The sequence below is a fragment of the Antechinus flavipes genome, chromosome X, assembly GCF_016432865.1.
Source record: "Antechinus flavipes isolate AdamAnt ecotype Samford, QLD, Australia chromosome X, AdamAnt_v2, whole genome shotgun sequence".
Lineage (NCBI taxonomy): Eukaryota > Metazoa > Chordata > Mammalia > Dasyuromorphia > Dasyuridae > Antechinus > Antechinus flavipes.
This window is the reverse complement of record NC_067404.1, coordinates 3,689,790-3,761,878: the sequence shown is the minus strand read 5'-3', so window position 1 is coordinate 3,761,878 and position 72,089 is coordinate 3,689,790. Positions and strand designations below refer to the sequence as shown.

Genomic DNA, 72,089 nt, shown 5'->3' with positions numbered 1-72,089 from the left:
TGGCCCTGACTGAAGAAAGAATCCCTGAGAGCTCTGACCACGACACTCAGATTCCCAGGACCTAAGCAGCCCTGTCAGTAGTTTCGGGGGAACACTACTTTGCAGCACTTTAAAGTATTTTTTCCTCAGCTGCAGAACAGAGCTTTAGGATTCTTGGTTCCTTAGACTTTAGCACTAAAGCATTGCAAGTGAAATGTTCTTTCATTATCCCTTCCATGAGACCGAGTTCTTCTACTGCTGCAGTGCATGGTTTTTCACACATTCTAACTTAATGTAGATCTAAGTGAAAGCTCCTGGGAGGTCTCTGGATTTCTCTTGCCTCCCAGTCACAGGCTCGAAATCCATGCTGAAAGATAATTTATATTTGAGACTCGTGGCCGGCCATCAGTCTCCCAGGTCTTATTCCAGGACACACTGCAGCCTGACGAGATCAGCCTCTCAGTACTGTTGCTGCTGCCGCCCGCCTTAGGTCCTGGGCATAGCACAGGTGTGCAGAGCTTGGGAAATAGCCCAAAGGACAGAAGAAAGCAGTAAGAGTTTTATCCAGCATCCCTGAAGTCTAATCCAGGAACTAGATGGGAGGGGAAAGAGAAGATTCTTCGGAAATATCCCCATTATCCCCAAATCAAATCAAAGCTCATTATCAGGAGTCCTTGTAGTTGTCATAATTTGAAAGCAGCCAGGATTGGTGCTGAGACCTTGGCACCTTTCTTATTAATGAGTTTTTTTTGGGTCTAAGGGTGAGGAACTGGTCCCCATAGCAACCAGGCCTAATCCTATTGAGAGAAGTGTTTTAAAGCACCTCAGAGGTTTCTGGAATTTGGTAAATTAAGAGTCTCTTTCCTAGGGGAAATGAAGTATGTGAGATAAAAAAAAGGCTATGTATGACCACATTTGGTACATCTGGGGCTTGAAAAACACTCACCCAAGTGAATGTATTCTTTCCCTAGTGTGAGATAATTGCTTTCCATTGACTTTACCCCACTTGTTAAGGTGAAAATAGAAGGGCAATTGAAACATTCAAAAATACAGAAAAGAAAAAAATGGAAGGATGTTCAGAGGGAAGCACAGACATGCAGGAAAGTTTTGAAAGGAATATGTAAAATTATATACTAAAAAACCCTCAAACCAAGTAGTATATAATGAAGAGTCATGGTTTTATACACAATCCCCATTTTGTGTGCTACTGTGTATTTAGAACTGTTCCCTTTGATGTTCAAGTTCAGAATAAAAAATGAACATACTGTTTTGGTTAATATATTTAAGTGAAGTTAGAATATAATGGCAAAATGCCATTTGGAGCAAACAAAAAAAAGAGTGCATGGGAAATCATTTTTAGCCAACTGCTTATAGAGAAGATTTTAATAGGTTAATATTTCCTCCATATTTTCAGGGTATTACTATAGTGCTACAATGACAAAGATGTTGATTAAACATACCAGCAGATTATTACATGCAGAAAATATAAAAAATGATAACCCTGAAATGCTGACTAATTAGCTTCTGGTGATACCAATAACTGAGTTAATCTACCAGTCAGTATGATGCAACTGCTTCAATAGGTCAAAGAAAGAGGACAGCTTGGGGTTTTCAGGAGGGACCTACTCAAAATAATTTTGATGATCAACTCCTTGTCATGGTACCTTTCTTAACATCACAAAAAGGCAAAATAAAGCAGAACAAGTCAGAAATTACAATAATCCACCACCAATAATTCATTGGTACTGATCACAAAGTTAACATAGCACAAGAAGACATGGAACAAATAGATACATGAAAGCTTTCATTAATCAATATGACATCAAATTGGGCTGATCTTACCAGCTTTAGGCAAAGGACTCTTACTTCTTTTTGTCATTAGTACCCTTAACAATGTGACATAGCAACAAATAGCTGACCAGCGCATGGAAATAGTAAGAAATGACTTCATCCCTGAGCCTAGATTAGATAAACTCAAGGATTTATTAAAACTGAAGAAGCTGAAGTATAGGAGTCACTGAAAAACCTTCATTAAACACATAATCCAGAAATTTTATCTAAATATGAAATGTGTGGTAGAAACAATCAATATTGGTATTTCAAGTGGTTTCGAAAGGAGATCAGATCATCAGAACATTGCGTTGGAGACCTTATAGGAGCATAAATTGAGAGCTAGAAGAGGACTTAGTCCAAACCCCTAATTTTATAGATGAGGAAACTGAGGTACAGAGAGGCAAGAAAAGAATAAAGTATTTGTTGGGCAAACAAGCTTGGCCATTTAGTAAAGTGCACCTCCTCTTTCAATGTTGACTTCAATTCCACAAATTCAGCAACCACATATTAAATACCTACTGCATGCAGAAGGAACTGTGCTAAAGAGTAAAATACAAAGTTTAGAAAATATGAGATCCCTTCCCTTATAGGCCTTAGTGAAGTTCAATTATAAGAAGTGTCATATATAAGGACAATACGCAATCACATCTAAGTACTATAAAGAAGCAAAACAAAGTAGTATTTGAAGTCTGGGGCAATGGGGGGGGAGGGAATGATAATCATTCACTGGGGTTGAGGGAAAGATCCTTAAAAGGCATATGAGTTGGGTAGGAATGCCACAATTCCTATGCAGAGGAAGACAGTTTGAAAAAAGCCATTGATCTGTGGGAACACTGGATATATTTAGGAAATGAATAAGTCTATTTTAGCTCTAGTGTAGAGGGAGCATGGTGAAGAATAGTATGAAATTGTGTTGGAAAGGTAGAGTGGAGGGCCTTGAATCCAGGCAAAAGACTTGGAAATGTCTTTGGTGGACAATAGGGATCCATGGAAGGTTTAGGGCAAAAGAATGTTAGAGCAAGAGTTGTCCAAAATGAAGCTTGCTTTAGCAGTAGTTTGAAGGCTGATTTGAAAGTGCAAGGACCTGAAAGTAGGACACTGCAGTAGCTCAGGGCAAAAGGTCTTCCTACACTTTGTGGATAAGGAAGAGAAGGGAAAAGGGGAGAGCTCCCCCAGGGGTGGCAACCATTATCCACAGGATTAACTGTATGATGTTTCTTGGAGAGTGAAGAAGTCTGAACCTCAGTAGGATCAACTGTTGGAGAGGAGAAGGTATTAAGATGAAACTGGGTCCCTAAAGCCCCTGGCCCAGGGCACTTAATTCCTGGGATGCCGCTGCCTCCTCCCCAGTCCTCTCAGTCCCAAGAGAACACTGTACATGACAACAACAAGATTATACAATGAAAAAAAAACAAAACAAAACAAAAGAGAAGACTATATACAGTGGTGAATTCCGATGGAAATGGCTTTTTTCAGCAATGAGATGATTGAGGCCAGTTCCAGTGGACCTGTGATGGAGAGAGACAACTGCACCCAGAGAGAGGACTGTGGGGACTGAATGTGGATCATACATAGTGTTTTCATTATTTTTGTTGTTGTTAGCTTGCATTTTGTTTGCTTTCAGATTTTTTTTTTACTTTTTCCCTCTGATTTCTCTTGTTCAGCATAACTGTGGAAATATGTATAGAGGAAATGCACATGTTTAACCTATATTGTATTACTGGTCATCTAGGGGAGGGGGAGCAAGGGAGGGAGAAAAAATTTGGAACATAAGGTTTAGTAAGAGTGAATGCTGAAAACTCTGCATGTATTTGAAAAATAAAAGGCTGTTTTAAAAAAAAGAAAAAAATACTTTCTATAATTTTTGGACCAATGTATAATTCTACCAGCCTCAATGATTCAGCAGCATGCCTACTTTCCCTCAGTCCCAGCAATACTCAATTTTTCCATTTTCCCCATTTGATGGGGTGGAAGGAAGATGTGAGATGGTATCTTAGCACTGTTAGTTTACATCAAGTTGCTTTCAATTTGAATATATAACTTAGTGCTGGAGGAAAGTATAGTCAGGACTTTGCAGCTATTTTATTTTCAGAATCAGGATTCTCAACACTGAGTTGGGAGGTCCTTGGTACTTGTAAACTTAAGAAAACTGAATGACCCCTTTCCCCTCCTTTTCCAGTTTTAAGAAAAATAACCAAGTATCATCTAAGTAGCCCTGTAGTGGATAGAGTACCAGCCCTAGAGTCAGGAGTATCTGAGTTCAAACCTGGCCTCAGAACTTGACTCCTGCTAGATGTGACCCAGGACAAGTCACCTACCTTGATTGTTTTGCTTCCCCTCCCCCCAAAAAAGAAGGAAAAAAAAGTAAGCAACTTAAGGATATATATGCAGAGAAGTAGGAAAAAGTTAAAAACTAAACTAAAGCCGCCAGTAATGCATATTCCAGCTGTTCTACAACTGAATGGAATATATAATACATGAATATGGAATGGAAAGTTGAAGTACAAGATTATTTATTGTTACTTGGCTAGCAGTTTCTTTGGGGGAAGGTGTAAGAGTTTGGTAGCATAGCTTTGTATAGATTTTAGCTGAAAATGTGGAAAACTCACAATGAAGCTGTGTGAGGGTCTATGATCTCAAATAAGAGAACTCTGGAAGAGGTTCTAAATACTCATGGAGCACAGACATAGCCCTGGCTCTGTTCAGGACTGGGTCAGAGGCCAAGATGAGAAAGGCAGTAAGCAAACCTAATGGGAGGAGGGGGGAGTTGACATCCTTTAAAAAGGGATATGCTGAGAGTTAGGATTGATTTCTAGCTGGAATGTCAGGGCACAAAAGAAAGGACTGGTGAGCTGCCTTTTTAAGAAACGGTGGTGGTTTCAGTGTGTGTGCACACAAGAGCCATAGGTTTTCAGACTCATATCTCACATTTATGTTTCATAGAAGAGGAATATATTTCCATGGCTGCTTGGTTTGAATTGCACTCAAAAATATAAAAACTCAAGTACTGTGACAATTACTATAAAGACATTTATAATTCCTTAATACCATTTGCAAGGATTAGGGAACCTCCTTTATTCCTTCCCTAATGGAAGCCATCACCATTGATTCCATTGAATGCCAGTCTGACCTTTTGTTCTAATCCTCATCCCTGTTCACTGCTGTTATTACTGCCCCATATTAGATGAATCATTAGATGAATTAGGGAGCTCTGGCATGTGCCAATTACTCCCTGTGCCCCTATATTTAAGGAAGTAGAAGATGCTTTCTGAGGATGGCCTGTTAGCAAAGGATTTGTCTCTCTGCTCTCAACTGAGGTTTCAAGTACATTGCTAGATGCCAGGGGATAGCTTGGCAGTCACTGGAGATGAGAGGGATCCCATTGTTCTCCAGATTAAGAACTTTCTGTGTTCTCCCTTTTGCAGCTACGATAAGAAATGAGTCATTGGTTGGAGGAGCTAAATGTTCAAAACATTAAGTGGTTGAATTACTCTGGATGAAACTAGTTGCATACTGGAAAATGCTTCTATAGTTAGAAGCAGAGCTAAGCCTTTGCACCCTGCTTTGATGGTTGGTATGGGGCATATAATTTTGTAGATAAGCTTGAGAAACTTGAGTGCTCACTATTTTACAAGGCAGACCTCCCCTCATAAAAGGAGTGTGGGGAGGTGTCAAGAATGTTTTAATAATAAGCGTTTTTTGAGTCAACTAGATGGTACTGTAGAGATAGAGTCAGGAGGAGCTGAGTTCCTCTCTAGGTTCAGATACTAGCTATGTGACCTTGGGCAAATCACAACCCACAATGCCTCCAAAAATTCAAATCAATCAAAAGTAATTTTTATTGATATATTTTTTAATGTAAACTTCCTTTGTCAGAGAGCCATCCCACATAAAAATAGTATATTAAAGGATTTCAAGAATATTAAATCTTTTTTTTCCTTATTGAATAGTATTTTACCTTTTTTTGATTACAATGTAAAGATACTTTTCAACATTCATTTTTGTAAGATTTTCAATTTCAATTTTTTCCCTCCCTTCCTTGTTTTTACCCTCCCCAATGCATCAAATAATTTGATATAGGCTATACATGTACAATCATGTTAAGCATATTTCTGAATTAATCATGTTCTGAATAAGAATGGGAATAAAAGCAAAAAAACACAAAAAAAGAAAAAAAGTGAAAATTGTATTCTTCAATCTGCATTCAGAGTTCATACTTCGAATTCTTGTTATGGACAACATTTTCTATCATGAGTCTTAATGAATTATTTTGGAACATTTTTGTTTTGCTAAGAAGTGCTAAATATATCATATTTGATCATTGCACAATGTTGTTGTTACTGTGTACAATGTTACTCTGGTTTTGCTAACTTCTCAGCATCATTTCATAATCTTTTCCAGGCTTTTCTGAAAACAGCCTATTCATTATTTTTAGCACAACTGTATTCCATTACATTCATATACCACAACCTCCAATTGAAGGGAATCCTCTAAATTTCCAATTCTTTCCCACCACAAAAAGAGCTGCTATAAAAAAATTTGTATGGTTGGGTCCATTCCCTTTTTTATGATCTTTTTGAGATCTGTTTTGAGATACAGAACTAGAAATGGTATGGCTGGATCAAAGGGTATACACAGTAGCTCTTTGGCCATAATTCCAAGTTGCTCTCTAGAATGAGTGGATCTGTTCCCAGCTTTACCAACAATGTCTTACTGTCCCAGTTTTCCCATTTCCCTTCCAACATTTATCATCTTCCTTTTCTGTCATTTTAGTCAATCTGATAGGTGTAAGGTGGTACTTTAGATTCTTTTATTCTGGATTTCTCTAATCAATATTTGTAGCATTTCTTCTTATGACTATATCTAGCTTTAATTTTTTCATCTAAAAGTTGTCAGTTCATATCCTTTAACCATTTATCTGTTTGGGAATGACCTGTATTCTTATAAATTTGATTCACTTATTTATATATTATAGAAAGGAGGCCTTTATGAGAGAGTAAAAATTATTTCCCATAATTCTGCTTCCATTTGAATGTTGGTTGCTTTTGTTTAGTTTCTGCAAAAAAAAATTTTAATGTAATCAAAATTATATATTTTGTATTTCACAATGTTCTCTTTCTTCATTGCCATAAATTCCTCCCTTCTCTAAAGATCTGACAGTTAATTATTTCCCTTCTAAATTACTTATATTATCACCCCTTATGACTAAATCATGAACCTGCTTTGACCTTACCTTGGTAAAGGGGGTGAGATGTGAGTCTATGCTTAATTTCTGCCATGAGAGTTTCCAGTTTTACCAATAATTTTTGTCAGATAGTGAGTTTTTATTCCAAGAACTGTATTCTTTGGGGTTTTCAAACAGTAGGTTACTATAGTCATTGACTATTGTGTCTTTTCCCACTGCTACACCACTCTTTCTTAGCAAATGAGAGATGGTTTTGATGACTGCCCCTTTATAATACAGTTTTAGGTCTTATGAAAACTTCCTTTGTATTTTTTCCATTAATTTTTGGCAGTTTGATTGGTATGGCACTGAAAAATAAATAGATTAATTAATAATAAATAGATTAATTTATGTAGAATTGTCATTTTTATTATTTTAGCTTAACATACCATAAACAATTGTTATTTTTCAAATTGTTTAGATCTGATTTTATTTGTGTTAAAATTGTTTTATAATTGTGTTCATATAGTTCCTAGATTAGTTTTGGCAGGTATTTTATAATCTTTATAACTATAGACTTTAGAAATAATGGAATTTATTTTTTATCTCTTATTGCTGGGTTTTGTTGGTGATAGATAGAGCTGCTGCTGATTTATTTGCATTTAATTTATATGATATAACTTTACTCAAATTGTTAGTTATTTCAATTAGTATTTCAACTAGTTAGTATTCAACTAGTATTGATTCCCTAGGATTTTCTAAGGATACCATCATATCATCTTCAAAGAGCAATAATTTTGTTTCCCCAATGTTTACTCTAATCCCTTCAATTTCTTTGTTTTTTTTTAATAAAATTATTACAGTACAATATTGAATAATAGTGATGATAATGGGGATTTTATTTCACCCCTGAACTTATCAGGAATGCTTTTAACTTATTTGCATTACATATAATGCTTCCTAAAGGTTTTAGGTAGATACTACTTATCATGTTAAGGAAACATTCATTTATCCCTATGCTCTCTAGTGTTTTTTTAAATAGGAATGGGTTCTGTGTTTTTTCAAAACCTTTTACTGCTTTTATTAAGAAAATCATATGATTTCTGTTATTTTTGTTATTTATATGGACAATTTATGCCGATAGTTTTTTTTAACAGTGAACCAGCCTTGCATTCCTGGTACAAATCCTACTTGGTCATAGTGTACTATCTTGATTATAAATTGCTGTAATCTCTTTGCTAATATTTTATTTATAATTTTTGTGTCAGTATTCATTAGGGAAATTGGTTTATAATTTTTTCTCCCTTTTGGCACTTCCTGGTTTAGGTATCAACATTATGTTTGTCTCATAAAAGGAATTTGGCAGGACTCCTTCTTTACCCAGTTTTCCAAATGATTTACATAAAAATTAATCATTCTTTTAATGTTTGGTAGAATTCACTTGTGAAACCATTTGATCCTGGAGATTTGTTTTTTTTTGGAGAGTTCAGTGATGACATGTTTAATTTCTTTTTTTTCTTTTCTTTTTTTCAAATATTTTATTTTGTCTCATTACACATATAAACAATTTTGAACATTAATTTAAAAAAAATAGTTTAAACTCTCTCTTTTCCTCCTTCTCTCTTCTTCCCCTTCAATGAATAAGCAAGCAATTTTATATAGGTTATTTTTATGTGCAGCCAAGCAAAACACATGTCCATCTTAATCATGTTCTGAAAGAAACATAGAGCAGAAAATAAACACAAACAAACAAGAAAAATAAAGAAAAATTTTAAATGTATGTTTCAGTATGCATTCAGACCCCATCAATTTTTCTCTGGAGATGGATAGCACTTTCATTTTTATTAAATTACATTGTAGAATTTTCAATCAGTTTTTATTCTATCTTTTCATGACCATATTGCATTTAGTTTTATCACATCCTGATCTAAAAGAGATGCATTTATTATTTCTGCCTTTTTGGATTTTTGTGAAGTTTTTATGTCCTAATATATTGTCAATCTTTGTCATGTCCCTCTGAGAAAAAGGTATATTCTTTCCAACCCCATTCATATTTTGCAAGAGGTCTATTTTAGATAACTTTTCTAAAATTCTATTTACCTTCTTAACATAATTCTTATTTATTTTGTGATTATATTTATTTAGTTCTCAGAGAGGAAGGTTGAGGTCCCCCAGCAGTATAGTTTTTCTATTTCTTTTTTTTAAATTTTTAATAACTTTTTATTTACAAGTTATATGCATGGGTAATTTTACAGCATTGACAATTGCCAGACCTTTTGTTCCAATTTTTCCCCTCCTTCCCCACCACCCCCTCCCCTAGATGGCAGGACATCTGTAACATGTAACAATACATGTTAAATATATTAAAGTATAAATTAAATACAAAATAAGTATACATGTCCAAACCGTTATTTTGCTGTACAAAAAGTATCGGACTCTGAAATACTGTACAATTAGCCTGTGAATGAAATCAAAAATGCAAGCGGGCAAAAATATAGAGAATGGGAATTCAATGTAATGGTTCATACTCATTTCCCAGAGTTCTTTCTCTGGGTGCAGCTGGTTCAATTCGTTACTGCTCTATTGGAACTGATTTGGTTCATCTCATTGTTGAAGATGGCCAGGTCCATCAGAATTGATCATCATACAGTATTGTTGTAGAAGTATATAATGATCTCCTGGCCCTGCTCATTTCACTTAGCATCAGTTCATGTCTCTCCAAGCCTTTCTGAAATCATCCTGCTGGTCATTTCTTACAGAACAATAATATTCCATAACATTCATATACACAATTTATTCAGCCATTCTCCAATTAAGGGACATCCCCCCACTTTCCAGTTTCTGGGGACTACAAAGAGGGCTGCCCCAAACATTCGTGCACATATAGGTCCCTTTCCCTTCTTTAGTATCTCTTTGGGATATAAACCCAGTAGTAACACTGCTGGATCAAAGGGTATGCACAGTTTGATAATTTTTTGAGCATAGTTCCAAATTGCTCTCCAGAATGGCTGGATGTATTCACAATTCCACCAACAATGTATCAGTGTCCCTGTTTTCCCACATCTCCTCCAACATTCTGCATTATCTTTCCCTGTCATTCTAGCCAGTCTGACAGGTGTGTAGTGGTATCTCAGAGTTGTCTTAATTTGCATTTATGTGATTAATAATAACTTGGAGCATATTTTCATATGGCTAAAAATAGTTTCAATTTCTTCATCTGAGAATTGTCTGTTCATATCCTTTGACCATTTATCAATTGAAGAATGGCTTGATTTCTTATAAATTAGAGTCAGTTCTCTATATATTTTGGAAATGAGGTCTTTATCAGAACCTTTGACTGTAAAAATGTTTTCCCAGTTTATTTCTTCCCTTCTAATCTTGTCTGCATTAGTTTTGTTTGTACAAAAACTTATCAATTTGATATAATCAAAATTTTCTATTTTGTGATCAGTAATTGTGGTGTTCTTTTCTCTTTACAATAATATAAAAATGGTTCTTCTCTGGGAGAAAGGGCAGATTTCTCGGGGAGGTTTTCTTGTAGGCAGCCTTACTTGCGGTTGAAAGTAATAATCACCTCAAAACGCAGCCAGGTGATAAAAGTTCAGATCTTTTATTGTCTCTAATATAGCCTGGTTAGCTTACAGGTCTATTTCTCTGCTTGGTTTCAAGAGCTCCCTCCGAATGTCTCCAAATCCAAAGGTTTTGTCCTTTAGCCTCTGCCTCTGCTTTCTTCAGCCTCCAGCCAGCACAAAGATGGAATGAATCTCTTGCCTCCTTCACTTGAGGCTCAGCTAGCTTTCTGGTGAGTCTTTCAGACCATCTTGGTCTCAGTCGAGGAAGTGCAGGAGCCCAGCCACCACAGTGGTGTGAGATGAAGATGAATGTGGTTGCGCCTCCAAGAAAGTGCTTCTCCTCAACTGAACTGATGCTCCCTTCTCAATCTTCCGCTTAACTCTGTCTGAGAGCCTCTATCTGTTTTCTTATATATGAGAGAAAGGAATTGTGGGATACAAGAGAGAGGGATTATGGGTTTTCTCCCATAGTGCTCTCTGGCCCTAAGAGCTTCAAGGGAGGTGTGAATTCAGATATCTTATACTAAACCCTGAAATCTCCCAAACATGTGAACTCCATTGTGTAAAGGTGTGAACACAAGCATTGTATCAATTAGTTCTACTTAGTACCTTGTTTCAGGTTCTGGCCCAAAACACCAACTCTAATGAGTTAGCAGTTTGTAAAGATTCCAAGAAGTAATGATCTCTACTTCTTCTTTGGTCATAAATTACTTCCTCTTCCACAGGTCTGAGAGGTAAACTATCCTGTGTTCCTCTAATTTATTTATAATCTCATTCTTTATGCCTAGATCATGAACCCATTTTGACCTTATCTTGGTGTATGGTGTTAAGTGTGGGTCAATGCCTAGTTTCTGCCACACTAGTTTCCAATTTTCCCAGCAATTTTTGTCAAACAGTGAGTTCTTATCCCAAAAGCTGGGGTCTTTGGGTTTGTCAAACACTAGAGTATTAAGGTTATTGACTGTTTTGTCCTTTGAACCTACCCTATTCCACTGATGAACTAATCTATTTCTTAGCCAATACCAAATGGTTTTGGTAACTGCTGTTTTATAATATAATTTTAGATCAGGTACAGCTAGGCCACCTTCATTTGATTTTTTTTTCAATAATTCCCTTGAAATTCTTGACCTTTTGTTTTTCCACATGAACATTGTTGTTATTTTTTCTAGATCATTAAAATAGCTTTTTGGGAGTCTGATTGGTATGGCATTAAACAAATAGCTTAGTTTAGGTAGTATTGTCATCTCTATGATATTTGCTTGCCCAATCCAAGAGCATTTAATATTTTTCCAATTGGTTAGATCAGACTTAATTTGTGTGGAAAGTGTCTTGTAGTTTTGTTCATAAAGTTTCTGATTTTCCCTTGGCAGATAGATTCCTAAGTATTTTGTACTACCAGTAGTTACTTTAAATGGAATTTCTGTTTGTAACTCTGACTGTTGGATTTTGTTAGTGATATTCTGTCTATTTCTTGTAACACATCCTTTTTTGGGAATTTAGATGCTATACTACTTGGATCATATATGTTTAATATTGACATTATTTCATTGTCTGTGGTACCATTTAGCAAGATGTAGTTTCCTTCCTTATCTATTTTTATTTTATTTGTTTTTGCTTTTGCTTTGAGATCAGAATTTGCTACTTTTGCTTTTTGTTTAACTTCAGCTGAAGCACATTATATTCTGCTCTGGACTTTCTTATTCTGTATATATCTCTTTGCTTCAAATGTGTTCTTGTAACAATATATTGTAGAATTTTAGCTTTTAATCTACTCTGTCTACTTCTGTTTTATAAAAGAATTCATCACAGTAATATTTACAATTATGATTATTAACTGTATTTCCCTCCATTCTCTTTTCCTTTGTTTATACTTTTCTCTCTCCTTTCTCTGTTTCCCTCCTTTCCAATGTTTTGATTCTGATTTTCATTTCCCTCAATTTATCCTTCCTTCTATTAGACACTCTTTTCCCCCTTTCCCCTCTTACTTATCTATACAATAAGATAAATTTCTATACCCAACTGAGCACATCATTCTTTGAGCCAAATCTGATGAGTAATATTTAAACAATTATTTCTCCCTCCCTTCCATTACTCAACTATAATAGGTCTTTTCTTCTACTTCATGTGATGTAATATACTCTATTCTAGCTCTTCCTTTCCTCTTCATCCATTATAATCTTTTGGGGGGGTACATATATGTTGTATTTGTTATATTCCTTAGTTTTGGAGGGCACATATGTTATATCTCTTAATTTTTAATGTTATCATATCAAAATCAATTTACATCTATATCTTTTTTCTATGTGTATTCCTCCTAACTGCCCTAATAGAGATAAAATTGTCCAGAGTTTTTTTTCCCCCATAATACAGTTCTGCCCCCCCCCAAAGAGCTTTTGCCAACCAAACCACAGTTTCTCCAAATGACATCAGAATTTGGTTTTAAATTCCCTGCAAAGAAAAGGTAAAGAACTTGCAATCAGACTATTAACATAACAAATTTTTAAAAAGCTTTACTTTTACCTGGTGAATAATGCAAAGTACAAAAAAATTGTACTTGATTTTGACATATACATAGAAGGTACTTAATAAATGCTTTTATTTGTGAAGCTCTTAGCTTCCCAGAGGGGTAGGTTCAGATTGTGTTGTCTTATCTATTTAAGTCATGATTTTATTAATTTCCTTTGGAATTTTGGGAATATTGGCTTGCACACAACGTACTTATGCAGGTTACAGAGACATAGAAATAATAAAAAATACAGAAAAAGAATTTAAACATTCCTGTAAGTTCTTCACCATTCCACACAGGATGAAATTTCAATGAAGTGGACTTTTGAATCATTGCTGATGAAAAGATCACAACTACACAGAAAATTTAGTCTTCAGATACAAGACTTAAGAGAAGTATAAAAAGGTAAATGGAAAAGAAAGACAAAATATTTTAAAGGTTATAAGTGTTTATATCCCTACATGGGAAGGTGATACTTGTAACTCTTGAGAAGTGTATCTTTTATTATGGCAGTTAGAAGGGATATACATAGATTGAGGGTGTGGGTATAAGATGACTTTGATGTGATGATACTTAAAAAAGACATTAAGGAAAGGAAAAAAGATTGTATTGGGAGAAGAGGAAAGGGGAGAGAAAAGGGGTAAATTAAATCACAAAGAGTCACAAAAGACATATTTCAGTAGAGGGAAAGAAGGGATGGGGATGAGCACTGTCTGAAGCTTAATCTCATCCGATTTGACTCAAAGAGGGAATAATACAGGCAATCAATTGGATATATATATTTATCTTACCCTATAGGATAGAAGGAGAAGGGGGAAAGAAAAAGGATGGGCTTGATAGGAGGACAAAAGAAGTAGGTGAAAAGGTAAAGAAAAGGAAGAAGTGATAGAAGAGAAGACAGATTGAGGGAGGGATGATCAGAAACAAAATCTTGGCAAGGAGAGACAGGGTGGAAAGTGTAAAAAGTATAAACGGGGAGAAAATAGGATGGAGGTAACTACGCAGCTGGTAATCATAACTTTGAATGTGAATGGAATGAACTCTTCCATAAAGGAAAGAGTTGTAAATAATTGTTATTTACACACACACAAAAAAAAAATCTAAAACAGAGAGATACACAGAAAGTAAAGGTAAAAGGCTGGAGGGGTATATGTTACACTTCAGCTAAAGGGAAAAAATCAGGGGTAGCAATTCTGATCTCAGACAAAGCAAAAGCAAAAATAGATCTAATTAAAGAGACAAAGAAGGAAAATATTTTTCTAATGGATACCATAGATAATGAATATGAAATATATATGCACCAAGTGGTATAGCATCCAAATTCTTAGAGGAGAAGCTTAGTCAGTTATAGGAAGACAGCAAACATCCTCCTCTTAAAGTTAGACAAATCTAATCACAAAATAAACAGTAAAGAAGTTAAGGAGATGAATAGAATTTTATAAAACTTAGATATGATAGATCTCCATAGAAGATCTATCTTCTCTTCAGTGGTACATTTCACCTATGAAAAAATTGTTCATGTATTAGGACATAAAAGTCTCAAAAGCAAATTCAGAAAAGCAGATTATGATGCAATCAAAATTATATGTAACAAAAGACCATGAAAAGATAGACAAAAAATTAATTGGAAACTGAATAATCTAAAGGTAAATAAAGAGTGCAACAAGCAACAGATTATAGAAACAACAAATAATTTAATCTATAAGACTAAGAATATTGAGACAACATACCAAAACTTATAGGAGGAAGCCAAAGCAATTTTTAGGGGAAATTTTATATCTCTAAATGCATACATAAATAAAGAAAGAGGAAAATAAAATTGTTAGTCTCAAAATTGAAAAGGGAGAACTTTCCACCAATGAAGAGGAAATTAGAGCAAAAATTAGGAATTATTTTGCCCATCTTTATGCCAATCAATTTGATAACCTAAGTGAAATGGAGGAATATCTATAAAAATATAGATTGCCCAGATTAACAGAAGAGGAAATAAATTACTTAAATAGGCCCATTTTAGAAAAAGAAATAGAACAAGCTATTGATCAACTCCCTAAGAAAAAATCTCCAGGGCCACATAGATTTGTCTGAATTCTACTAAACATTTAAAGAACAATTAATTCTAATACTATATAAACTAATTGAAAAAATAGGGAATTAAATACTACCAAATTCATTTTATAACACAGATGTGGTATTGATACCTAAACCAGGTAGGATGAAAACAGAGAAAGAAAATTATAGACCAATCTCCCTAATGAATATTAATGCAAAAATTTTAAATAAAATATTAGCAAAAAGATTACAGAAAATCATCTTCAGGATAATACACCATGACCAAGTAGAATTTATACCAGGAATGCAGGACTGATTCAATATTAGGAATACTATTAGCATAATCGACTATATCAATAACCAAACTAACAGAAAATATATGATTATCTCAATAGATACACAAATGCATTTCATAAAATCCACCATTAATTCCTATTAAAAACACTAGAGAGTATAGGAATAAATGGACTTTTTCTTAAAATAGTAGAATCTATTTAAAACCATCAGCAAGCATCATATGTAATGAGGACAAACTAGAACCATTCCCAATAAAATCAGGAGTGCAACAAGGTTGCCCACTATCACCATTACTATTCAATATTGTATTAGAAATGCTAGCTATGGCAATAAGAGAAGGAAAAAAGATTAAAGGAATTAGAGTAGGTAATGAGGAAACTAAATTATCACTCTTTGCAGATGATATGATGGTATATCAGATTCTACTAAAAATCTATTATAAATAATCCACAACTTTAGCAAAGTTGCAGGTTACAAAATAAATCCACATAAATCATCAACATTTTTATACATCACTAAAAAAAATCCAAAAGCAAGAGATACAAAGAGAAATTTAAATTTAACTGTTGATAGTATAAAATATTTGGGAATCTATCTGCCAAGGGAAAGTCAGAAAGTATATTAGCAAAACTACAGAACACTTGTCACACAAGTAAAATCAGATCTAACACTTAAGAAAATATCAAGTTATCTTGGATAGGTCAAGCAAATATAATAAAGATGACAATACTACCTAAATTTATTTATTTAGTGCTATGCCAATCAAACTCCCAAGAAACTATTTTACTGACCTGGAAAAAATAACAACATAATTAATCTGGAAGAACAAAAGGTTAAGAATTTCAAGGGAATTAATGAAAAATGCAAATGAAGGTGGCCTAGCTAAACCAGGATTTAAAATTATAGTATAAAGCAGTGGTCATCAAAACCATTTTGCACTGGCTAAGAAATAGACTAATTGATCAGTGAAACAGATTAGTTCACAGGATAAAATAATCAATGATTATAATAATCAAGTGTTTGACAAATCCAAAGACCCCAGCTTTTGGGACAAAAATTCACTATTTGTAAAAACTGTGGGGAAAATTGAAAATTAGTAAGGCAGAAACTAGGCATTGATCCATATCTAACACAGTATACCAAAATAAGGTCAAAATGTGTCCAGGATTTAGACATAAAGAATGATGTTATAAACAATTTAGAAGATCGTAGGATAGTTCACCTCTCAGATCTCTGGAGGATGAAGGAATTTGTGTAGTGGCAAAGAAGAACTGGAGGTCCTTATTGATAACAAAATAGATAGTTCTGATTATATTAAGTTTAAAAATTTTTGTACAAACAAAACTAATGTAGACAAGATTAGAAGGGAAGCAATAAACTGGGAAAGCATTTTTACATTCAAAGATTCTGATAAAGACCTCATTTCTAAAATATAGACATTTGGCTCAAATTTATAATAATTCAAGCCATTTTTCCATTGATAAATGGTCAAAGGATACAAACAGACAGTTTTCAGATTAAAAAAAAATGAAGCTATTTCTAGTCATATGAAAAGGTGCTCTAAATCACTATTGATTAGAGAAATGCAATTTAAAACAACTCTGAGGTAGCACTATACACCTCTCAGATTGGCTAAGATGACAGGAAAGGATAATGACGAATCTTGGAGGGGATGTGGGAAGGCTGGGACACTAATACATTGTTGGTGGAGTTGTGAATGAATTCAATCATTCTGGAGAACAATTTGGAACTATACCCAAAGGGGTATCAAACTGTGCATATTCTTTAATCCAGCAGTCTTTCTACTGAGTTTATCTCCAAAAGAAATCTTAAAAAAGGGAAAAGGACCCACGTGTACAAAAATGTTTATGGTAGCCCTTTTTGTAGTGGTTAGAAATTGGAAATTGAATGGATGCCCATCAATTGGAGAATGGCTGAATAAAATATGGTATATGAATGTTATGGAATATTATTGTTCTTTAAGAAATGACCAACAGGATGGTTTCAAAGAGCCTTGGAGAGACTTACATGAATTTATAAGTGAAATAAGCAGAACCAAGAGATCACATTATACAAGGCAACAACAAGATTATACGATGATCAACTCTGATGGATGTTGCTCTCTTCAACAATGAGATGATTCAAACCAGTTCCAGTAGTAATAAAGAGAATCAGCTATACCCAGAGAAAGAACTGTGGGAAATGAGTGTGTACCACAGGATAGCATTTCCACTCTTTGTTATTGTGTGCTTGCATTTTTGTTTTCCTTCTTAGTTTTTTTCCTTCCTTTCCAAAATTGATTTTTCTTGTGTAGCAAGCTAACTGCATAAATATGTATACATATATTGGATTTAACATATATTTTAACATATTTAACACATATTGGACCACCTATCATCTAGGGGAGGGGGTGGGGGGAAGGAGGGGAAAAATTGGGACAGGAGATTTTGCAAGGATCAATGTTGAAAAATTACCCATGCATATGTTTTGTAAATAAAAAGTTATAATAAAAAAAGTTATCAAGTTGTGCACATACCCTTTGATCCAGCAGTGTTTGTACTCGGCTTATATCACAAAGAGATCTTTAAGTTGTTGGTCTCTACCTCGTTTCTGCCATATTGTTTGTTGTCCATTTTCCCCAAAAAGCAGGACCTTCATATTTATGAAACACTATCAAACATTAGACTATTATAGTAATTTTCTACTGTGTCTTACATACCCAATCTATTTCGGTGATACACCACTCTATTTTTTAGCCAATATCATATAATTCTGACGATTTCATTTTTTAATACAGTCTGAAATCTGGTACAGTTAATCCATCTTCACAATAATTTTCATTAATTCCCTTGATCTTCTTGATCTTTTGTTCTTTCATATGATTTTTGTTATTTTTTCTAGTTCTATAAAAAAAGTTTTAATAGTTTGGTGTGGCATTGAATATGTAAATTAATTTAAGTGGAACTGTCATCTTCATTACAGTGGCTCAGCCTGCATTCATGAAGGAGAGGTCAACAACTTAAATTGCATTCCCAAGGTGCTCTGTCCACAGGAAGATACATTTTTTCATCCCATAAGCTTTACAACATATCTTGAAGTTTGGGGACTAGAATTTTTTATTCTCTTCCTTACTTGTTTATTCTATCATTTCAGGGGGAAAAAAACTGGATCAATTAACTCCTCTCCAGTATAGCTTCACTTATCATATCCTGAAATAGTGCTCTAGAAAACCAGTCTCTGATAAAGCTCAGTGGGATTCAAATGGAGCTACTTGACTATTCCTTGAATCTGAATCATTCTGGCCCCCACTGACTGATCTAAGTTTTGGCTCACTTGGTAATTGCTTGAGTTTTGATGGCTCAAAGTAAATGTAAATGGCAACCATTTCTATTCTGGACAGAAACCCCTGTGGGTCTTGCCATCCAAGACTGATTTTTTTTGAGTACGCAAAGTACTTTTTTTTTTTTTGCCTGATTTCTAACCTAGTGTTGCCTCAGGCAAACTGAGACCTTGGAAAAAACTTAGCATACAAACATGATGGACCGCAAGGTGTTTGGGATCATGTTCAACCATCATGTCATATGTCTTGCTACTGGACTTAATTGATTCTGAAGGAGACAATGAAGCTAATGATTTCACAATCCTGACTCACATCAATTGTCTTGCAAGTCAAGACATCACCCTTTTGATGACATTGGTCATGTTCTAGAACGAAGGAGGAAGAACACGACACAAACAAGGTAAGATCAAAATGCACAGATAATTTAAAAATATAGGGTAATACCTTAAGCAAATTAGGAGAGCAAGAAATAGTTTTTACTTGTTGGGTGCATGAAGAAGGAAAGATTTTATGACCAGAAATAGAGACCATTACAAGATGTAAAATGGACAGTTTTAATTGTATTAAATTTAAAAGGTTTTACACAAACAAAACCAATGCAACAAAGAGTAGAAAGCATAAAGCTAGAAATGATTTTTACAACTGTCTTGATAAAGGATCCATTTTTCATATATAAATATCAATGTCAAATGTTTACCTAATTCATTATCCAAACATACCAAATCATTACCCAATTGATCAAATGATATGAACAGACAGTTTAGAGATGGAGAAATTAAAGCTATTTATAGACAGAGGAAAAATATTTTAAATCACAATTCATTAGAGAAATATAGATTAAGACAATTCTGAGGTGCCACTTAACACTTAGAAGATTGGTTAATATGACAGAAAAGGAAAATCATAAATTTTGGATTGCAAAAATTGGAACACTAATGCATTAGTGATGTTGTGAACTAACCCAAATGTTCTATACAGCAATTTGCAACTATCTTTAAAGGGCTATCAAAATGCATGGCCACCAAGCAATACCATTCCTAAATCTATATCACAAAGAGGTCAAAAAAGGGGGAAAGGATCTATATGTACAAAAATTAATCTGCAACAATTCTTTTTATGATGGCAAAGAATGAAAACTGAGGAAATGCCCATCAATTGAGGAATAGCTGAACTAGTTGTTGTATATGATTGTATGAACAATCAAACAAGGATGAACATTCACTTTTAAGAAAAACCTCAAAAACCATATATGAACTGATGCAAAATGAAGTGAGCAGAGCCTGAAAAACATATATATATGTGCGTGTGTGTGTGTGTGTACAATGACTAACTCTAAATGACTTAACTCTTCTCCTCAATACAATGATCTAAGACAATTCCAAATTGTCTAAGGATGAAAAATATCCCCTTCCAGATAAATAAGTGATAAAGTCCTTAATGCAGATCAAAGCATACTATTTTTTGCTTCCCCTATTTTTTATGTTTTTTCCTCTTTGGATCTATGTATTCTTTTATAATATTACTATGTCATAAAAGTAACATATAATATATAATATATAAAGTAATATAAAGAGTAATATGATTGGCATGGTTTAACATGTATAACCCATACCAAATTGTTTACTATTTCAGGAAGTGGGAGATGAAGGAAGGAGGGGTAAAGAAAAATTAGAACTCATTTTTTCAAAGAAATGTTTAAAAATATGTTTGTCAATAGCAGGATGATTTCAGAAAGGCCTGAAGAGACTTACATGAACTTATGTTAAGTGAAGTGAGTAGAACCCGCAGAACATTGTAAACAACAACAGGATTATGCATAGATCAATTCTGATGAACATGGCTCCTTTCAGCAATGAGGTGATTCAGGCCAATTCCAATAGACTTGTGATGGTAAGAGCCATCTGAATCCAGAGAGAGAAATTTGGGGACTGAATGTGAATCACAATATAGCATTTTCACCTTTTTGTTGTTATTTGCTTGATTTTTGTTTTCTTTGTCATTTTTTTCCCTTTTGGATCTGATTTTTCTTGCGTGGCATGATAACTTTGGAAATATGTAAAGAAGAATTGCATGTTTAACATATATTGGATTACTTGCTGTTTAGGCAAAAGAGTAGGGGGAAGGGAGGGAGAAAATTTTGGAGCACAAGATTTTGCAAGGGTGAATGTTGAAAAATATCTTTGCATATATTTTGAAAATAAAAAGATATTTAAAAATATGTTTACATGTAACTGTGATAGAGTAAAATAATATTGAAAAATCTGTACGTTGTCCTCAGATTTCCCTGTCACTTAGGTTTCACATAATTTGTATAAAACTTGAGAGCTAGGAGAGAACATAGCAATCATCCATTATCTATGTAACAGACTTTTGATTTTTGAGACTCAATGTCCCAGGTTTGTCTGAAACTCTTCATGCTTAGAGTGTGATACTATTCCATTATATTGTTTGTTTAGGGATTCTGCCAGTTGAAGAGCACACCATTAATCTCCACTTTATGACTACTATAAAAAAGGTGTGATAAATATTTTTGCACACACAGTTCTTTCCCATCTTTCCTTGATCTCTCTTAGGGTGTAGTCCTAGTAGTGTTATAGCTGGATCAAATAAAATTGGTCCTCTATCTTCAATATCAGAAAAACTTGATGCAAGATATTGTTCCCAATTGCCTTCTTTTCTAATTTTAGCCCCATTGATTTTTTCACAAAACATTTGAATTTGATATAACTAAACCAATTTTTACCTCCTGCAATCTCCTCTATCTCTACTTTGTTCCTGAATATTTCTTGTCTGATTTATGTATTCATTTGAAACTTCCCTTTGCTTATGTTGCAAAATGTTGATCCGTCCTTAATTTCTGCCATCCTGCTTTTCAGGGTTATCAAAAGCTTCTGTCAAAAAGCAAGTCCTTACTTCAATATTTATGGTCTTTGGATTTATGGAAAATTACACTACTTGGTTCATTTTCTTCTCAGATTGTACCCAGATTACCTTTCAATTATCACAGACTCTAAAACTGAGTGATCATTTTCTCCCAGCATTTTCATTCCATAGCCATGTTCTCCTCATTAGTGAGAATAGTACCGGATGCAGGACTAGAAGCTATTTGGCAACTCCATGACTTATACAGACTTCTGGAGGACCACTTTAGGGCGAGAAAGAGTAGGGACCTTGAGAAACAGTATCATTTTGTGTCACAAGGTTATTATGGACCCTGAGTATCTGTAATGATTGCAGTCTCAAGAGATCAGGGGTTTTTCCTCTTCCTCTTCCTCAGTAATAACCACAGCACAGACAAGGAGGGAAGTAATTACACCTTTCTCCAGATTACATTGCCTAACCTTCACTGAAAACTTTCAAACCCCCAGAATCAGATCTGAAAATAGTAGCATGAAAAAGGCTAAAGCTTCAGACATTGCATTTTCCCACAGTTTTCACTTTGGAAACAGACCAACTTTAATATAAATTTAAAATCAAGCAATAGACTGGGAAAATGAGCACACACATACACACACTCACTCGTGTACCTCCCCCCAACACACATTCACAACCCAGACCATACAAAGGTACAATGAAGACAAGGAAGATCAAGACACAAACAAGAGTAGCAATCACCATCTCAGAGAAAGCAAAAGTAAAACAGACACCATTCAAAGACATAAGCAAGGAAAAATCATCTTGCTAAAAAGTAACATAATAAAATAATGCAATATAAATACTAAACAAATATGAGTCAAGTGGCAGAACAGCAAACTTCTTAAAGGAAAAAATTAGATAAATTGGAGAAGGAAATAAACTATATATACCTCAACTTTTCCTTCTCTAAGTAAGTCTATGTATAAAATAAATAAGAAATAAGTTGAGAAGATGGAAAGAATTTTAGAAAAGTTAGATATGATAGACTTCTGGGGAAAACTAAATGGAAACAGAGAAATATAACTTTTTCTTAGCTGTACATGGGACTTTCGCAAAAACTTACCTTGAATTAGGACATAAAAACTTTATAACAAATGGAAAATGCACCCTTATAAACATTTCTATGAATCATGTTGGGAGAGAGAAATCAGAACACAAGTTTCAGGACACAAAGTAAACCCACATAAGTCATCAGCATTTCTCTATACCACCAAAAAACCCAGCAGAAAGAGACAGAAAAAGAAATTCTATTAAAACAACTGCAAACAGCATAAAATACTAAGGACTAAGGAGTCTCTCTGCCAAGACCAATCCATGGACTACATGAAAACAAGGAGATAACAATCTTCACACAAATAAAGATGTGGCAATAAGAGAAATGTGAATTGCTCATCAGTAGGCTGAGCTATTAAAAAAAATACAATTCTACCTAAAGTTAATTTACTTATTCAGTGTCACAACAATTAAACTACCAAAGAATTATTGAAGAAGAAAAAATAATAATCAAATTCATTTGAGAAGAATATAAGGTAAAGAATTTAAAGGGAATGAGTGGAAAAAAGTGAAAGAATGCAGTGAAGCAATACTAAATTTCAAAGTATACTACAAAGCACCAATTATGAAAACAATCTAGTCCTGGCTAAGATATAGAGAAGCTTATCAGTGGAATACATTAAGCATGGATCACCCCACTTAATAAAGTACTCTATCTTCTAGTAGTAGTACTCAGTAAAGCCCTAAAATATCCTCAAAAGGTCATAGACTTAGAATTGCAAAGGACTTAGTTCAAGGAACAAATGAAAAACCTCTATTTGTCATTCAAATCCCTGGCTCCAGCTTAATGTTCTAGGCTTATTATATTGACTTCATATAGTCTATAATCTAGCTAAGATTACTCTCTTTTTTCTTTTTTCCATTTTGTTTTTCCAATTACAAATAAAGATCAAATTCAGCAATCATTTTTGTAAAATTTTAAGTTCCAAATATTTTCTACCTTTCCTCCCTTATCTCCCTCAAGCAATCTAACATAGGTTACATAGGTGCAGTCATTTAAAAAATATTTCCATATTAGACATCTTTGGAAATAAAAATCAGAACAAAAGGAGAAAAACATAGGAAAGGGGACAAAACAAAACAAGACAAAAAATGAGCATAGGATGCTTTCATCTACATTCAGTCTCAATAGTTCTTTGTCTGGACACAGTTGACATTTTCCTGCCAAGTCCATGGAATTGTTTTAGATCAGTGTATTATTGAGAAGAGCCACATCTATCAAAATTGATCATTACACCGTCTTGCTGTTACTGTGTACAATGATTTCCTGGTTCTACTCACTTCACTTAGCATCAGCTTATGTAAATCTCTTCAGGCCTCTCTAAAATCATCCTGCTGATTATTTCTTACAGAACAATAATACTCCATATATGAATGTACCATATCTTATTCAGCCATTCTCCAACTGATGGGCATCCACTCAGTTTCCAGTTTCTTGCCACTACAAAAAGGGCTGCCACAAACATTTTTGCACATATGGGTCCCTTTCCCTCTTTTAAGATCTCTTTAGTATATAGGCCCAATAGAGACACTGCTGGATCAAATTTTTGATAGCCCTTTGGGCACAGTCACAAATTGCTTTCCAGAATGATTGGATCAATTCACAACTAAACTGGCTTCCTTAATGTTTCATCTCCTATCTCCAACTTGGTTATCTATGCTTGACTGTTACCCATGCTTGATATTTCTCCTCACTGCTGCCTTTTAGAATTCCTTGTTTCTTTAGCTCAGTTCAAGAGCTCTCTCTCACTGAGCCTTTCCAGATCTTCCCAATTGCTAAAGCCTTCCCTTTCCCCCTATTAAAATATATTCCTTTTGCATATATAATGTATATACTTTGGTCACCAATCCATCCATAAGTATTTATTAGTAACTTGCTCTGTGTCAGTAACAATATTCATGTGATACTTATAGATGTAGTTATTATACTTTTGAACATCTTGAATAGAATAAGGTCTTTGATACCAGAGACTATTTCATTTTTGTTGTTAAATCCTAAGTACCTAGTATAAAGTCTGACATATTCTAAGTGCTTAATAGCTCAAAATAATTGTTAACATCCATAAGGTTTGCAAAACACAGTATACGTGTTCATTCATTTAATCCTTAAGACAGCTCTGGTGAAGCAGGTGCTGTTAATGTTATTTTAAAAATGAGACAGCCTGAAGTGGTATAGCTCCTGGGCCCCACAGATAGTACCTGAGGCTGGATTTGAACTCGGGTCTTTCTGATTCCAGGTCTAACACTACATCTTCTGTACCACCTAGCAGACTGATTGATGGTCCAAGGTCCCACAGAAAGCAAAAACAGTCTTCTTACTTAGAATTCAACACTCTTAAATTTCTGCCTTCCATTGAAAGAACTGGACAGATATAGTGTGGTCTATCTGTGCTGAATTATTCATAGAGGCTAAAGAGCATCTGGGATGCTTTATGAAGCCATCCATTTGCCTTTCACACTTAGCCTAGAAACATCCCAGACCAGAAGGACTCCCTGCCCCCATTTCTTGGAACATGAAGCTTTATATTTTCTCCCATTTCCAGCCTCTAATTGTAACTACTAATCAAGCCAAGTGTGTCCCATTTCATAAATCTTCAATTAAATATTAAGATTTGAAAAATAAAATTTGGCCTTACTTAATTGAATTGTGGAATTACCAAGCACTAAATGTGGCCTGAGTGAAATGAGATCTTCATGAGCACACACATTCTTAAAGTATGTGTGCTCTGGTTTCTGAATGTTTTCATGAAGCAATCATGGCCGTTCTCACAGTTTATGATAGAAGTGTTCTTTTCTAGTTTTTTCTTTTTCTCTTTCTCTAATCATAGGTTTTGCTAGAGAAAATTACCCTCAATCACTGGAAAGAAAGAGATAGATTTCTGAGGTCAGACTTAGTCCCTAAGCATCTTCTTCATGTTTTCCTCAATCTTAGGATCCCAGCTTTAGATCTAGAAAAAGACCTCACAGTCCATTTAGTCCTGTCCCCTTCATTTTTAAGAAGAGGAAACTGAGGGCCCAAGTACCTAAGGTAAAACACAAGACCATTGACTTCAGATACATATATATATATATATGTATGTATGTATATGTATATATGTATATATATACTGCAAAAAATTATATACATATATATGTATATACATGTATGTATGTATATATATATATATGTATGTATATAATTTTTTGCAGTACCATGGCCTGTTCCTGTAGGAGACAGGTTTCTTTCTGGACTAAGTAAAAGAGGAGATTCATTGTCTCAATTGCTACCCAGCCTTAATCACTGAATAGGTGCAGCCTCAATCAAAGTGAAACCTGTTGAAAATCTTACCTTAGACAGGCCAAGGTCCCCCTTTGGATCTAGGGCCATCTCCAGTTGCCTTGATGTCTCTCTGCTTAATGGACCCAGATGGCTCTGAAGGGGAAAGTGAGACAGGTGAACTTTCAAGGTTCTCCCTCACTTCAATCGAGCTCATTTTCATGTCAGGGCATCACCTCCTGATGTCAAGGTTCTTTCTGTTAACAGAGGAAAAACAACAACAAGATTAGGTACATAATACATAGTAGTAAATAATCAAAGTAACAAAGTGTTTGATAAAAAGAAAAGTTCAAGTTTTGGTAGAACGAACTCATTGTGTGACAAAAATTGATGGGAAAACTGGAAAGCAGTTTTGCATAACTAAACATAGATCAATATGCCACTTCAAATACCAAGATAAGGTCAAAATGGGTACTTGATTTTGATAGAAATAGTAATATCATTAGTAAATTAGAGGGAAAAAATGTACCTGTCAAATTTATGATAAGGGAAGACTTTATGACCAGACAAGTGATAAAGATCATTAGAAAGGAAATGGATAATTTTAATTACATGAAATTAAAAACAATTTTGGTTTTGTTTTGTTTTGTACAAAACAATTGTAGAGCCAAATTTAGAAGAAAAATGAGTAAATGGGGAAAATTTGATACCACGTCTCTCAAAAATATAAGAAACAGAGATAACGTTATAAGAAATGAGTTATTTTCCAATTAACAAATGATCAAAAATATGAACAAGAAGTTTTCAGAGGAGAAATCAAAGAGATCAATAATCACAATGAAAAATGCTCTAAATTGCTAGTAATTAGAAAAATTTAATGGAACTAAGACTGAGATTCAGTTATCAGTTAGGTAATATGACAAAAAAGAAAAATGAAAAATGTCGGAGGGCATGTAAAATAATGAGAAACTAATGCACACCTGGTAGAGTTGTGAACTAGACTAGCCATTATGTAGAACAAATTGGAACTATATTCAAAGGACTATAAAACCATGTATACCCTTTGACCCACCAATACAACTATTAGGTTTGTTTTCCAAAGTGATCAGGGAAGAAAGAACTTTTATGTTCTAAAATAATTATAACTGTTCTATTTGTTGTAGCAAAAAACAAACAAACAACAAACTGGAAAGTGAGTGGTTGCTCATCAATTGGAGAATGACTAAATAAGATTTTGTATATGGTTGTGATGGAATACTACTTTTCTGTAAGAAATAATGAGATCCATGATCTTAGAAACACATGATTTGTCAAACAATAGATTATTATGGTTATTGACTATTATATCTTGTGTACCTAGCCTATTACACAGCTCCACCACTGTATTTCTCAGCCAGTACCAAGTGGTTTTGATAACCACTGCTTTATAATTGGGTAGGCCACTATCCTGTGCAATTGTTTTTCATTAATTCCCCTGAAATATTTGACTTTTTCTTTTTCATTTGAATTTTTAAATTATTTTTTCTAGCTCTATAAAATATTTTTCCCAGTTTGATTGTTATGGGAATAAATAGACTAATTTCGATAGAATTGTCATTTTTATTACATTAGTTCAACCTACCAGTGAGCAACTGGTATTTTACCAGTTGTTTGGATCTGACTTGATTTGTACGAAAAGCATTGTATAATTATGTTCATATTGTTTCTCAGTTCATTTGGCAAGTAACCTTCCTAATATTTTACATTGTCTACAGATATTTTAAACAGAATTTCTCTATCACTTCCTGCTAGGCTTTGCTGGTAACAGAGAGAATTGCTGATCATTTGTGTGGGTTTATTTTATATTCTACAACTTGATTAAATTGTTTCAAGTAGTTTTCTATTCAAGTCTCTAGGATTCTCCAAAGGTTGCATCATATCATCTGTGAAGAGTGATAGTTTTGTTTGCTCATTACCTATTCTAATTCTTTCAATTTAGTTTCCTTCCCTTATTGATAAAAGTAACTGGTACAATTTCTGGTACAATATTGAATAATAGTGCTGATAATGGCTGTCTTTGTTTCATCCTTGATCTTATTGGGAATGGTTCTAGCATATCCCCATTACATGTAATATTTGATAAAGGTATTAGATAAATACTGCTTATAATTTAATGGGAAATTTTTTTTTTCAACATAGTGTTTTATCACAGTAATGGGCATTGTATTTTATCAAAAGCTTTTTCTGAATCTATTGAGATAATCATGATTTCTGTTACTTTCGTTATTGATATGTCAATTACACCAATAGATTTCCTGATACTGAACCAACCAGGCATTCCTTGTATTGCCCACTGGGTAATAATGAATAAACCTGGTGATGGATTGCTGTAATCTCTTTACTGATATTTTATTTATTTATTTTTTGTATTAATATTCTTATTTATTTATTTTTATTTAAAAAACATATGCATGGGTAATTTTTCAACACTGACTCTTGCAAAACCTTCTGTTCCAACTTTTCCCCTTCTTCACCCCACCCCATCCCATAGATAACAGGTAGTCCAATACATGTTAAATATGTTAAACTATATGTTAAACGCAACATATGTATACATATTTATGCAATTACTTTGCTGCCCAAGAAATATTAGATCAAGAAAGAAAAAAACAAAGAAACAAGAAACCCGAGAAGGAAAACAAAAATGCAAGCTAACAATAACAGAAAGAGTGGAAATGCTATGTTGTGGTCCACACTCATTTCCCATAGTTCTCTTTCTGGGTGTAGCTAATTCTCTTCATTTCTGAACAATTGGAACTAGTTTGAACCATCTCAGAGTTGATTATCATATAATTTTGTTGTTGGCATGTATAATGATCTACTGGTTCTGCTCATTTCACTTAGCATCAATTCATGTAAGTTTCTCCAAGCCTCTCTGAAATCATCTTGCTGATCATTTCTTACAGAACAATAATATTACATCACATTCATATACCAGAAGTTATTCAGCCATTCTCCAACTGATGGGTATCCATTCAATTTTCAGTTTCTAGCCACTACCAACAGGGCTGCCACAAACATTTTTGCACATGTGGGTCCCTTTGCCTTCTTTAAGATTTCTTTGGGATATAATCCTAGTAGTAGCACTGCTGGATCACAGGGTATGCACTGTTTGATACCTTTTTGAGCATAGCTCTAAATTGCTCTCCAGAATGGTTGGATTCATTCACAATTCCACCAAAAATTGTATCAGTGCCCCAGTTTTCCAATATCCCCTCCAATATTCATCATTATCTTTTCCTGTCATCTTAGCCAATCTGAAAGGTGTGTAGTGGTATCACAGAGTTGTCTTAGTTTGTAATTAATGATTTGGAACACCTTTTCAGATGACTAGAAATAGTTTCAATTTCTTCATTTGAAAATTGTCTTTTCATATCCTTTGACCATTTATCAACTGGAGAATGGCTTGATTTCTTATAAATTTGGGTCAATTCTCTATAAATTTTGGAAATGGGTCCTTTGTCAGAACCTTTGAATATAAATATGTTTTCCCAGTTTATTGCTTGCCTCCTAATCTTGTCTGCATTAGTTTTGTTTGTACAATCATTTTAACTTAATATAATAAAAAAATTTCTATTTTGTGATCAATAATGATCTCTAGTTCTTCTTTGGTCACAAATTCCTTCCTCCTCCACAGGTCTGAAAGGTAAAACTATGCTATGTTCTTTTAATTTATTTATACTCTCATTCTTATTGTTTAAGTCACGAAGCCTTTTCAACCTTATCTTGGTATATGGTGTTAGTTGTGGGTCAATGCCTAGTTTCTGCCATACTAGTTTCCAGTTTTCCCAGAAGTTTTTTTGTCAAATAGCGAATTCTTAACCCAAATGTTGGGGACTTTGAGTTTGTTAAACACTCGATTACTATAGTTATTGACTATTTTGACCTGTTAACCTAACCTATTCCACTGATCAACTAGTCTATTTCTTAGCCAGTACCAAATAGTTTTGGTGACTGCTGCTTTATAATTTAGTTTTAGATCTGGTACAGCTAAGCCACCTTCATTTGATTTTTTTATTCATTAGTTCCCGTGAAATTCTTGATCTTTTGTTTTTTCAGATGAATTTTGTTGTTATTTTTTTCTAGGTCAGTAAAATAGTTTCTTGGGAGTTTGTTTGGTATATCATTAAATAAATAAGTTAGTGTAAGTAGTATTGTCATCTTTATTATATTTGCTCAACCTATCCAAGAGCACTTGATATTTTTCCAATTGTTTAGATTTCACTTTATTTGTGTGGAACATGTTTTGTAGTTTTGCTCATACAGTTCCTGACTTTCCCTTGGCAGGTAGATTCCCAAATATTTTATACTATCAACAGTTATTCTAAATGGAATTTCTCTTTGTATGTCTTGCTGTTGAAATTTGTTTAGTGATGTATAAAAATGCTAATGTTTCATGTGGATTTATTTTGTATCCTGCAACTTTTCTAGTGTTATGGATTATTTCTAATAGTTTTTTCTTGATTCTCTAGGGTTCTCTAAGTATACCATCATTTTATCTGCAAAGAGTGATAATTTGTTTTCCTCATTACCTACTCTAATTTCTTTAATCTCTTTTTCTTCTCTTATTGCCAAAACTAACATTTATTCCTATACTCTCTAATGTTTTTAATAGGACTAGATTTTGGATTTTGTCAAGTTCTTTTTCTGCATCTATTGAGATAATCATATATTTTTTTTATTTTGTTATTGCTACAGTCAATTATGGTAATAGTTTTACTAATATTGAATCAGCCCTGCATTCCTGGTATAAATCATGGTGTATTATCCTGGGGATGCTTTTTTGTAAGCTCTTTAGCATCCAGATTCTTAAAGAACTGTGCTACAAGAAATAGAAAAAAATATATACTGTTGGGGGGCCTCCAGCTCTCTCTCTAAGAATTAAATAAATAAAACCACAAATAAAGAAAAAAAATGTTAAGGAAGTAAATAGAATTTTAGAAAAGTTACCTATGATTGACCTTTGGAGAAAATTTAATGGGGATTTAAAAGAATATACCTTTTTTCAGAGGGACATGAAATCTTCACAGAGATTGACCATATATTAGGGCATTAAAAACTTCACAAACAAATACAGAAAGGTAGTAATAATAAATTAATCTTTTTTTAGATCATGATGTAAAAAAATTACTTGCCATAATGGCCATGGAAAGACTAAAAACTGATCGAAAATTCAACAATCTAATAAAAAAAAAAAAGAAAAAAGAAAACACTATCCATCTCCAGGGAAAGAATTGATGGAGTCTGAATGCATAGTGAAGCATACTTTTTAAATTTTTCTTTATTTTCCTTGTTTGGGTTTATTTTTTCTTCTGTGTTTCTTTTACAACACAATTAATGTGGACATACATTTTGCTTGGCTGTAGATAAAAATAACCTATATGAAATTGTCTGACTTCTCATTGAAAGGGAAGAAGAGGGAAGGAAGAAAAGAGAAAATTTGGAACTCAAAATTTTTAAATTAATGTTAAAAATTGTTATTGTATGTGATGAGGAAAAATACAGTATTTGAAAAGAAAAAGTAGAGAGAAAAATAAATTAAACACACCATCAAAGATCTCTGTGAGAAAAAAAGAAATCTCAAAAATCAGATGGCTTTGCTAGTAAATTCTATAAAAGATTAAAAGAACAGATCATTTTTATACTCTGTAAATTATTTGGAAAAATAGGTAAGGAAGGAGTGCTGCCAAATCCTTTTATGACAGGAAGATAGTGTTGATGACTAAACCAAGAAGTGCCAAAACAGAGAAAAAATTTTAAACCAATTTTCCTATTGAATATTAACACAAAAATTATAAATAAAATATTAGCAAAAAGATCACAGCAATTTATAATCAAGATAATACACTATGACCAAGCAGTATTTGTACCAGGAATACAAGGCTGCTTCAGTGTTAGAAAAACTATTAGCATAATTATCCCTGTCAATAACAAAAATAACAGAAATCATATGATTATCTCAGTAGAAGCAGAAAAAACCTTTTGAGAAAACACAGCACCCATTCCTTTTTTTTTTAATAACTTTTTATTGATAGAACTCATGCCAGGGTAATTTTTTACAGCATTATCCCTTGCACTCGTTTCTGTTCCGATTTTTCCCCTCCCTCCCTCCACCCCCTTCCCCAGATGGCAAGCAGTCCTATATATGTTGAATAGGTTACAATATGTCCTGGATACAATATATGTGTCCAGAACCGAACAGTTCTCTTGTTGCACAAGGAGAATTGAATTCAGAAGGTATAAATAACCCGGGAAGAAAAACAAAAATGCAAGCAGTTTATATTCATCTCCCAGTGTTCTTTCTTTGGGTGTAGCTGCTTCTGCCCATCTTTGATCAATTGAAACTGAATTAGCTCTCTTGATCGAAGAGATCCACTTCCATCAGAATACATCCTCAAATAGTATCATTGTTGAGGTATATAATGATCTCCTGGTTCTGCTCATTTCACTTAGCATCAGTTCATGTAAGTCTTGCCAGTCCTCTCTGTATTCATCCCGCTGGTCATTCCTTACAGAACAATAATATTCCATAACGTTCATATACCACAATTTACTCAACCATTCTCCAATGGATGGGCATCCATTCATTTTCCAGTTTCTAGCCACTACAAACAGGGCTGCCACAAACATTTTGGCACATACAGGTCCCTTTCCCTTCTTTAGTATCTCTTTGGGGTATAAGCCCAGTAGAGACACTCACAGCACCCATTCCTATTTAAGAAAACAAAACAACAACAACAACAAAAAACAAAACAAAACAAAACAAAACACTTGAGACCAAAGGAATAAAGGAAGGTTTCCTTAACATGATAAGCAGTATTGACCTAAAACCTTTAGGAAACATTTTACATAATGAGGCTAAGCTAAAAGCATTCTAATAAGATCAAAGGTGAAAAAAGATCCCCATGATTAAAACCATTATTCAATACTATACTAGAATAATTTTATCAATAAAAAAGAAAAAATGAAGGGATTAAACAATGAGGAAACAAAATTATTCCTCTTTGAAGATGATATGATGATATCCTTAGAAAATTCTAGAGAAATAACTAAAATCTAGTTGAAACAATTAACAATTTGAGCAAAGTTGTATCACATAAATTGAACTCACATAAGTCAGCAGCAGCTCTATATATTACCAACAATGATGTGCAGTAATAAATAAAAAAAGAAATTCCATTTAATTGTAAAGTCTATTTTTTAAAATAACTTTTTATTGACAGAATCCATGCCAGGGTAATTTTTTACAGCATTATCCCTTGTACAAACTTCTGTTCTGATTTTCCCCCTCCCTCCCTCCACCCTCTCCCCCAGATGGCAAGCAGTCCTTTACATGTTGAATAGGTTACAGTATATCCTAGATACAATATATGTGTTTAGAACCGAACAGTTCTCTTGTTGCACAGGGAGAAGTGGATTCAGAAGGTAGAAATAACCGGGAAGAAAAACAAAAATGCAAGCAGTTTATATTCATTTCCCAGTGTTCTTTCTTTGGGTGTAGCTGCTTCTGTCCATCCTTGATCAATTGAAACTGAATTAGCTCTCTTTATCAAAGAGATCCACTTTCATCAGAATACATCTTTAAACAATATCATTGTTGAGGTATATAATGATCTCCTGGTTCTGCCCATTTCACTCAGCATCAGTTCATGTAAGTCTCTCCAGTCCTCTCTGTATTCATCCTGCTGGTCATTCCTCACAGAACAATAATATTCCATGATGTTCATATACCACAATTTACTCAACCATTCTCCAATTGATGGGCATCCATTCATTTTCCAGCTTCTAGCCACTACAAACAAGGCTGCAACAAACATTTTGGCACATACAGGTCTCTTTCCCTTCTTTAGTTTCTCTTTGGGGTATAAGCCCAGTAATAGCACTGCTGGATCAAAGGGTATGCACAGTTTGATAACTTTTTGAGCACATTTCCAAATTGCTCTGCAGAATGGCTGGATGTGTTTACAATTCCACCAACAATGTATCAGTGTCCCTGTTTTCCCACATCCCCTCCAACATTCCACATTATCTTTCCCTGTCACGCTAGCCAATCTGACAGGTGTGTAGTGGTATCTCAGAGTTGTCTTAATTTGCATTTCTCTGATTAATAATGATTTGGAGCATATTTTCAGATGTCTATAAATAGTTTCAATTTCTTCGTCTGAGAATTGTCTGTTCATATCCTTTGACCATTTATCAATTGGAGAATGGCTTGATTTCTTATAAATTAGAGTCAATTCTCTCTATATTTTGGAAATGAGGCCTTTATCAGAACCTTTGACTGTAAAAATGTTTTCCCAGTTTATTGTTTCCCTTCTAATCTTGTCTGCATTTGTTTTGTTTGTACAAAAACTTTTCAATTTGATATAATCAAAATTTTCAATTTTGTGGTCAATAGTGATCTCTAGTTCTTCTTTGGTCATAAAATCCTCCCTCTTCCACAAGTCTGAGAGGTAAACTATCCTATGCTCTTCCAATTTATTTATAATCTCATTCTTTATGCCTAGGTCATGAACCCATTTTGACCTTATCTTGGTGTACGGTGTTAAGTGTGGGTCAATGCCTAGTTTCTGCCATACTAATTTCCAATTTTCCCAGCAATTTTTGTCAAATAATGCATTTTTATCCCCAAAACTGGGGGTTTTGGGTTTGTCAAACACTAGACTATTAAAGTTATTGGCTGTTTTGTCCTTTGAACCTAACCTATTCCATTGATCAACTAGTCTATTTCGTAGCCAGTACCAGATGGTTTTAGTAACTGCTGCTTTATAATATAATTTTAGATCTGGTACAGCTAGGCCACCTTCATTTGATTTTTTTTTCATCAATTCCCTTGAAATTCTTGACCTTTTGTTTTTCCATATGAACTTTGTTATTTTTTCTAGGTCATCAAAGTAGTTTTTTGGGAGTCTGATTGGTATAGCGCTAAATAAATAGATTAGTTTAGGTAGTATTGTCATCTTTATTATATTTGCTCGCCCAATCCAAGAGCATTTAATATTTTTCCAGTTGGTTAGATCGAACTTAATTTGTGTGGAAAGTGTTTTGTAGCTCTGCTCATAAAGTTTCTGATTTTCCCTTGGCAGATAGATTCCTAAATATTTTATACAATCAGTAGTTACTTTAAATGGAATTTCTTTTTGTAACTCTAACTGTTGGGTTTTGTTAGTGATATATAAGAATGCTGATGACTTATGTGGGTTTATTTTGTATCCTGCAACTTTTCTGAAGGTGTGGATTGTTTCTAATAACTTTTGAGTAGAGTCTCTGGGGTTCTCTAAGTATACCATCATATCATCAGCAAAGAGTGATTGTTATTCCTTTAATCTCTTTCTCATCTCCTATTGCCAAAGCTAGCATTTCTAATACAATATTAAATAGTAACAGTGATAGTGGGCAACCTTGTTTCACTCCTTATCTTATTGGGAATGGTTGCAGTTTGTCCCCGTTACATATGATGCTTACTGCTTGTTTTAAATAGATACTCCTGATTATTTTAAGGAAAAGTCCATTTATTCCTATACTCTCAAGAGTTTTTAATAGGAATGGATGTTGGATTTTATCAAATGCTTTTTCTGCATCTATTGAGATGATCATATGGTTTTTGTTAATTTGATTTTTAATAAAGTCTATTTCTATAGAAAATATAAAAAGTATGACAAAACAAACCTAGGAACAACATGAACACAATTACAAAACATTTTCAACACAAATAAAATCAGATCTAATCAATTGAAAGAATATCAAGGGCGCATGGGTAGAGCAAGCCAATATAATACTACTTAAATTAATCTACTTATTCAGTGCCATACCAATCAAACTCCCAAGAAATTATTTTACAGAGCTAGAAAAAATAATAACAAAGTTCATCTGGAGGAATTAAAGGTCAATAATTTCAAGAAAATTAATGAAAAATGCAAATGAAGATGATCTAGCTGTACCAGACCTAAAACTATATTATAAAGCAGCAGTCATAAAAACCATTTGGTACTGGCTAAGAAAAAGAGTAGTCAATCAGTGGACTAGGTTAGGATCACAGGACAAAATAGTCCATTGACTATGGTAATCAAGTGTTTAACAAACCCAAAGACCCCAGCTTTTGGGATAGAAACTCACTATTTGACAAAAACTGCTTGGAAAATAGGAAACTAGTATAGCAGAAACTAGGCACTGAACCACACCTAACAACCTAAACCAAAATAAAGTTGAAATGGGTTCATGATTTAAACATAATGAATGATATTGTAAGCAAATCAAAAGAACACAGGATAATTTATCTCTCAGAGCTGTGATGAAGTAAGGAATTTGTGGCCAAAGAAGAACTGGAGTATATTGTTGAATTTAAAAAAATGGATAAGTTTGATTACAGTAAGTTAAAATAGTTTTTGTACAAACAATACCAATGCAGACAAGATTAGAAGGGAAGCAATAAAGTAAGGAAAAAAAAATGTTACATCCAAGGGTTGTGAAAAAGTCTTATTTCTAAAATATATAGAGAATTGATTCAGCTTTATGAGAATAAAAGTCATTCTCCAATTGGTAAATGGTCAATGGATATGAGCAGACAATTTTCAGATAAAGAAATTGAAACTATTTCTAATCCTATGAAAAGGTGCTCTAAATCACTATTGATCAGAGAAATGCAGATTAAGACAACTCTGAGACACCACTACACACCTGACTAAGATGACAGGATACCATTCATCATAATGAATGCTGGAGGGGATGTGAGAAAACTGGGACACTAATACATTATTGGTGGAGTTGTGAATGATCCAGTCATTCTGGAGAGCCATTTGGAACAATGCCCAAAGGGCTATCAAACTGTGCATACCTTTTGATCCAGCAGTGTTTCTACTGAGTTTATATCCCAAAGAGATCTCAAAGTAGGGAAAGGGACCCACATGTGCAAAAATGTTTGTAGCACCCCTTTTTGTAGTGGCAAGAAACTGTAAACTGAATGGATGCCCATCAGTTGAATAAATTATGGTATATTAATGTTATGGAATATTATTGTTCTGTAAGAAACATCCAACAGGATGATTTCAGAGAGGCCTGGAGGGAGTGACATGAACTGATGCTAAGTGAAATGAGCAGAACCAGGAGATCATTAAACACTTCAACAACAATATTGTGTGATGATCAATTCTGATGTGCATGGTTCTTTTCAACAATGAGATGATTCAAGCTACTTCCAATGATCTTGTGATGAAGATAGCCATCTACACCCAGAGAAGAGACTATGGGAACTGAGTGTGGATCACAATATAGCATTTTCATTCATTTTGTTGTTTTCTTGCATTTTGTTTTTTCTCATTTTTTCTTTTTTTTTTGAGCTGATTTTCTTTGTGAAGCATAATAATTGAGAAAAAATGTATAGAAGAATTACACATGTTTAACATCTTGGATTACTTGCAATCTAGAGGATAAGGTGGGAAGAGAGGAGGAACACACAGTTTTTCAAGGGTGAATGCTGAAAATTATCTGTGCATATTTTCTGAAAACAAAAAGCTTTAATAAATACAAAAAAAACTTAAAAATAAGAAGAAATAAGAAACAAACTTAGAAGATAAATGGGGAAAGGAAACAAGAATTTGACAGGAGAGTCTGAAAAAAGAAACACAGAAATTATCTGAAGAAAACTATATAAAAAGTAGATTTAGAGAAATGGAAAAAGCATCTAACTCCTTACAAAATGGGTTTGATGAAATGGAAAAAGAAAGCAACTCATTAAAAAACAGAATTTGTGAAATGGAAAAAAATAATGAACAAAACAACTCATTTAAAACTTCAACTAGCCAAATGCAAAATCAGATTTAAAAAAACTAACTGAAGAAAATAATTGATTAAACAATAGAATTGAACAAATGGAATCGATTGACTCAATTAGACATGAAAAATCAGTCAAACAAAACCAAAAGAATTAAAAATTGAAAGAAAATATAAAATATCTCATTGGCCAAAACAAAAAACAAAAACCAAAAACTGACCTGGAAACTAGATCCAGGAGAGACAATCTAAGAGTTATTGGACTACATGAAAACCATGATGGAAAAAGAGTCTAGACAATATCTTTCATGAAATCATTGAAGAAAATTGCCCTGATGTGCCGGTACCATAACATAAAATAGACATTGAAAGAATTCCCTGATTATCTCCTATAAGAGACCCTAAAATAATAACTTCAAGGAATATCAGAGTTAAATTTCAGAATTATCACATCAAGGAGAAAATATTTAGCCTGCCAGTCAATGGTATACACCCACCTCTTGGTGGATCTCCTTTCTCCTGGTTAATTGTGAATTCCACTAGAAAACTTATCTTTTCCATTGTTAATTGTTAAAACCCCTTTCCTTGATGGTATTTCATATTTACCACTCCTTGTGTCTGTTGTAACTTAATTTTGTTAGTAACCTCTTCTCTTAAATAAACCTATCTTTTGCGAAGGAAATGACCATTGTAAATTCTTCACATGACCCAACATTTGCTGCCTATATCAATGTCAACATTGGTGCTGAACCCTAAACACATCATTTGCACAAAATTGCTCCCCTAACTCAAATCAAATACTTGTCCAGGATCACACATTCAGTATGTTGTCACGATGCCAGACATAAACTCAGGACTTTTTGGTTCTGAGTCCAGTTCAATATCTCCTTTGCCAAACAAACCTAGTGTTCATTCACTCACACACTCATTCAGTAAACAGTTTCTAAGTTGTTCATAACATCATGCAAAGTTCTACAATAGGCACAAAGTTGGGATAAAACCCAGCCTCTGCCTTCATTGAGTTTCCAGCTTAAGTCCGTCAATAAGCATCAATTAAGCATTTACTATGTGCAGAGGAGGAGAAGGGATACAACTAGAGGTAATTATAATAGAGAATATGATAAAAGTACAGCAGATGGAGATGAAAAAAACTCTAAATGAAACTTAAGGGGACAAGTCTACATAATAGGAGGGCAATCACTGAATGTTTACTGGAAGAGATGACTTTGGGATGGATTCTAAAGGAGAGATAGTGAGAGAAATGATTATTTCTCTTCTGTATTGAATAGCTAATTATCACATTAAGGGCAAGGTCATTTCCCCCTTTCTACTTTCTGATCCAGAAATCAACCAGTGTGAGAAACCTTTTGCAAAGACTTACCCTAAAGATCTAATCAAAGACAGCAAAGGAAATTTTGAGTTAAAATTATGGGTAGATTCCTGTTCATTGTGTTTACTCAGACAGGTCTGGGGAAATGTGGATTCTCCCTTTTGTCAGATGGGTGATATGGAAATAGAAAAGTTGCTTTCACCGAGATTTGGGACCTCATTGTCACATACCTGAAGACCTTCATTGCAATATAGCCCACCTCTCTTTGTAATATTCATTTTCTCATTAATTGTCAACTCATCAGAATTGATTGCCACCCATAAAGAATACTCATTCTTCCAAGGATATGCAATTTGTGAACCCAACTTCATGAGGTGCTTGGCATTCGAGAGTGCCACTGACCTGTTTTATTAATAGCATTTTGATAATAAAATGATTGACTCAGAAACTATGATCCTCTAAGTTTTTTCAATGTGACTTTAGAAATTAATAAGAAAACAATGGAGAGCTATTTCAAATAAAGGGAAGGGAAGGAGGTGGAAAGGAGCAGGGTGTGTTGGTGCCCCACAAGGCTGGGGAGGATAGGATTCAAGATGTCCTTTGGCCTCCCACTGCAGATATGACCCAGATTAGTGCTGCCCCTAGCCAGGGACTGTGGGAACATTAAGGGATGCCCAATCAGACTTTTCAGGGAGGTTGGTGTAGGCGGGGTTCTGACGTACTGACACAGCCCACGGATAGTTAGGTTTGGATAAATCGCCTGGAGACTGGCTGGTGAGTCAGATCCCAGGGTAGTCCAGATTGAGAAGTCAAGAAGGCAGGCAGCAAAGTGGGAGAAGCTGTGAGAGAGAAGAGCCTTGTCTTCTGCCACCCCAACTGCACCATGGGCTTTCGAGGCTGCATCTTAATGCTGCTGCTGCTAATGATCACAAGTCATGACTACAATGCATCGATGGCTTTCTACATGTCTAAATCCAGCTGTAGGTGATGGGGTAAATGATGGAGGAGCTTAACCCCTTCCTTAAGGAGACTCCTAGATCTGGGATGGGGGCCAGTGGAAGCCTGGGAAGGAACAAATCTGGATGAGAAGGAAGATACTCTCCCACTCCATTGAAACTCAGAAAATTTCCCCAAAGTTTCCTTCAGATTCAAGCATAGAATAAGGGAGGGAAGGGGGATGTTGGGAAGGAAAAGGGGAGAGGGTGATTAAAAAATGATTCTCACCATGCTCTGCCCTAGGGTCATGCCCCAGAATTAAAGTGAAGTGCAATTCCAAAGAGCCCAGCACTTGCTCCAGGAACCGGGATTGCAGAAGCCCAGAGAAATGTTGCCTATTAAACTGTGGAAAGCACTGCCTAAGCCCCAGTGATGGTAAGTAATTTCCTTCCTTTTTTTTCCAGCTAGTCAGCTCTCAAGCATTTCTTAAGCCCTTAGAAGACCCAGAGAGCTGGGATGAGCATAGGAATGATAGGAAGTTTAGATAAGTGCCTGTCTTCATGGAGATTTCTGCAGTCTACTGGGTAAAACAGAAGCACAGATCCAGAATAAACATCACTGTGAATTTGGGAAATGCCCAATGCAATCTAAGAACCAAGAGCGAAGATGGCTCCAGAACCAGAGAAGACTTCATAGAAGAGATGGCATGTGAGTTGGGCTTGCAAAGACAGGTAGGAATTTAAAAGGAGAAGGAAACAGAGTCTATTTTAGGCAGGGCCCCCTGCTCTCACTCATGCAGCACGATGCCTACTTCTGCTAATGGGCCCAGGTGATGGACCCAATCCTCATTGCTCCCATCTCCCACATTCAAGACCACTGGGCTCATGATATAGTGCAGGACTCTTGGACCCTGTGCTGCAAGCTGAGAAAACAGATATGATGAAAAGGAGCTTGGTTAAGGAGGGGAATACTTGCATCCTGCCTCTAGCTCTTTCACTGTTTGTTTCTGGGCCACAAGCTAGCAACAGAACTTTAAAATCACAAATGTTAACCCCCAAGGGCACCCAGCTGGACCTGGGATCAAGTGGGTCTCTACATTCACAGGAAAAGGATTCCGATAAAATAGTCAGCACTGATAATGTATGGGAATGGGAAGAGGGAGGCTGATGTTAATCCTCAAACTCTTTTCCTTTTTCCCCCAACTCTCAAATCTCTTTTCAGACCCATGTGCTGAGAGTCTCAAAACTAAGCCTTGCTCCAGCCCTCTGAACCGATGGTACTTCAGCATTACGAAAAATAGGTGTGTCCCTCTCAACAATGGCATCTGTCCTGAAGGCAGAAACAACTTCCAGGCTTTCGATATTTGCAAGAAGACCTGTTTGGCATTTGGTAAGGCGGTAAAAGGCATTTGTAAAGCACTTGGGAGGCAGTAGTGTGGTTTAAGGGAAAGAGCCCCAGACTTTGAGCAAGAAACTCGGGGTCCAATTACGCTCAGATCCTGATTAGTTCCTGGCCACTGGGTGGACAGTTGTCATTGGGTCCTTTGGGAAGCAAAGAGGGGCCCCCATTCTCTACTCCTGTTAGAGACAATGCACAAACCTATCCACTCATGCTCCTTCCCTGAAGATGTTCATAGATACACAGCCATAGGAACATAGCTGTTTCTTAGACCAGTGGATTCTGACTCAAGGCCAGAACTGACTCTCAGCTTGGGCTGCTGCCAGGCTTAGTTTTGCTAAGGCCTCCAGGAACGGGGCTAATTCTCAGAGAAGCCAATAGTGTTGTCTCTTCTGAGCCCACCTGTGTATTTCTGAAGGGGATTGTTTGGTGTAAACATCTTGTTTACACAGCAACATTTCACTATTTCTGACAATATGCACTTTGGGGAACTCAAAGCTTCCCACTGAGCAATATGGTCCTTTGCAAAAAACATGTTAACTAGAATAAGATGGAGGCTCTAGATGCAAACAAAGCAAGGGTAGTGAGATATCTCCCCAAAGCAGGAGCTCACCTCCTTCTGTGGAATACATACATGGGAAATGCTATCTTTTTTTAGAGCAGGTGACACTTTGACTCTTGGAGAAGCAGGAGGATGTCAGCGGTCAGACATAAGAGAGTGGCAGGAAGCCTTAAGAGTCCATTCTAGAAATTAGGAACAGTACCAATGACTCCATAAACATTTATACCATGACTACTACATTCCAGGACATCTGCTAAGTGCTTAGAAGGTCAAAAAGCTAGAAGGCAAGCTCTTGCCTAGCATTCCCAAATCTCTTAGTCTAATGGGGGAAATGCCATATCCACAACTCCAGTGAAACATGCTACATACAGGAGAAATTAGAAAGTCCACAGAGGGAAGTGATAGGATTAAGGGGATGGAAAAAGACCATCTGCCAAAAGTGGGATTGATCTGGGATTTGAAGGATACCAGGGAGCCCAGGAGGGACAAGGGAGGTGGGAGTGCATCCTGGGTATGGAGGGACAGCCAGGAAAGTTGTCCAGAGTGGGGAGATGAATGGCCTTGTGTGAGGAACAGCCAAGAGACCAATAGCACTGGAACAAAGAGTCCATGGGGGCATGTCATATAAAGAAGATTGAAAAGGTGAGGGAAAGGGATAAGTTCTAAAAAGCTTTGAATGGACCAAAGGGAATTGATATTGGTTCCTGGAGTGACAAGGAGCTACAGGAGTTTACAGAGTCCAGAGGTGGGAAGGATGGGGGATGACATGATCTTCAAAATGTGAGCAATGTCACAAGGATGAGGAATCAGAATGGATCGATGGCATGTAAATATGTCCATGTGGCCTGAGTCATTCAATCCATGATCCAGGGGAGGTTGAGATAAAGCTAGACATCTTCCCTGTAGAGGGGCTGAAAGGAGGGGGTCTGGGGCCTTGAGGACAGAGCTCTTGGAGATGAGGAGTCTATACTTCTTTCTAGGACATGAATTGCCAGTAAATTTCCTTGAACTGAATCCTTCTTTTTTCTTCTAGGACATGGAGAGCCAGTAAAGCAATATAAGTTGGGAAGCAAACCATTTACTGTGATGGCTTAGGCAAATGTGCCTCTCTGAAATACTTCAGCAATCTTCCAGCTTCACAGAATAGAGCATCTCAGAGCTACCGGGCACACTGGGCATCATCTTGTCTCCTGCCCACTTCTCCAGAATCTATTCTCCTACATCCCATTGCAAGCAGGTCTCCAGCCTCTGCTTGAAGGACTCCAGAGATGGGGAACTCACTCCCTTTTAAGGCTACCCATTCCATTCTTGTATATCAGGAAGTTTGATCATATACACAAAGTTCCCCAGAAAGTCAGCCCCAAACCACGGATTAGATTCCCTCATATCCTGACACTTCTTAAGTGTGAGCCTTGGCCAGGCATTTCCCCTTTACTAGTCTTACTTTTCTCATCTATTGTGTGAGGGGTAGAGTTGGGGGCCTCTGAGCAAGGTGGATCTCACATTGTGAGCAGATAGGGTGAAATGACTTGTTAGGGTCACACAGCTAAGAAGTGAGGGCGAAATGATTCCTGTACTGCTCGGTACCCAGATAATGCTCTTTCCTCTATACTATGTTACCTTTCTTGAGTCCTTTAAGAATTATGTTTTTCCTAGGTTGAAGTACTCTTTTTTTTTTCCTGTGAATAAAGCATTTTAAAATGAAGCCTTGAATCTTGATTCTTTGTTGTCATGTAAAGAAAAAAGAGAATGGGCACTACTGCAAGATACCCAAGATGGGTGAGGAAAATGACACAGGGGAAGGGAGAACAAAAGCCATTTCCCTACTATTAGTACAGAAAATGACCTGATGTCCAATAGGCTCAAGTACTTTTTGCATCCTAGTCTAGGGACTTCCCTCATGTAATCCTGTTGTGACTTTACTCCTCCAGTTTCAGGATTCTCTTGCTCATTCCCTTCTCTTTTAAGTAGCATTCTGGGATCTTTTCCCTTTAGCTGGCTTGATTTGAACCTGAAAGTCAGCAGTCTTGAACCAAGAGAAAACCACCAAGTTTGGAAACTTTCATTCTTCAGGCTAGCCCATGATTGGTTTGTGAGTATCCTGATGGATGAAGATGTCCTAACAATGATTGGGGGTCCCCAGGCCAGTGTCTCAGATTTTGTGAAAGAATTCACAGTCCCAGTCTGCAAGCAAGGTTTTTGGCAAAATGATTTATTTCATTGAGAAACTCTTTCTCTCAGGGGAGCTCTTCCTGATTAGGAAGATAGCAAAAGTTGGGATACAAAGTCTTAATTATATTTAGGTTTCTATGGTTTGGTTGGGGTTAGGGAGCCATCTCCAGATGAATTGAGGAACTAATTTCCAGGTCAATAATGGGTGGTAATTATGCCTCAGGCCAATATCTTCAAATGAATTGTAGGTGGGGATTATTGTGGGAATTTCCCCTGGGAATCAATTAGGAGGGTGGGGATGTTCCCAGAGGTTGGGAGGGGTTGAGATTTAGGATTTTTCCAACTCAGGTCCACCCACCCTCCCAAAGATCAGGGGTACACAATTCTTATTACATCAGGTAGAAAGGTAAGACAAAGCAGTTGTGAACTCTTGGGCGAGCTCTAAAGCTTCCCACTGCCATTTGTCTGTACTATAAATTCCCATTACTTCTAGAATTCTTAGATGTTTTAGAATTCCTTTTAAAATACTTTCCCTAGAAGTGTAAAAAAGAGAAGGCTGTAACAAGGAAAGGAGTCCAGAAGGAAGGTCGTCCTTATAGCCCCTTTAATGATGGTAACCCTACAAGAACTGAGTTGAATCTAACATTCCTTCTGATCTAGCCTATTCCTTCTGATATCCATGGGCCATTAGCGTGGGGAGCCTTCTGGGTGGAGAAGAGAAATGTAGTGAGCTCCCTGGGTGAAAGAAAAAAGATAAGCATGTAGCAAATTTTATCTCCTTCAAGGTTTTTCTGGACTAGTTACAGATCTCCCCCACAAAAGAGGATGATTGCTACCTTCTGACTCTGTAAATGAAAAAGCAAGTTTTTCTGGTGTGGGGAGCCTCGTGGGTGGAGGAGGGAAATGTAGTGAACTCCATGTGTGAAAGAAAAAGGACAAGGATGTAGCAAACTTTATCTCATTCAAGGTCTTTCTGAGACTATTTAAAGATACTCCCCACCCTCCCACCCCCAAGAGGCTGACTGTTGCCCCTGACTCTGTAACTGAGAAAGTCAGTATTTTCTAGCATTCAGGATCCCTCTTGCATTTTGTTCAAACAAAATCAGTTCAGCCATCTTATTGGCATGTAATTGATTTATTGTTAGAGTCAAGAACAATTTTACATGTTAGAAATCACAAAATCATACATTCTGCTCTCTGGGAGTAAGAACCATGTGTGGACTCCATGGAGTCTGTAGCACAAGAACGAGTGCCCATGATTGAGTAATATCCCTCTTTTCTCAGCTGAGACACTGAGCAGGGGTAGTTCAAGTGAAAAATCAGAAGTCTGGAGAAAATCCATGCCCAAAATATTCAGTATCATGGGGTCACCCAATTCTACCCTCTTCTTGCTTGATCTGAGTTTGGACCTTATGTGCTGCTACTTCAAGGAATTAAAGTCAGGATTACAGAAGACCTAGCAACTACAGAAAGAGACAGAGACAGAGAAACAGAGGAGAGAGACAGACAGGCAAAGAAAGAGAGACAGAGACAGAGACAGAAACAGAGACAGAGAGACACAGAGAAAGACAATGATAGGGAGAGATAGAAAAAGAAAAGGCTCGAATAACAGACAGAGAAAGAGAGAGTTTGTAATACAAAACATGACAAAAAGATATAGACTTATTGCTACAAATTATTTACTGTATAATTAGTTATAAAGCTAAGTATAATTCTATAAGGGGAAAATGGATCATTATTGGAATAGAGGATACATTGATGTAATTTTTAAAAAATCAGAGCTGACTAGGAACTTTTGAACCCAAACTGACCATCAAGAAAAACCTAGAAACGTAAATGTATTTGAGTTATTGAAAAGGTCTTTATTATATGATAATGTGTAATATTCTTCTCTAAAATATAATATTTTCTGGGAGTTTCTGGGAGCAGCCTTCATTTCAGTTCAATGTAATCACCCCAAATGCAGCCAGGAGTTAAAGTCCAAATCCTTGATTGTCTCCTTTTAAGTCTTGTCTCTTTCCCTGGGGCCCAATTAGCTTTCTTAGAGGCCTTCTGTAGTCTTAGTTCTGAGAACTTGAGCTCTGACTTCTGAATCTCCCAGATTCCAAAGGTTTCTGCTTCAGTCTCCAGCCAGCACAAAGGTGGAAGATGGAATGAATCTGTCTCCTCCTCCAAGACCTAGTGGGCTTCTCTTCTAGTGGACTTGGCCTCCTTGGCCCTGACAGCTCCTCCTTATATATTCTCTCTTAAAGGTGTGAATCTTGTGGAATTATAGTAAGTAGTAAGTACATGTAAATTAGAGAATCATTATCTCATCAATTCCACTGACTTGGCACCTTGTAAGAATCCTAATAATAATGCTAACATTTAAATATAAGGGAAACAAATGTGTCTCTTCAGAACCATTATGTCTTAAAAGTGAATCTATGGATCGTAGGTTTTTTAATGTGTTCCTGAGGGATGACTTAATTCCATTCTGATGGCTATGTAAGTGTAGAAAAGAGGAGAAAAGGGAAATAATTTCCTTTTTATCATTCTCATGTTTGCATAGTTTATATACATGGAGGAAAGGGGGCAAAAATAGGTATCAGATAAACTCTACTCTTGTCCAAAAGGTTTAAAGACAGGATAAAAACACGGGTTTATATTTAAGAACATTAAATAATAGAGAAAAAAGTGGGAATGGGTGGGAGGAGGAGAACTTGACAATCATATCAATAAGTGTTGGAATCTTTACAAACTGTTAAGTCATTAGAGTTGATAGAGACAATAATTATCTAATTTAGCATGGTTCAGTATCACTGATCTGATCTTACAAGGAGATGTTTTGGGCCAGAACCTGAAACAAGGTACTAAGTAGAACTAATTGATACAATGCTTGTATTCACACCAGTACTCATTGGAGTTCACAAGTATGGGAGATTCACAAAGTAAACTTTGTAACTTTGTGAATTCACACCTCCCTTAGGTATGCCTCCAGAAGGAGGAGTCAACCTTTGGGAAATCATATATAAAGAGGCTCTTTGCTTCGGGTGAGTTAGTTACTTTGGGTTAGAGAGAGTTACTTCGGAACATTGCCAGGGGTCAGAGAGGAGCACTCTGGGAGGAAGCCCACAAGCCCTCTCTCCAAGGCAAGAGAGATTCATTCCATTTTCCACTTGGCAGGCTGGAGGCTGAAGAAAGCAGAGACAGAAGCAAAGGACAATCTGCAAGAGCTCTTGGAACCAAGCAGAGAGATAGGCCTCAACTAACCGGGCTATTTTGGAAGGAGAAAATAAATGTTTGCATTTTTACCAGCTGGCTGCATTTTGGGTGATAATTTACTTTTAACTGATACTAAGACTGCCTCCAGAAAACCTCCCCGAGAAACCTTTTTTATTTTAAAGAAGAAAAACACCACAAATAAGCAACATAAACTTCATTATGTTTAAAGATTAAAGAAGAGGGGGGAAATAAAGACAGAAAAAATAAAAGGGATGAGGAGGTGTTGGAATCCAGTTCCTGTAGTGAGATGAAGAGTGTGATAATCAGGAGACCAGGTGAAAGAATTCAGTTAGAACTCTTCAATTATTATTGCTCAGGACCACAAAAAGATATATACCTTAAATGCTTATAGGTTTGATACAAAGTACACTCTATTAAAATTATTTTAGCCTAACAAAATCTACTATGATGTAAATGATTAAACCCTGTAAGTCCTGAACCTTGATTACTTAGAGATGTCAATAGTTGTGATATGCATCAGTCTAAAATTTATTATACCATTATTTCAGGTATCTTTCTCCCAAATACTTTTAGCCTCCTTGTGGACATTCTTTCCTATCCTAAGGTCAAAGGCTTATCTTTAGTCTGTTGAGTAGTGTTTACATTTTGTTCACTCACTAGAATCCCAATTTATGCTATTACCAAGCATGTCTCTGCTATTAAAAAAGAAAAGAGAGGGGGTGAGCCAAGATGGTGGAGAAGACACATGCATTATTCTAAGCTCCCTTTCTACCCTCACTACTAATTACCAAATTCAGCCTCAGAAATAGTGCTTGACTGGGAAAATCCACGAATACTGGGAGTACAACAAATTACCAGTTGAAGATAATCTGGAAAAGGTTTGTCCTGATCGGTGGGAACAGGCCAGTAGGGCAGGCAGGGAGGCAGAACCAGAGGCTAGCACACTAAGTGGAGCAGGGTAGGGGCAGTCTGTGGTGGGGGCGGGGAGTGGTGGAGGAGATTTTGCACGGAGGACTCTACCAGAGCTTGGCTGCTCTGCTTTGGTTGCAAAGCAATAGATAAGCAGAGAAGTTACACAAATGTCAAAGGTAGAGTGTACTCCAAAAAACGCCAGAATTTAACAGGACCTGGCTACACCCACCCAGCACCAGAAGTGACTCAGCATGGACCACAGCAAGCTGTGCAGCTGCATTCTGCAGCATGGGGTTTTTTCCCAGGGCAGCCACAAATCTGTACAAGGTGAGGGGGCTCTGCCTGGGGCAGTAGAACATCTGCAGCATGGCCGAGCTTTCCAGGGCAGAGACACTTCCGCTGTGGGAATCTCCCAGGGCACTTCCATAGTTCGGCTGCTCTTTGCAGTCCATTTGCAGGACAACTACTGTCCATCTATCTATCCTTGTCTGTAGAGGAAGCTGGTAACTTCCTTGCCCTGAAGGCAGATCCTAAAGGCTTTTTTAAAAATGAGTAAAAAAGTCAAGTGAACTCTAAGCATTGATAGCTTCTATAGAAAGAGAGCAGAGGATACTAATTTCAACCCTGAGGAGACTAATAGCAGACAGTCTCCAGACAAAACCACAAAGGGGGATATAACCTGATCCCCATCACAAAGGCTCTACTAGAAGAAATTATAAAATATCTTAAAAGAGAGAATTGTGATTACATCCAGCCATTCTGGAGAGCAATTTGGAACTATGCTCAAAAAGTTATCAAGCTGTGCATACCCTTTGATCCAGCAGTGATACTACTTTGGGAAGATCCCAAAGAGATCTTAAAGAAGGGAAAGGGACTTGTATGTACAAGAATGTTTATGGCAGCCCTGTTTGTAGTGGCCAGAAACTGGAAACTGAATGGATGCCCATCAATTGGAGAATGGCTGGGTAAATTGTGGCTTATGAATGTTATGGGCCAGAACTTGAAATAAGGTGCTAAGTCAATGGAATTTATAGAGACAATAGTTATCTAATTTAGCATGGTTCAGTATGATTGATTTAATCCTATAAGGAGATGTTATGGGCCAGACCTTAAAACAAGGTACTAAGTGGAATTGAGGAGACAGTGGTTAAATCTAATTTAGCATTGATTTAATCCTACAACAAATAATAGTTTCCTAGTGATATAATGATTTGTGTATACTCAGTGTGGAGCATATAAGTAAGAATCTCTCAGGGCCAGAAAGACAAACGCACTAGAAGCTCTCCAAGTCTCAGCCAGGATTCATTCGGGGAGATTCAGAAGCCAGAGAAGGCAGGCAGGAGTTCAAGCTCTCGGAACCAAGGCCAGACTGAAAGTCTCTCCAGAAAGCTGCCCAGCCCCAGGAAGGAGATAATAATGGATCTGGACCATAAGAAAACTAAATGGGCCACAGGAAAGGAGACAAGACTTGGAAAGAGATAAAGGATTTGGACCTTAATCCCTCTGTACACTTGTGGTGGTTACTGAACTGAAAGGAAGTCTGCTCCCAGAGAACCCCAAGAAAACCCCAACAAAAGAATATTACATTTTAGAGAGAATATTACATATGAATGTTATGGAATATTATTGTTCTGTAAGAAATGACCAGTAGGATGATTTCAGAAAGGCCTAGAAAGACTTGCATGAACTGATGCTGAGTGAAATGAGCAGGACCAGGAATTCATTATATACTTCAACAACAATACTATATGATGATCAATTCTGATGGATGTGGTCCTCTTCAACAATGAGATGAACCAAATCAGCTCCATTTATTCAACAATGAATAGAACCAGCTACACCCAGTGAAAGAACTCTGGGAAATGAGTGTAAACCACTACATAGCATTCCCAATCCACCTATTTTTGTCCACTTGCATTTTTGATTTCCTTCACAGGTTAATTCTGCTCCTGGAATTTCTCCTGGAGTTGTCAGAAAATAAACACCATATTGACTGTTCCTTGGCTCCTTCTGGCTGTCAAGTAGATGACCTTTTTCTATGTATAGGGTCTGCCTATTAAGGAGGATTCTGGCAAGAATCCTGCCAATAATGACTGAGAGACCCTCCTGTGATTTTCACAAGACAATCTATTGCTTTTATCTTTATAAAGATGAACATCCTTGAACTCCTGGGGCATAACTTCCTCTTGCCATATGATTTGGAAAATTTCAGTCAGCTTTTGTATGAGCAATGCCCCCCACACCTTGTAAACCTCATATGGAATAGAATCAGCACCTAGTGCTGATTTATCACAAGAAAGTAGACTAATGGCATTCAAAAACTTTTCAACAGTTGGAACTTCAGCTAGGGAACGATTGTTCAACTTGAGGTAAATGGTCAATAACTTCAGCATTGATTGATGATAGTCTGTTGAGAACACTATTTTAGTGTTGGGCCCATCTCTCTAGAATCATGTTTTTATCATCAATCAGTGTGGCACTGTCAACACTGAGTAGTTGAGAGGCACCACAGATCTTTGGCTCATAAATAGCCTTCAGTGCATCATAAAAAATGCTTTGGATTATTGCTATCAGCATAAAACTGAATTTCATCTGCCTTCTTACAGAACCAAGAACCCTGCAACTCTCTAATTTTCTATTGTATTTTACTTTTGATGGTTGAATACTACCCACTTAGAGATGCAAACCCTTTCCTGCTGATACAGCCTGTAGAGTTCTCATTTTTTCATTTAGCAGCTTCTGAATTTCCCCATCATTTTCATCAAACCAGTCTTGGGGTTTGTGAGAGTTCTGATCTAGATGAGAAAATGAAGTGCTGTACACACATCTCTGAAAGCTGCCCACTCCTTTTCTGTTCCGTTCTTGTTCTGGGGCAACGGAATTGCCTCCAAGTTGGCAATAAAATGTTCCCTCTCAGAGGATTCAAATTTGTTGACATCAATTCTTTTTGCCTTGAGGCTGCCACTTTTGTTGAATTTCAATATTCATCTTAGAGAGGTTAAGTCTATGATTAGCCTAGCACTCTGCATCACACATTTTTTTGGCCACTCTCACATCCTTACTGTCTCTCCTTACAATCACATAGTCAGTAGCATTTAGTAAAATGTCAGTGTTTGCTGTGAGGATGCATCCATATAGCTTTATTGTGTTTAGCTAAATGGAATACAGTGTTGGTGATGAAAGGTCATGAAATGCACAAGTCTTCAATAGTAAATGACCATTGCTGTTGCGGTTTTCAACTTTATTCCTCCCAAGGACTTTCTGCCATGACTATAGTCTGAACCTACCCTAGCATTAAAGTCACTCAGAATTATAAGCGTGCCCTCTTTTGGCACATTGATAATAAGGCTTTTCAGATCTTCATAAAAAATTTTTTTGAGCTCAACAAGATTTGTCATGGTGGAAACACAAGCACTGATGACCATCATCACTTTCCTGCAAGTGGCAATCACATTGTCATGAGCTTGTCATTAACTCCTTTTGGAAGGCAAGTGAGCTTATTTACTAAGTTTTGATTGCAAAACCTACATCAGCTTCACAGTGCTCCCTTTTGCTATGGCCACTCCAGAAAAAAGTGTATCCAGCCCCCTACTTCAGTAAGCTGACCATTTGCTAATCCTGTTTCACTCAGGGCTGCTATTTAGATATGATATGTGCTGACTTCTTTTGCAACAAGAGTTGTTCTTCTTTCAGGTCTACTGGATTTTGTGTTGTCTATAAGTGTGTGCATATTCCATGTACAGATGGTGAGTAGAATCAACTTTTCAGAAGTTTTTGTACAATTTTTTAGGTATCAAGTGCAGGATGGTATCCCTGCCGGGTTGCAGGGTTGGGTAAGCAGAAAAATTTTTTTTAATTAATAAGAGCTTTTTATTTTCAAAATACCTGCAAAGATAGTTTTTAATATTTACCCTTGCAAAATCTTGTGTTTCAAATTTTTCTCCCTCCCTTCCCTCATCCCCCTCTCCTAAACAGCAAGTAATTCAATATATGTTAAACATGTGCAATTCTTCTATACATATTTTCACACGTATCATACTGCACATGAAAAATTAAAGAAAAAAAGCAAGCAAAAAATAACAAAAAGGTGAAAATGCTATGCTGTGATCTACATTCAGTTCCCACAGTCCACTCTGGGTGCAGATGGCTCTCTCCTTCACAAGGCTATTGGGATTGCCCTGAATCCTCTCGTTATTGAAAAGAGCCAAGTCCATTATAGTTGATCATCATATAATCTTGCTGTTGCTGTGAACAATGTTCTCTTGGTTCTACTCACTTCACTCAGCATTAATTCATGTATGTCTCTCCACGCATTTCTGGAATCATCCTGCCAATCACTTCTTATAGAACAATAATATTCCACTACATTCATATATCATATTCAGCCTTTCCCTAACTGATGGGCATCCACTCAGTTTCCAGTTTCTTGCCACTACAAAAAGGACTGCTACAAACATTTTTGCACATGTGGCTCTCTTTCCCTCCTTATGATCTTTTTGGGATATAGGCCCAGTAGAGATACTGCTGGATTAAAGGGTATGCATAGTTTGCTAGCCCTTTGGGCATAATTTCAAATAAGGAGACAATTTTATGGCATTTTTTCTACCCACCTCCTCATACATGGAGGTAGGCAGTGCAATCCTTAAAAGGCTGATCAGATACCCAGAGGACTGCTGAATCCCACTGTTGCTTCCAATGAGAAGATGACTCTATGGCCTGAGACTCCTGTTTGCAAGGTTGTGACTATAATTCCTATTGTATCCACACCTACTGCTTTGTTACTTGATCATCACCACAGGGCTTTGTGATAGGTAGAAATGGTAAAAATTGTATGATGATAAAATTGGACTTAAGTGGGGGAGAGTTGCATGAATTTATCACCCTCACTCTCTCTTCAGAGACACCACTATCCAGTGGCAGGACAGAGTCAAGATGGCTGGTGATGGCTGTAGATATCATGGGTGACCTTGGTGACTTCAATGCCTAATGAAGCTCTAAGTGCTCCACAACACCTGCTTCACATGCCTTCATGGATGTTGCAACAAATTGTTCTCATCTGCCCATTCCACCAGAGGTAGTATTTACATGCATGGGGTGTAGGGGGCTGAAAGTCCAAAAAGTATGCTTGAATCAGACAACTGAGCAGTTAAGGCTAATTACTTATTCAATGTGAGATAATAACTCTATTAGCATATATTTGGATAATGGCTCTTCTCATCATTGGTGCTTGCTGAATGTTTGGTGTTAAGATAGTGGTAGGCAAATATTGGGGGGGCGAGGGAGGGAGGGGGGAGGAGAGGCCAGAGTCACGTGGTAGCAGGATAAAGAGGAGAGAGGTTGGTGACTCTGGACTCCAGAATCCAGGATTCTGCTTGCCTGCATCCTTCACTTCTCCCACTGAAGACCAAGGACTTTAATTTATCCTGACTCTGGCTGACTCCAAGGCCCTCCAGGGAGCTACCCTATACTTTACAATGGGGTAGACACCCCCTTAACTCATAGTAGAGTTTAAGACCCCTGGGTTACCCTCAGCCTGGTTTAGTCCATCTGCCAAAATGGTTTACTGGAGTGAGGCCACTGTGCATGCTCTAGTTTCTTGGAGCCACAGGTAAAAGTTAGGTGGACACCAAAGATGGAAAGCAGCCCTCACCAAGAGGTATACCTTGAACACACCATGCTACCCATTTTTTTTGCTGGCAAACCTGCTTTTGGCATACTTTGTTTTACCTCTCTGGCCATTCCCAGGTTAGAGACTAGTACAGTAAGATTCTATTAAGAGACCCAAGCAGAGCTTTTTTTTGGCAGAAGACCTCCATGAGTTCATTGAAGAATTCCTTTCCAGTATACAGATTAAGAAAAAATAGTTAGACTATCTAAATAATCCAGTCTCAGAGACAGAAAATGAACAATTCAAAATAATATCACCAAGAAGAAAATCCTTGGACTAAATATATCTAAAGGCAAATTCTAACAATCAAGTAAAACTAATTCCAACTCTGCCTAAATGAATAAAGAAACCAAATTCTTCATATCATGTAAATGTAGTCTTGATACCCAAAATGATCAGAATCCAAATACAGAAAGAAAAGTAGACAACAAATTCTATAATGAATATTGGAGCAAAAATTTTAAAGCCCCAAAATACAACACCTATTACTATTCAAAATACTAGATAGGAAGCATACATAGGCATAAAAACAACTTTTCTTAAAAGGATAAGTCGTATTTTTCTAAAATCAATAACTATTGTTATTTGTAATAGAAATAAGAAAATAGTTTACAATAAGCACAGAGAGAATATTTTAAATATCATCTCTAAATCAGCTAATATTGATTTATTTTAGTTTTGATTGGAGAATTAAGTTTCTTTTACTTTGGAAGAGCTAAGCTAGTATAAGTATTCTTTAAATTTAAATTACCTGTTAGATTTAGTAAATGAATCTTTTAAACAAGATTTAATATAAATTGTAATGGGCTGAGGCTTGAGTTGATGCACTGAGGTCCCAAGCACATGAGGCTAAATAGTAATTGGACCATACTCTATTAATAGATAAGCTTGGAGAGAGAATGGCCCCCACCCACTCTTTGTGCAAGTCCTGATGTGTTGTATAGGAAATGACGATTTTGGTGGGTGGAGGCAGGGGAGTGGAGAAGGAAGGGGAGGAGAGACCTTTGGGACGGCCATTGCCACAGTTGCCGACACAGTTGCCTCCATGGTTGCCTCGGCTCGCGTCGCTCTCTCTTAGCTGGCTTCCTGTCGCAACTGCCTATATTTGCTATCGCAATCTTTCTTGCCTATATTTGCTATAGCAATCTTTATTCACCTCTTCGCTTCAATAAATATTGAAGATTTTCCCCTTAACCTGAATTCCTGACTCCGGCTGACTTTAAATACGCGGTCATTACAATAAATAAGTGGGAATCAGCCTAAATGTATATCTTTACAAAGATAAAACAAAATAACCATAGGACTAAACTTAGATGTTATAGGATTCTTTATAAAAGGTTACATTTCCCTTTACAGATAGCTGGATATCAGGGAGGTTGATTCTCACTTCACCCCATATTCCTCTTTTAGTAAATTGGTTCTTTTCTTTCAGTGACCTAAACAGACCCATAGCAGAAATCCTTTAAAAATCAGAGAAGGAGGGGCAGCTAGTTGGTGTAGTAGATAGAACACCAGCCCTGAAGTCAGGAGGATCTGAGTTCAAATCTGGTCTCAAACACTTAACATTTCCCAGCTGTGTGACCCTAAGCAAGTCACCTATCCCAATTGCTTCAGAAAAAAAAAAAAAAAAACGTAAAGGAGACTTCCAAGAAATTCATAGAGTGATATCATAATTTCTAAGTCAATGAAATATTGAATCAAGCAATTATCCTGCCCTAAAAATTTCCCATTTGCCCCTAACATGCTCAGCAGTTGACTATTGTCAATATACTTACTACTCTGTAAAACTTATGAATCAACATCAGGAACATAGTTTCTTTTGTTTTATTATCTCAATAGATGCAGAAAAAGTATTTGATAAAATCCAACACATATTCCTATTAAAGACACTAGAGAGTATAGGAATAAATGGATTTTTCCTTAAAATGAGGAGTAGCATTTATTTAAAACCATCAGCAAGCATCATATGTAATGGGGACAAACCAGAACCATTTCCAGTAAGATCAGGGGTGAAGCAAGATTGTCCACTACCACCATTACTATCCAATATTGTATTAGAAATGCTTTGGCAATAAGAGAAGAAAAAGAGATTAAAGAAATTAGAGTAGATAATGAGGAAACCAAATTATCACTCTTTGCAGATGATATGATGATATACTTAGAATCCACTGAAAAACTACTAGAAACCATTCACAACTTTAGCAAAATTGCAGGAATAAAATAAGTCCATATGAATCTTCAGGATTTCTATATTTTATCAACAAAGTCTTGCAGCAAGAAATACAAAGAGAAGTTACGTTTAAAATAACTATAGATAGTATAAAATATTTGGGATTCTACCTGCCAAATCAAAATTAGGAACTACATGAACACAATTACAAAGCACTTTCTGTACACATAAGGTCAAATCTAAACAAAAGTTCCTCAGTAGGCTGAGCTTACATAATAAAAATGACAATTATATCTAAATTAATCTATTTATTCAGTGCCATATCAATCAAACTGTCAAGAAACTACTATACAGAGCTAGAAAAAATAATAACAAAGTTAATCTGGGAGAAGAAAAGGTCAAGAATTTCAAGGACATTAATGAAAAATGCAAATGAAGGTGGCCTAGCTGTAGCAGATCTAAAATTATATTATAAATCAGCATTCATCAAAACCATTTAGTACTGGCTAAGAAATAGAACTATGGCGCAGTGGAATATGTTAGGTTCACAAGACACAATAGTCAATGATTACAGTAAGCTAGTGTTTGATAAACTGACCCCAGCTTCTCAGATAAGAACTTAGTATTTGACAAAAATTCTTGGGATAGTGGGAAAAATAGCAGAATCAAGGCACTGACAAACAACTAACATTCTAGGCCAAGATAAGGTTGAAATGGGTTCATGACTTAGACATAAAGAGTGATACTATAAGCAAATTAGAAGAAAAGGATAGACTACCTCTCAGATCATTGGAGAAAGGAATTTATTGCTAAAGAAGAGCTAGAGCAAATTATGAAATGCAAAATGTATAATTTTGATTACATTAAATTAAAAAGTTTTTGTACCCCAAAACCCTAATCTAGACAAGATTAGAAGGGAAGCAGAAAACTGGGGGGAAATCTTTACATCCAAGGGTTCTGATAAGACCTAAATTTCTAAAATATAGATAGAACTGACTCAAATTTATAAGAATACAAGCCATTGCAATGGATTCAGGGGTCCTCAAACTTTTTAAATAGGGGGCCAGTTCACTGTCCCTCAGACTGTTGGAGGGCCAGACTATAGTAAAAACAAAAACTTTGTTTTGTGGGCCTTTAAATAAAGAAACTTCATAGCCCTGGGTGAGGGGGATAATCATCCTCAGCTGCCACATCTGGCCCGTGGAGCGTAGTTTGAGGACTTCTGGGATAAATGGTCAAAGGATATGAATAGACAATTTTCAGATGAAATTACAACCATTTCTAGTTATATGAAAAAATAGCTTTTTCACTATTGATCTGAATCAGTATTGATCAGAGTAATGCAAATTAAAACAACTCTGAGGTATCACTACACAGTGCTCAAACTGACTAAGATGACAGGAAGAGATAATGATGAATGTTGGAGGAGATGTGGGAAAACAGGGACACAGATACATTGTTGGTGGAACTATGAACGGATCCAACCATTCTGGAGAGCAATTTGGAACTATGCTCAAAAAGTTATCAAACTTGCATACCCTTTGACCCAGCAGTGTTTCTACTGGGCTTATACCCCAAAAAGATCTTAAAGGAGGGAAAGGTATCCACATGTGCAAACATGTTTATGGCAGTCCTTTTTGGTAGTGGTAAGGAACTGGAAACTGAGTGGATGTTCATCAGTTGGCTAAATTCAGAATGGCTGAATAAGTTACAGCACATGAATGTTATGGAATATTATTTTCTATAAGAAACAATTAGCATGGACCCACACTTAACACCATATACCAAGATAAGATCAAAATGGGTCCATGACCTAGGCATGAAGAATGAGATTATACATAAATTAGAGAAACATAGGATAGTTTATCTCTCAGACTTGTGGAGGAGAAAGAAATTTGTGACCAAAGATGAACTAGAGACTATTACCGATCACAAAATAGAAAATTTTGATTATATCAAATTAAAAAGCCTTTGTACAAACAAAACTAATGCAAACAAGATTAGAAGGGAAGCAACAAACTGGGAAAACATCTTCACAGTTAAAGGTTCTGATAAAGGCCTCATTTCCAAAATATATAGAGAACTGACTCAAATTTATAAGAAATTAAGCCATTCTCCAATTGATAAATGGTCAAAGGATATGAACAGACAATTTTCAGAGGATGAAATTGAAACTATTACCACTCATATGAAAGAGTGTTCCAAATCATTATTGATCAGAGAAATGCGAATTAAGACAGCTCTGAGATACCACTACACACCTGTCAGATTGGCTAAGATGACAGGAAAAAATAATGATGAATGTTGGAGGGGATGCGGGAAAATGGGACACTGATGCATTGTTGGTGGAGTTGTGAACGAATCCAACCATTCTGGAGAGCAATCTGGAATTATGCCCCAAAAATTATCAAATTATGCATACCCTTTGATCCAGCAGTGTTTCTATTGGGCCTATATCCCAAAGAAATACTAAAGAAGGGAAAGGGACCTGTTTGTGGCAGTCCTGTTTGTAGTGGCTAGAAACTGGAAAATGAATGGATGCCCATCCATTGGAGAATGGCTGGGTAAATTGTGGTATATGAATGTTATGGAATATTATTGTTCTGTAAGAAATGACCAGCAGGATGAATACAGAGAGGCTTGGAGAGACTTACATGAACTGATGCTAAGTGAAATGAGCAGAACCAGGAGATCACTTTACACTTCGACAACGATATTGTATGAGGATGTATTCTGATGGAAGTGGATTTCTTTGACAAAGACTCAGTTTCAATTGATAAATGATGGACAGAAGCAGCTACACCCAAAGAAAGAACACTGGGAAACGAATGTGAACTATTTGCATTTTTGTTTTTCTTTCCGAGTTGTTTTTACCTTCTGAATCCAATTCTCCCTGTGCAACAAGAGAACTACTCGGTTCTGCAAACATATATTGTATCTAGGATATACTGTAACATATCTAACATATATAGAACTGCTTGCCATCTAGGGGAGGGGGTGGAGGGAGGGAGGGGAAAAATCGGAACAGAAGCGAATGCAAGGGATAATGTTGTAAAAAAAATTACCCTGGCATGGATTCTGTCAATATAAAGTTGTTATAAAATAAAATAAAATATTAAAAAAAACACAATGATACTGTATGAGAAAAAAAAAGAAAAGAAAAGGAATAGATTTCTGAGTTACTGATACTTCTGACTTTATCTTCTGAAATGTTATTTTCATTTTCTCATATGCTTTATCATATTATCCTCTAAGTGATAAATCTGAAAATCAATATGGCAATATTAAATTAGACAAATATCTAAGAAAATCAAAAAAAAAAAAAAAAAAAAAAAAGAAAGAAAGAAAGAAAGAAAGAAACAATTAGCAGGATGATTTCAGAGAGGCCCGGAGAGACTTATATGAAGTGATGGTAAGTGAAGTAAGTAGAACTTTACTCAAGTGAACATCATACACAGTCACAGCAATATTCTGTTCAAACAAAAAGTATCTGGTAAAAGGCCCCTGGCTTTCTCAGTTACAGAGTTAGCCTCATGGAGGAGGATGAGACTAGTTCCAGAAAGACTTTAAAGAAGAAAAAGTTTGTTACATCCTTGTCCTTTTTTTTTTTTTATACAGGGAGTTCACTACATTTCCCTACTCTACCCAGAAGGTTCTCTATGCTCATGCCACAGGAAGGAGTAGAGAAAACTGTGGATGTCAGAAGGAGGATGCTCTCAGTGATTGTTAAACTCAAGTCTAGTAGGATTACTACAAAGAAGCTACAGGGATAATCCTCCTTCTGGACTCATCCTTTGTCTTTCTTATGTTTCTAGGGAAGGTTTGGTGGAAGGAATAATAAAACATCTAGGAATATTAGAAGTAATGGGGATTTATAGACCAGACAAATGTCAGTGGAAAGGCTTTAGAATCTGCCTAAGATTTCCCAACTGCTTTGTCTTACCTTTTTACCCACAGGCCAGTCACGGGCAAGTCTAAGGAATGAAAGTTTCCAAACTGGTGATTTTCTCTTGGGTCAAGAACTGCTGACTTTCAGGTTCAGATCAAGTTAGCTAGAGAGAAAAGATCCCATCATGCTTCTTGAAAGAGAAGGGAATCAGTAGGAGAACTCTGTCCTTGAAGAAATACAGTCACAACAGTATTACATGAGCGATGCCCTGAGACTAGGATACACAAAAGACTTCAGCCTTTTGGACATCAGATCTTTTTCTGCTCTAATAGGAGAGAAATGGCTTTTGTTCTCCCTGCCCTTGCTCCATTTTGTTCAGCTATCTTGAGGATCACTTGCAATAGCTCCCATATTCTTTTTTTCTTTTTCTTTATTTGCCAACAAATAATCAAGATTCAAAGCTTCATTTTAAAATGCTTTATTCACAGGACAAACAGGACATCAACTTAGGAAAAACATAATTGTTAAAGGACTCACTAAAGGAATCATAGTAGATAGAGTATTATCTGGGTACCGAGCAGTACTGGGTTCATTTCTCCCTCACTTCCTAGCTGTGTGATCCTGGACAAGTCATTTTATCATATCTGCTCACAATGTGAGACTGGCCTTGCTCAGAGGCCCCCAACTCCACCCCTCACACGATAGATGAGAAAAGTAAGACTAGTAGGCTCACACTTAAGAAGTGTCAGGATATGAGGGAATCTAATCTGTGGTTTGGGGCTGACTTTTTGGAGGACCTTGTGTATATGATCAAACATCCTGATATGCAAGAATGGAATGGGTATCCTTGGAAGGGAGTGAGCTCCCCATCTCTGGAGGCCTTCAGTCAGAGGCTGGAAGCATCCTTGCAATGGGATATTGGGGAGATTCTGGAAAAGTAGGCAGGAGACAAGATGATGCTTGAGGAGTCCAGTATCTGTTCTATTCTCTGATACAGGGAGATTGCTGAAACATGTCAGAGGGATGGATTTGCCTAACCCATCACAGTAAATCTCAAAAATATTTTTTGATCTTCATTGTCCTAGAAAAAAGAAGAAAGTACAGACTCCTTGTCTCCAAGAACTCTATCCTCAAGACTCCAAACTCCCTCTTCCCTCCCCTCCACAAGGAAGGCCTTATCTCACCCTCCCCTGGAGCATAGATTGAATGACTCAGGCTACATGGACATCTCCACATGCTAACGATTCATTCTGATTCCTCATCCTTTTGACATTGCTCACCTTTTGCAGATCATGTCATCTCCCATCCTTTCCACCCCTGGACTCCGTAAACTCCTGTGACTCCCTGTCACCTCCAAGATCCAAAATCAATTTCCTTTAATTGCATTTCAAGCCCTTTAGAACCTATCCATTCCTCTCCCCTTTCCAGTTTTGTCTATATGTGACTCTTTGGTCTTTTTGATGCAGTGCCACTGGTTTCTTGGCTATTCCTCACACAATCTCTCCACTCTGGACAATTTTCCTGGCTGTCCCTCCACATCCAGGATGTACTCTCACCTCCCTTGTCCCTCCTGGACTCCCCGACATCCTCCAAATCCCAGATCAATCCCACCTTTGGCAGGCAGCCTTTTTCCATCCCCTTATTCCTAGCACTTCCCTCTGTGGATTTTCTAATTTCTCCTGTATGTAGCATGTTTCACTGGAGTTGTGGATATGGCATTTCCCCCATTAGATTAAGAGATTTGGGAATACTATCCAAGAGCTTGCCTTCTAGCTTTTTGACCTTCTAAGCACTTAGCAGATGTCCTGAAATGTAGTAGGCATGGTATAAATGTTTATGGACTGATTTATATTGTTCCTAATTTCTACAATGGACTCTTAAGACTTCCTGCCTCTCTCTTATATTTGGCTGCTCACATCCTCCTGCTCCTTCAAGATTCAGCTAAAGTGTTACCTGTTCCAGGAAAATGATTGGATTTCACATGTACCTGCACCACAGAAGGGAGTGAGCTCCTGCTTCTGGGAAATATCTCACTACCCTTGCTTTGTTTGCTTCTAGAAGCCTCCCTCTTATTCTAATCAACAGTAGATTTTTTTTTTTTTGTAAAGGAAGAGATTCTTCAGTGGGAACCAGTGGGTTTCCCACAGTAGATACTATCACAGATAGTAAAACATTGGTGTGTAAACAAGATGCTCACACCAAATGATCTCTTTAAGAAGTACACAGGTGGGCTCAGAAGTTTATACATTGGCTTCTCTGAGAATTCGCCCCATTCCTGGAGGCCTTTGCAAAACTAAGGCTGGCAGCAGCAGCCCAAGCTGAGAGTCAGCTCTGGCCTTGAGTCAGAATCCACAAAGCTATGTTCCTATGGCTGTGTATCTATGAACACCTTTATGGAAGGGGCATGAGTGGATAGGGTTGTGCCTGGTCTCTGACAGGAGTAGAGAATGGGGTCCCCCCTTTGCTTCCCAAAGGACCCACTGACAACTGTCCACACAGTGGCCAGGAACTAATCAGGATCAGAGCCTAATTGGACCCCAGGTTTCTGCCTCAAAGTCTGGGGCTCTTTCCCTTAAAGCACACTACTGCCTCCCAAGTGCCTTGTCCTTACCTGTATTGGAAACAGGTCATCCTACAAGCAGTACGAGTCTGAAAGCTGTTTTTAGTATAAGTACATGGGCTGTACTCAAAAGGGAAACAGTCATCATCTTCACTCTTGAAGTACCATCGGGTCAATGTGTGGGAACAATCCTCAACAATATGAAACTTTCCACATAAGTCTGAAATGGATTGAAGAATTGGAGGGACAAGGAAAGAGCTTGAGGATTAGCATTGGCCTCCCTCGTCCCGTCCCCATACAGCCTTAGTTCTGACAATTTTATCTGACCCCTTACCTGGGAATTCAGAGAGACTCATTGGGTCCCAGATCTAGCTGGGTGCCCATGGAGTCAACATCTATAATCCCAAGGTTCTATTTCTAGGCTGTGTCCCAAGAACATGCAGTAAAAGGGCTGGAGCCAGGATGCAAGTGTCCCCCTCCTTATTCAAGCTCTTTCCCACCATATCTGCTCCCTGAGCTTGGAGCACAGGATCCAAGAGTCCCTGGAGCAAATCATGACCCCATTGGTCCTGAATGCTGGAGATGGGGCAGTGAGGTTTGGGTCTGTCAACTGGGACAATGAGCGGAAGTAGGCATCCTGCGGCAGAGGTGACAGCAGGGGGCACTGCCTAAAATAGACTATTTCCCTCTCTTTTGAAATTCTTAGCTGTCTTTGCAAGCCCAACTCACGTGCCACCTCTTCTATGAAGTCTTCTCTGATTCTGGTGCCATCTTCTCTCTTGGTTCTTAGATTGTATTTGGGATTTCCTGAATTGACAGTAATGTCTTTTCTGGGTCTGTGCTTCTGTTTTACCCAGTAGAATGCAGAAATCCATATGAAGACATAAACTTAACTAAAGTCCCTATCATTCCTATGTTCATCCCAGCTCTCTGGGTCTTCTAAGGGCTTAAAAAATGCCTGAGAGCTGACTAGCTAAAGGAAGGAACAAAGGAATTTTACTTACTTGTTTTGATGTCTATGCATTTCATACCACAGCTGAAAAAGCAACATTTCTCTGTGCCATGGCAATCTATGTTAGAGTAGCAAGCATCAGACTCTCTGAAATTGCACTTTACTTTGAATCTGGGACATCGCCCTAGGGCAGAGAATGGTAAGACTCATTCTGTAATCACTCTCTCCCCTTCCCCTTCCCCTTCCCAACACCTCATTCTTTTTCCCATTATATGTTTGCATGTGAAGGAAACTTTGGGAAATTTTCTGAGCTTCAGTGGAGTTGGGGGAATGTTTCCCTTCCCATCCGGAAGTCTTCCACTGATCCCCACCCCAGCTCTAGGTGTCACTCCCAGGGATGAACGAGGATGCTTCCCCATCACTTACCAATGCGTTTCAACGTTGCATTAGCCAGGAGTGTATTTTGTTCTTTATTCAGAATCATTAGCAGCATCAGCATCAAGAGACAGCTTTGAAAGCCCATGATGCTTGGGAGTGGCAGAAGTCAAGGCTCTTCTCTCTCACAGCCTCTCCCACCTTGCTTCCTGCCTTCTTGACTTTTTAACCTGGACTGTCCTAGGCCCTGTCTCCCCAGGCCATTTATCCAAGCCTAACAATTAGTGGGCTGTGTCAGTATATCAGAATCCTGCCTACATCAACCTTCCTAAAAACTCTGATTGGGCAATTCTTAATGTTCCCCAAGTCCCTGCTTAAGGACAGCACTAATCTGCATCAGATCTGCAGTGGAAGGCTGGGGGGCCTCTTGGACCCCTTCCTCCTCATCCTCATGGGATACCAACACACTTTGCTCCTTTCCACCTTATTCTCTTTCCTTCGCTTGAAATAGCTTCCCATTGTCTTCCTGTTAATTCCTTTAAAAAGGGGGAGGGGGGGGAATTTTTCGATCAATCTATATCCAGAATTGATTAGTTCCTTTTCTGGCATGGACAGGATTTTTCATCTTAAATCCCTCAGAACAGTTGTGGATGACTATACAAGTGAGAATCAGTCATTCACAGCTGGTCATCCTAAAACACTGCTATTACTTTGTATACAGTACATTTTACTTTGTTCATGGAGGATTTTGCAGGGCTTTTTTTTTTCTTGTGAGTATCCTGCTTATCATTTCCAGAGCACAATAATATTCTATCAGAGAAACTTGCTTTGAAAAAATGTTTTATAATTACTATTGCTGATTTTATTTCCCCACATTTATTCTCTCTCTCCTTTCACCCTGTCCCTCCTCAAAAGTGGTTCACTATGGACCACTCCCTCCCCCAACATGCCCTTACCTCCATCACTAATTTGTATATTCCATTCTCCTCCTAATTTTCCTGCTAGGCAATATTGACCATTGTCCCCCTATTGAGTACATTTGCTATTTCCTTTTTGAGCCAAATTTAGTAAGATTCATTCGCTTATCCTCTGTTTCCTTTCCCTTTCTCCCAGTACATTTCTTTCTCACTCCTTAATTTTAGCATCATTATTTATTTTTTATTTGATTGATTTATTTATTTTTGCTGAGGCAATTGGGGTTAAGTGACTTGCTCAAAGTCACACAGCTTTGAAATGTTGAGTGTCTGAGACCAGATTTGAACTCAGGTTCTCCTGACTTCAGGGCTAGTGCTCTATCCACTGGACCACTTAGCTTCCCTGCATCATCATTAAAAAAAAAAAAAAAAGATATTAAGATGGGCAAAAGCAGCTACACCCAAAGAAAGAACACTGGGAGATGAATATAAACTGCTTGCATTTTTGTTTTTCTTCCCGGATTATTTATACCTTCTGAATTCAATTCTCCTTGCGCAACAAGAAAACTGGTTCTGCACACGTATATTGTATCCAGGATATACTGTAACCTATTCAACATGTAAAGGACTGCTTGCCATCTGGGGGAGGGGGTGGAGGGAGGGAGGGGAAAAATCAGAACAGAAGTGAATGCAAGGGATAATGTTGTAAAAAATTACCCTTCATGAGTTCTATCAATAAAAAGTTATTTAAAAAAAAAAAAGATATTAGCACTTCATATTCAACTCACACTGGTGCCCTCTGTTTATGTATACTCCTTCTAACTGCCATAATGAGAATGTTCTAATGAGTTACAAGTATCATCCTCCCGTGTAGGAATGTAAACAGAAAAACCTTATTAAATTTCTTATGATATCATTTTTGTGATTCTTTTTTACACTTCACCAGAGTCCTGTATTTGAAAATCAAATTTTCCATTCAGTTCTGGTCTTTTCATCACAAATAATTGAAAGTCCATTGTTTCATTTTCCTCTATAGGTTTATACTCAGTTTTGCTGGGTAGGTGATTTGTGGTTGCAATCCTAACTCCATTGCTCTCTGAAATATCATATTCCAAGCCCTCCAGTCCTTTAATGTAAAAGCTGCTAAATCTTGTGTTATCCTGTGTCTCCATTATGCTTCAATTGTTTCTTTCTGGATTCTTGAAATATTTTCTCCTTGATCTGGAAGTTCTGGAATTTGGCTATAACATTCCTGGGGGGGAGGGGGGAGTTATTTTGAAATCTTTCAGGAGGTGATTGATGGAGTTTCAATTTCTATTTTACCCTCTGATTCTAGAATATCAGGACAGTTTTCCTTGATAATTTCTTGAAAAATGATATCCAGGCTCTTTTTTTTTATCATGACTTTCAGGTAGACCAATTTTTTTAAGTTATGTGTGAGAAATGCTGAAAAGTTGGGTTTCCACAGTGTTACAAGCTTTGAGGCAGTGTGGGATAGTGGGTACCACTGACCAAAAGATTTTCAGAATATCAGAGGTTAAGGAAGGTTAAGATTCACAGAACAATTAAGTGATCAATAGAAGTCTTGAGCAAACAAGGAATTGGAAGGCTAGGAAGGCACAGGTGGGTTTAGTCTATCAATAAGTCTCTTGTGGTTTTGAGAAAACCACAAACATAAGATAATAACCCATGCAGCCCAAACTAGTTGGGAGTCAGTGACAGGACTTGACCAAATCACTACTGCACCTGCTTAATAGGCTAACTGAATATTAAATAACACACCCCAGAGAAGGAGTTTTCTGCCATTTTTGAACATGTGATGTATGATGAGGGGGGGACACACGTTTTATACATATTAAGGGAAAACATGTAATGGACATATCAGAAAGATTGTAACCCAGATGAAATGGACCAATATGTTCTCTGAAGGGAAGGGGCTATGCCACACTAGCAAGTATAAAGTTTCCCCCATTTCTGTACTCAATGCTCCCTCTTCCCAAAGAAGAGTTGGGCCTGCTTCTGGCCAGAAACATTAAGATGATTCCTTAAAATTATTCTTCAATAAATTTTCCTTGATATCTGATTTTCAGTGCCAAGAATGTTATTTCAAAAAATTTTGGCACACAACACGGGGCTTGACTCACAGACCTTAGATGGAGCAGGATAAGACACTTTGGGAAGAGCACTCCCATTGATTTCAACGATCCTGGAAGTTAAACCACCATTCTTACTTGAGACTTCAAACCGTGAACCTTGAGGTAGTCCAAAGAATCTTAATGATTAGGGAGCCAGCCGGCAGAACACACAATATATCGAACAAAGGTAAGAAACATCCTTTGTTAGTTGAGGATGTTACTTTCTAGCATAAGGCCAAAGTGGGCAGCTTTGGGGTGTGCCAAAACTTGCTGGATTTGCAAATGGGACAAATAAATAGGTTCTAGACCTAGAGAAAGGGGAGGAATCCCCAGGAAGGGATTGGGAGGACACTCCCTGGAGTAGGGGCAAGGAAGAGAAGAGACAACTCTGTGCTAGACAGAAGGAAGAGGAATTTAAAAGCAGTTTGTGTTTGTCTGTTTTTGTGTGTGAGTGAGCCTGTGTTTTGTTTTCTGTGTTTCTCTCAGCCCAAATATAAAGGGAAAAGATCTAGCTATTTGAGGTTTAAAAGCACTTGTTTTGAACATAATTGGACTTATGCAGATAGCTTTTAGCTAGAGAGAAGAAGGATTAGTTCTGAGAAAGGGAACGTTTTTAACTGCTGCATCAATAAAGAAAAGGAAAAAAAAAAACTTGATGTATTTCTGTGGACATAATTTGGGTCTGCAGAAATAGTTAAGGTTATAAAACTGTTAAAACATTTCAGCAGATTCTGGGGGTTTTGAGACTAATCATTAAGTTGCTTGGCATTATCTCCTCAGTCAGCTAACTGGAGTTAGTCTATTGTATTTTTAAGTAGGCCTAATTTATATGACTGGAAGCCTTCGGAGGGCCAGAACTTGTGGCTTACTGGAAAAACAAAAATAAAAATGCCCCTTCTAGGAGAAGCTTGTGAAATCCTAGCTAGTGCCCCAACATCTTCTACATGGCTCCCTCCCCAGCATTTTTGGCATGGAGGGTGGACTAGTCACTGTGTCACAGACCTGCAATTGGACACCTGGATCCAAATTTCTCCAATTCTCTCCCCTGGGATCCTAAAGTCCACCAATTTCTTAGAGCCCTGTAGACAGACTTGAAAGAGCAGTTTTCTGCTATCTTAAATTTTAGCAATGTGTGTTTGTAAACATGTTTATTCTGGTAAAAGATCTTAAAAATATGTGTGCATTTATATTGAAGTATTGCTAGAAGTTTAAATTTGCATTTGATTTGATTTTAACTTAAAAAAATTGGGGGGGATTGAAACAAAATTCTCAGGTAATTAAAAAGGTCACATGTTTGTCTTTGTCACATATTTATTTGTCCCAGAAGCAGGAATAAAACCTGTTGGGAAGAAATTTAATTCTTAAATTAGATCTAGAGATAAAAGTGATATAGGAACAATTGGCTGTTAGACTACATTTGTTAAGTATTGAATCTTACAAAGATATTAGACCAGAAGTTTGGGTAGGAGAAGAGAATTGTGTGTATGTGTATGTGGGGGGTGGGAGGGTTGTGAAGGGTGATCCAATGGAAATCAAACTAAAGAATCCCCAGACTATAGCCTGTGTTAGATAGTATCCTGAAATGGACAGAAGACTGGCCCCCTCATCCCTGGGTCAAGGGGCCTTAGGTTTATAGGTAGACATTGCTCAAACTAAATTAAGGGAAGTGTTATGTTCAGACTGGGTCCCATCCCCTGGTTCATGATACCCTAGACTTTCTGAAAAGCAGTTGAAGTCCCAGATTTTGAGAAGTGTGTGCCTAAAAGAGTCAGAACAACATTACAAAACATGTTGACAGGTTCGGTTGGGTGCTCACTCCTATCCAGACATTTCCCTATTGTAAATGAGAAACTGTCAGTGATTTCCAAAATCTGTAACTGCAAGTCTGTACCAGGATGTGGCAAACACACTTAAAAGTGTACCTTGCTAAAGGTTCGGGGCTGATCTCTTCTAGCCTGTCTAGTGGAGGTCATTCCTGGCCGGCTAGCTATTAAAGGATGCTTTAAATTAAATAATCTGGTCTGCGCTATCTATTGTGTGTCCATCCATTTCCATCCTATCCCAATGGAGAGAAGGAGTTACAGCTGGTTATTGATTATTAGAGGAAAAGCCAGACCAGTTAGAATGGTTAAAAAGAGGAGAAGGAAATGTTTCAATAAGTAAAAGAAGCTCTAGTTACAGCCCCAGTATTGGCCTTGCCTACCCTTAGCAAATCTTTCCATATATTTTTAACTAGATAAAGGAAATGCCTTGAAGGTTTTAACTCAGTTGTGGGCTAGAGAAAGGCAATCTGTTGACTTCTTATCCAAAGTACATGATCAGCTCTCCAAGAAATGGAGCATCCCTTGAGTGTATACAAGCAGTAGCTGCAACTACACTGTTGATAGGAGAAAATCAAAAATTGACTTTTGGGGGAGCATTAATAGTAAGCACCCCACATAAAGTTAGGATCATCCTAAACCAAAGGGCAGGTTGTTGACTGACTGATTCAAGAATTTTAAAATATGAATATTGCTAGAAAAAGATGACTTTGTTTTAAGCACTGAGACCTATGTCAACCTACTCACCTTCCTACAGAAAAATGAATCTAGTCAGGCAGAACCTGAGCATAGTTGTCTTAATGTAAAAGACTTCCAAACCAAAGTTATATTGGATTTGAGTGATATTCCTTTTGAAACAGGAGAATGATTGTTTATAGACAGGCCTTCAGGAGTGGTTGAAGGAAAGAGAATGAATGCTTATGTAATTTTAAATGGGAAAGATTGGTCAGTGCAAGAGTATGGATCCCTGCCAAAGAATTGGTCAGCACAGACATGCAAACTCTATGCTATAAATCAGGCCCTTAAAAAACTGAGTGAGAAAGAAGGAACTATATATAAAGATTCCAAATATGCCCATGGAGTAGTCTATGCTTTTGGAAAAACTTGGGAAGAATGGGACCTCATAAATAGTAAAGGGAAAGGATTTGGATCACGGTGAACTAATCAAACAAGTGGTAGAAAATTTACCATCAGAAATAGTGGTGGTAAACATCAAAAGTCACCAAAAGGGAAGCTCTCTAGAAGTGAGAGGCAATAGGCTTACAGATGAGAGAAGCAAGGCGAGCTGGGCTAAGTGACAAAGAATGCCATGTTATTATTTTTTTTTCTTTTTTTTTAGCCAATACCAAATGGTTTTGGTGACTGCTGTTTTTTAAATATAGTTTTAGATCTAGTACACCTAGGCCACCTTCATTTGATTTTTTTTTCATTAGTTCCTTTGAAAGTCTTAACCTTTTGTTCTTCCAGATGAATTTTGTTGTTATTTTTTCTAGGTTATTAAAATAGTTTTTTGGGAGTCTGATTGGTGTAGTACTAAATAAATAGATTAGTTTAGGTATCATTGTCATCTTTATATTATTTGCTCGACCTATCCAAGATCACTTAATATTTTTTCCAATTGGTTAGATCTGACTTTATTTGTGTGGAAAGTGTTTTGTACTTTTAGTCATATAGTTCCTGACTTTCCCTTGGAAAATTCTCAAATATTTTATACTATCGGCAGTTATTTTAAATGGAATTTCTCTTTAGCTGTTGGATTTTGTTAATGATGGATAAAAATGATGATGATTTATGTGAATTTATTTTGTACCCTGCAACTTTGTTAAAGTTGTGGATTATTTCTAATAGCTTTTTAGTAGAATCTCTGGGGTTCTCTAAGTATACCATCATATCTTCTGCAAAGAATGATAATTTGGTTTCCTCATTACCTACTCTAATTCCTTTAATCTCTTTCTCAACTCTTATTGCCAAAGCTATCATTTCTAATACAATATTGAATAATAATGGTGATAGTGGGCGACCTTGTTTCACTCCTGATCTTATTGGGAATGGTTCCAGCTTATCCCCATTATATATGATGCTTACTATGGTTTTAAATAGATACTACTGACTTTTTAAAGGAAAAGTCCATTTACTCCTATACTCTCTAGTGTTTTTAATAGGAATGGATGTTGGATTTTATCAAATGCTTTTTTTTTTTTTGCAACTATTGAGATGATTATATTTTTTGTTAATTTGGTTATTGATATAGTCAATTATGATAATAGTTTTCCTGATATTGAACCAGCCCTGTATTCCTGGTATAAATCTCATTTGGTCATCATGTATTATCCTGGGAATGATTTTCTGTAATCTTTTTGCTAATATTTTATTTAAGATTTTTGCATCAATATTCATTAGGGAGATTGGTCTATAATTTTCTTTCTCTGTTTTCAGCCTACCTGGTTTAGGTATCAGTACCATATCTGTGTCATAAAAGGAGTTTGGTAGGACTCCTTCAATCCCTACTTCTTCAAATAGTTTATTTAGCATTGGAGTTAATTGATCTTTAAATGTTTGATAGAATTCAGATGTAAATCCATTTGGTCCTGGGGATTTTTTCTTAGGGAGTTGATTGATAGTTTGTTCTATTTCTTTTTCTGAGATAGGAGTGTTTAGGATATTTACTTCTTCCTCTGTTAGTTTAGGCAAGCTATATTTTTGGAGGTATTCTTCTATTTCATTTAAGTTGTTGAATTTATTGGCGTAAAGTTGGGCAAAGTAACTCCTAATTATTGCTCTAATTTCCTCTTCATTAGTGGTGAGTTCTCCCTTTTCATTTTTAAGACTAACAATTTGATTTTCCTCTTTCCTTTTTTAATCAAATTTACTAAGGGTTTGTCTATTTTGTTGGTTTTTTCATAGAACCAACTCTTCATAGAACCAACTCTTAGTTTTATTAATTAATTTAATAGTATTTTTTTACTTTCAATTTTATTGATCTCTCCTTTTATTTTTAGAATTTCAAGTTTAGTGTTTGACTGGGGGTTTTTAATTTGTTCCTTTTCTAGCATTTTTAGTTGCAAGCCCAATTCATTGACCTTCTCTTTCTCTATTTTATACAAATAGGCCTCTAGAGATATGAGATTTCCCCTTATTACTGCTTTGGCTGCATCCCATACATTTTAGTATGATGTCTCATTATTATCGTTTTCTTGGATGAAGTTATTAATTATGTCTATAATTTGCTGTTTCACCCAATCATTCTTTAGTATGAGATTATTTAGTTTCCAATTATTTTTTGGTCTACTTTCCCGTG

The 72,089-nt window shown here is 36.6% G+C and overlaps 1 protein-coding gene and 1 long non-coding RNA gene across 2 annotated transcripts; one reads left to right on the top strand and one right to left on the bottom strand.

Moving 5' to 3' along the window:
* The first annotated feature begins 39,868 nt into the window (after positions 1-39,868).
* On the top strand, positions 39,869-43,704 carry LOC127542980 (eppin-like). The gene is made up of 4 exons (XM_051968955.1): positions 39,869-40,083; positions 40,343-40,474; positions 41,261-41,428; positions 43,033-43,704. The coding sequence occupies exons 1-4, from the start codon at positions 39,987-39,989 to the stop codon at positions 43,092-43,094; spliced, it is 459 nt and encodes a 152-aa protein (XP_051824915.1). The 5' UTR covers positions 39,869-39,986; the 3' UTR covers positions 43,095-43,704.
* A 16,793-nt stretch (positions 43,705-60,497) lies between these two features.
* On the bottom strand, positions 60,498-62,801 carry LOC127543006 (uncharacterized). Its single transcript, XR_007949055.1, has 2 exons — positions 62,647-62,801; positions 60,498-61,116 (listed from the first exon to the last, which is right to left on the bottom strand). It is a non-coding gene; the product is annotated as an uncharacterized LOC127543006 (long non-coding RNA).
* Between the last annotated feature and the right edge of the window lie 9,288 nt (positions 62,802-72,089).

Bases quoted from the DNA above. Each gene is read 5' to 3' on its own strand.
- LOC127542980 (XM_051968955.1), top strand. From the start codon at position 39,987: ATGGGCTTTCGAGGCTGCATCTTAATGCTGCTGCTGCTAATGATCACA. The intron at 40,475-41,260 runs GTAAGTAATTTC...ATCTCTTTTCAG, and splicing joins CTGCCTAAGCCCCAGTGATG to ACCCATGTGCTGAGAGTCTC. The intron at 41,429-43,032 runs GTAAGGCGGTAA...TTTTTCTTCTAG, and splicing joins GAAGACCTGTTTGGCATTTG to GACATGGAGAGCCAGTAAAG.